Raw genomic sequence first — 65,220 nt, forward strand, 5'->3', positions numbered from 1 at the left:
TTCTCCTATCTGACAGCCTTCAAACAAAACATTAGCCTCTACATGTAGAAACTGGGACACCGGCTTTGCAGACTTAGTGTTTTTCCCCCTCCATAATTCTGAGAGCCAATTTTGTATAAACAAGTCTTTGTAATTCTCTTATTCTGTTTCTCTAAGAAACCTTTCTTCATGCTCAGACCTCTATAAATAGTCTCTTATTTTGAAAGCCTGTCTGCCAGAACCCTTTATCCTGCATAAGGTTTTGGTTATATTTTGTTTTCACATCACAATGTCCAGATATAGTGTGTTCTTTTAATTAACCAAGGCTGGAATGGAGTACTTAGTGGACATAGAACATCATTCCAGCCTTGGTTAATTCTGGATTCAAAATACTTAATGGACATACTGAATGGACACAGTAGAAATCCTTTCCCATGGTATTTTTTTTAATTTAATTTAATTTAATTTGTGAACATACTGTACAGAGGAGTTACAATTACATGGGCAGGATAATGCATACATTTCTTACCAAGCATTGCAGCCTCCTCCTTTCTTTACCCTTCACATCCCTTCCCAGCCTCCCCCCTCCCTCCCAATCCCAATCCTTCTCCTTCCCCCCCCCCCCCCGCACCAACGTTGTAAAGCTCGTTTTGGACCTGACAACTTGTATTTCTCATTGTTGCAACAGGTCCACCTGTATCCTTAAACAACTGGTTTTTCCCCATCTCCTCCACAAGTTATACTGACATCAAATATAGTGAAAGCAGGGGTTATACTGTGGGGGAGGGACATACAAAGCAACAAAGAGATAATCTTATAAATGCGTTAGAAACACTTGCATGAAAGAAAAAAACATTAAAATACATATCTAAGCGTCATTTTCCTGACATCACATTATCTGACCTTTTCCGCTTGACTCATACATATACTAGATATTACAAATAAGGGAAACCATGGGACCTTTGTTTCTTTGGGCCTGACTTACTTCACTTAATATAATTTTCCCATGGTATTTTTAAATGCCATACTTAATAACTCATACTGCCTAAAGTACATCTTAGTCTGTAGACAGCAAAATTAATTCAAAGGCACGGTTTCTCTCAGTCAAAATTTATACTTTAATAGAAATACTTCCATATAACTAGAAAATCTTTCCAGGCTATATCCAAGGCTCATTACTTTGCAATCTCATAGTTTTGGAGATCCTAGTCCACTAAATGAAAGTACACATAAATATTAAGCATTAGGAGTATATTTTAAGCAATCAGCAAATTACTTTCTCTTCAATAAAAACTAGTTTTAATCTTTGTCTTTTATAATTTATAGAGAAAATAAGCAATGGAGATAACCACCCAACTTTATTTCTGTTTTACCATCCTAGATCAGTAAAAGTAAACATAACTCAGTTGATAAAGAGAACCTCATAGTCAAGATTGTTACATCTCTGAATTCTGGTAGGAGTCACTTAGGTCTGGGTTCCATCCTTAGATTGACAAGTGTATTGCTCTGGTTTGAATCTTAAATGTCGCCTAAAACCCATATTCTTGGGATTTTGTAGCCAGGCTACGGCACTACTGGAAGTGGAATTGTTATGGAAATGGGGCCTAGTGGAAAGAAAGGAGATCACTGGTAGGAATATTGAGATCACTTTGTTTCCTGGCTTCCATGAGATGAATAGATCTTCTCTGCCAGGTGTTCCCTCCTTTTTCTCATGCTCAGAAGCAAGGTCAAATGATTACAGAATGAAACTTGAAACTGGGAGTCAAAGTAAGCCTTTTCTCTTTTGTTTATCTTGATTAAACAGACCAACATACTTTAAGCAAAGAGAATACTAAAAATAATCCTATTTCTTACCAAAAGGAGCTATAAAACCTTCAGCACACAATGAAAAGATCACAATGACCCTCCCTATCCCCATGCACAACCAATATATACTGATAAAGATAAAAATAAAACCTCTAGAAAATGTGTTAGAGATCAAATACTTTCCAATTGTGGTCAACAATTCAACTACCTCAATGCTGAGTTCTCCAAGCAAGCAATAGCACCCTAGACCAGTTAAAAATAATAGCGCTTTCTTGTGCCCTCTCTGTCTCTGTCTCTCTGTCTCTCTCTATCTCTCTGTCTCTCTGTCTCTGGTCTGTCTCTGTCTCTGTTTCTCTGTCTCTCTCTCTGTCTCTCTCTCTGCCTCTCTCTGTGTCTCTCTCTGTCTTTCTCTGTCTCTCTGTCTCTCTCTCTCTAGGCTGGCCTTCAATCTGTGATCTTTCTGCCTTAACTTCTTAAATGTTGATATTTTAAGCCTAAATTGCTATGCCTAGCTCCTAAGAACTTCTTTGAGCCAGGCATTATTGTAAATGATTTATATCAAATCACTCACTTAATGCTTTCAATAACCTTGTATAGTAAGGATTATTCCTATCTGTTTTCTAGATGAGGAAAACAGGGAAAGGAAAGCTTAACAATTTTGCTCATGAGCAATGACTAGAATGAACAGTCCATGATCTTCCCTCTTACACTGGCATAAAGGTATACATCCCACCAATAGAGTTAGAATTTTACTGATAAATGGTGGTGGCCTGCCTGTCATCCCAGCTACTTAGGAGGGGTGAAAGCAAAGAAGATCTCCACCAGTGAGGGTGAGAAGTTAGTAAGTTCTCATGTCAACAAACGAGTGAAGCATAGTGATGTGTTCCTATGATTCCAGCTCCTTGGAAAGTAGGAAAGAGGATCATAGTCCACATCAATCTTAAGCAAATAGCACAAGATAATACCGTTTCAAATTTTGGAAGCATAAAAGCTGAGACATGGATGGCTATAGTGGTAAAGCATCAGCCTAGCAGTCTCCAGTACAACCATTTTCTTAATTCTGATCGATAAAAGAATTTGAGATGAAAATGGTACAAGATCAAAGTTAGGCAATGTATGACTGAAGAAAAAAAATGTGAAGAAATTCTAAGTGGCATTCTACATTAACAAAGAAAGTATTTTAATTGGAGCCACCCTGATTCTGCTTGTATTAGACACAAAGGATATAGTCCTTGATTAGTATTCCTTTTTTCACCTAGGACTGTGGGGAAAATATGTTTTGAACATTTTAATCCATGTGTTCTGAATCTATGCTAAAGATGGGAATTCATTCCTAAACAATAGGCTCAATTATCTCTGTGTCAAAAGCTGACCATTAAAGGGCTCATTTGGGAAGAGAGCTTTATGAATTCTACCTTGTCATGTTCGACAGTGGCAAGGCCAGAGCAGATAACATCGCAGGGACAGGATGCTTCTAAAAGAACAATGTGGCCCACCTATAGCCACAAAAGCACACCACAAGAGCTCACCTACAAGTGACATGAGCATCTTGCCTTGCTTTACCTGGGGGCTTCCTCAGGCTAGCACTGAAAGTCTCACATTCCAGGGATTCCCTCTTCTAGGAAAATTGTACCATGATCTCAGAGCCAAAGCTACTTCAACATTGAATGAAGCAGCCAAGGGCTGAAAACAAAGAACTGACGCCTCGGAAGGAAAAAAAGCTAGACTTTGATTTCCATTCTACCATTGCCGCTTACAATATAATCTAGGACATGCCATTCAACCTTTCTCAGAGACCTTATTTTCAGTATTTGGCACATGGGAAAATTGGCCCATGACTTTTTTGAGAATTAAATGAGAAGCTATAGAAGTTCCTGGAAGAGTGTCTAGAAAATAGTTGCCCAGTAGATATGGTAAATGTCATTATTATATTCCAGGAATTATAAGATCAGACAATAACTATAGAAGCAACTCTGTCTAGACAGGATAATTTTTTTGTCTCTAGGGTATTTTTTAGGTGGGGAAGGGGATGTATGACTGTTATGTGAGTTTTTTAACAAGCCAATTCACTTAGTGGGATTTATTTGTCAGAAATCCTTGTTGACTCATGCTTAATTTTAAGACCATATCTCTTCAATATTACATTTATGAGTAAAATTCAAGTTATCTTGTCTAAGTTAACTATTTAAGTTAAGAATATAATTACCTAAGTCTCACAAAAGCACTTACCTTCCTGTGGCATTTTAGGAAGAAAGAGACATACAAAGTGTGTTCAACTTGCTTAGTTAAACTATTAGGTTCTTAAACTAGCTTAGATTTTAGAATCTAAGTGTATGCAGTATATATTAAAAGGTTAATTAGAAGACAATCAACACATAATCCTATTTTTTAAACTGATAAGTTATAATGTTTCCCAAAACAATATCCATTTAAATTCTTTGAATTCTTTTTATTTTTCTATCTCATCTATATATTGATTTGTGACAATTTTCCACCAATGATTACTTGCACATCCTGTATTGTTCTCTAAATACAAAAGTGAATTTGGTTTGCTATCCTTGAATTTTAAATTACATAATCAGTTTGATTAATTAATTTTAAAATCAACACTACTATGTAAGATTTCTTTTCTTTTAAAGTTTTAATGAACATGCTCAAGAATGAATGGAAGAAAAGCATTCTGCAGTGAAATCCATTTTGTCTCCTAGGAACTGCCACTGAGAACCACATCAAATCATTTTTTTTATCTTACCAAATTTTATGTCTTAGTTAGATAAATTTTCTACTGTATTCTTAAGAGCCATTTTATATATAGGTCCATAAATATTTCAGTTTATAACATGACACAATTGAGGCTAGATTCTGAGAAGGAAACACAAATTGCTCAGAGAAAAATGTAAAATCCCATGGGTTACTAAAATCAAAGGACAGTATTGATAAAAGAAAATTTTTCTGAACCCAGTGCAAGTGGATAATTCACTTTAAAAAAAAAATCTCCCCACCCACACTGTTCTCTGAAGTGTGTCTCAAAGTCCTAACCAACAATCCCAGTCCCTAGCATAGAACACATGTCAGTTTCTTTTGCTCAACACATGCTTTCTTTAAAGTCAAATATATATATATATATATATATATATATATATATATATATATATATATCATTCAATGTTGGGACATGACAGGAAATGTGATTTAGATTCTTTTTCTCCTCACTATGACACAGTGAGAAGCAAAAAAAAGAAAAAAGAAAAGAAAAAAAAAAAGAAAAAGAAAATCCCCTCTGGGTACCGCTGTGTTCCTTTTCAAAAATCAGCAATTTAAGCAGATTTTTCTCAGTATCTCAAGATATTGTGGAGTCCCTTTTCCATTCAGATTTGCAGATATTTTACGTGTGTTTTATTTGTTCTCTGCTCCCAGATTTTTCTACTCTAAGATCTATGAGGTAGATGTCCTAGACTTATGATGAGTATGCTTCAATTAAGGCAGAGAAGACTTCTATTTTTAAAACAATGTTTATCTTCTAATACAGTTCATTTGCAAAGATGCATGTCAGATCTGTCAGATGAGTGAGCATTTGCTAATCAAATTTGTTGCTGATATCAGAAGTAAATTACAAATGGCAGACTTGAAACTTCAGGAGAACTAAGAATTACTGAAATTAACTTTATTTATTTAAACATAAACTGGGTTGTATTTCTATATTACAATTCCATCCACTAAACAGAACCAGTTAAATGAAAGCAAATTCATCAGAATGCCCAAGACAGTGCATTATAAATCTTTAGTTCAGAGAAAATTCAAAAGTAATACCAATTGCTCCAACTCCTGAATACTAATTTTAGACTTCACTAACATAAAATACTTTCCACCATTACCAAACAGAGTCTATTTATTTGAAGGCCTAAGAACAAAGAGGGAAGTTCCTAAAAAGTTGTATTTAGACTTTTTTTTTCATTTTGAAGTTTTAAGTCTTTTCTGAATTTTTACCTACCTGTAAATTTAACTAAAAGTCCATTAAAGACTTGTCCATCCTGGCTATGATATTTGGCCTTAGAGTTCTATGCATGGAATAATAATTCACTCTGAGAATAATCAGAGAAACAAACCCAGATCTGCTGTTTTCAGCTAATAATTTTTCAGGTGTGTATATTGTTTCTACTGACTATGATGTATTTTATAGGGTAGAAATATTTCAAAACCAGGAAAGTGCATATTATCTTGTCACTTTTATGTATTATTTTCAACCAAAGAATTTCTTTTTTGGGGGGGGGGATCCAGTCGTGGGGCCTGAACTCTGGGTCTGGGTGCTGTCCCTCAGCTCTTCAGCTCAAAACTAGCACTCTACCACTTGAGCCACAGTGCCACTTCCGGATTTTTTCTTTTTGCTTATGTGGTGCTGAGGAATCAAACCCAGGGCCTCATGCATGCAAGGCAAGCGCTCTACCACTGAGCCACCTTCCCAGCCCTCAACCAAAGAATTTCATGTTGTAAAGAAATTTTGAAGCTAGATTACTAAGAATTCAAACATTTCTAGGTGTTTAATTTTGCCTTTAACAACCTTGAAGTTTAAAAACATAGGGATGATGTCTTTTAAATACTAAACAAAATGGCAAGAATAGTGAGGGTTATGTATTATTAAATAGAATTAATTTAGTTTATTTATTCTGCTACTTTTAAAGGTAGATATCAAACCTGGCACCATTAAGTCTGGCACTAATAGCTCACACCTGTACTCCTAGCTTCTCAGGAGGCTGAAATGTAAGGATTGAAGTTTGAAGCCAGCCAAGAAAGAAAATCCAAGACAATGTAATTTCCAATTAACCACCAAATAACTAGAAGTGGAGCTGTAGCTCAACTAATAGAGTGCCATAGCCAGGCACTAGTAGCCACACCTGTAAAGATACTCAGGAAGCTGAAATCTGAGGATCGCTGTTCAAAGCCAACCTGGGCAGGAAAGTCCATGAGGCCCATCTCCAATTAACCACCAGAAAACTGAATGTGGTGCTGTGGCTCAAGTGGTAAGCACTTGCCTTGAGCTGAAGAGCTCAGTGACAGCACCCATAGCCCACAGTTCAAGCCCAAGTCTGAAAACAAGAAAGGAAGGAAGGAAAGAAGAAAGGAAGGAAGGAAGGAAGGAAAGAAGGAAGGAAGGAAGGAAGGAAGAAAAAAGAAAGAAAGAAAGAAAGAAAGAGAGAGAGAGAGAGAGAGAGAGAGAGAGAGAGAGAGAGAGAGAGAATAGAGTGCCAGTCTTGAGGGGAAAAGCTAAGGGATCATACCCAGGCCTAGAGTTCAAACCTCACGACCGACAAAAAATAAAAATAAAAAAAGATTTCTAATATATTAAATAAAATATTTAAATATTTAAAATAGTTTAATGAAATATTCCCATACCATTGAAACTTCTTCAGCAATGAACTGCATTAGGCTTTGCCATTTCCTTGTGTAATTTCACCATTTTTCATGAATATATATATATATATATAAATATTCATTTAAGCTCAAAATTTACTCACTTTTTCACATGATTACTATCTTTATTAATACTCCCTCCTTAAAATTGTTCCTCTACTACTTTGCTTCTAAATGTGAATAGAAATAGCCTCTTTGGTTCTAATTACTTTGCACACCTCATAGAATTGCAAAGTGATCATGAGCACCATTTCTTACATTCTTTGGTTCTATAACTAACTCTTCCTAACAGGATCTGCCATTGTGTAACACCAAGCCTAAGGCCATGGCTTGTCCTGTGTAGCTGCTGAAAACCACAGAACAGATTATTACAATCACTCACTACAATTAACTTCCTACCATTTGAACCAAACAAGCTTTTAACATTAGGAAGAAGTGAATAAGATGGCCTTCTCTGAGGCAAGGATAGATTGTGCCTAGAATTTAACATTGCAGTTCTGGCTGATGGGGATGGAGCCTGTGAAGTGTAGAAGAGATGGGGATGGGGTCCAGATGTGCGTCACAGTCACAGAAATGGAAGGACAAAGGGTGAACAAATGCAGCAGGGGTACTCACTAGACACTATGTTGGAAATTAACTATACAACTTGGGGGAATGGGGTGGGTCAAGAGAGAGAAAATGAGGGAAGAGGTAACACTGTTCAAAAACAAATGTATTCATTACCTGACCTATATAACTGTAAGCCCTCTATACATCACCTTTCCAATAAAAAAAAAAAAAAAAACTTTAAAAAAGACGAAAAAAAGAGATCAACTATGCAACTAGGAGACTCAACTAGGAGTCTCTAGAGAAAGACAGGCAGACCAAGACAGAGGTTAGAGACTGAGGTTTTGCTTGTTGTTGTTTTGTTGTTGTTGTTGTTGCCAGTCCTGGGGCTTGAACTCAGGGGGGCATTGTCCCTGAGCTTCTTTTGCTCAAGGCTAACACTTGAGTCACAGCACCACTTCTGGATTTTTCTGTTTATGTGGTACTGAGGGAGTGAACCCAGAGTTTCATGCTTGCTAGGCAAGCACTCTACCATTAAACCACATTCCCAGCCCAGCAGACTAAGATTTGAAGATTGAGGTTCAAAGCCAGCCTAAAAGGAAGGTCCATGAGACTTTTATCTTCAATTAACCACCAGATTAAAAAAAAAAGGCTGGAAATTGAACTCTGGTATAAGTAGTAGAATGCCAGCCTTGAGCAAAAAATGCTCAGGGATAGTGTCAGGCCCTGAGCTCAAGCCCTAGGACTGCGCCTGCTCACACCTGCACACATGCAACACACACACACACACACACACACACACACACACACACATGCACGCACGCACACACACACACAGACACACACACACACACACACACACACACACACACTGAATGAAAGAAAGAAAAAGAGAGACGACAAGAAGCCGATTCCCAAGGATCATGTGGAACTGGAACACAGAATAATGGCTTCTGATGGTACCCATATATAAGTGCTTGAAATTGTCAGTGTTATGGACCATGTTACAGTAACATGTTAATGGGAATTAAGATTGCAGATGGACTTAGGTCTGTTACCAGCTGATCATGAAATGTTTGATGGACACAGTATCATCACAAAGTAAAAGAGGATAACAGAAAAAGTTTCAAAAAAAGAGAAGCGGGGGGGGGGAAGGGGGGAGGAGAAGGATTGGGATTGGGGGGAGGGGGGAGGCTGGGAAGGGATGTGAAGGGTAAACAAAAGGAGGAGGCTGCAATGCTTGGTAAGAAATGTACGCATTATCCTGCCCATGTAATTGTAACCCCTCTGTACAGTATGTTCACAAATAAAATAAAAATAAAAATAAAAAAAGAGAAGCATCAAGGGCTGGGATCAGAGAGGTGCTGTGTTATTGATTTCAAGGCAGAAAGGGGAATCCTGAGTCAAAGAATGTGGGCACCCTCTAGAAGCTGGAAGAAGTAAACTTCTCCTCTCCCCATCAGAATCCCAAAAAGGAATGCAGCACATTTTCTCCCAGTTTTTCCCTCTTGACTTTTGTCTCATGGGATCTGTCTCAGCCTTCTGCCTTAGAGAATAATTATGACATAATTAAGAGGGGTTGTTTTAAGCCACTAACTTTATACCTAGTTGTATCAGCAGCAGTAAAAAGCTAACACAGACCAATGCATGAGAATTAACAAGAGACAGAGGGGTCCAAACAGAGCATTCAACAGATGATATTTGCCAATGTTCTGTAAAGTGGAAAGTCTGGTAGACCACACCACCCCAATAGGACAGAAAAACACCTGAGTCAATCTTATTCCTGCCTACTTTAATTGGGCCACACTTGTTCTACTGGACAGTCACAAATGCATGGTTATGTACATATAAATATGCACACCTGTATTAGGGTTGTCCAAAGACACTGAATTAATAAATATGTATATATCAGGGATGTCCATTGCACCTATCAATCTGATTTGAGGTTAGAAAATGCCACAATCGATCATCCAGAAGCTGGAAACTCAGGAAAGCTAGTTGTAGACTTCTAGTATGAGCCTCAAATCCTAAGAACTAGATCCTAGTGCTGTGAGTTCTAGTCAAAGTCTGAAGAACCAAATGGAGTTAGTTCCAGTGTGAGGACAGAAGATCATCATGGCAAATCAAGCAGGCAGGCAGGCAGGGAGTGAGAAATCCTACCCTCTACTTTTTGTTCTATTCAGGTGCTTAAAATGTTGGATAAGATCAATTCATATGGGGGTAGGCAATTGGTCAAATGCCAATATCTTCCTGAAGCACACTCACAGACACAGCTAGAAATAAGGCTTAACCAAGTGTTCTCAGTTAACACTCATCAAGTGGATATGTATTATCTACCTTATATAAATAATCAAAATAACCCTCACACACATGAAATTTATTTTATCTTCACTAACATGCTTTTCTTTCTTTTAGATTCATGCAGTGCTCTCAATCCCATTTCTGTGAATTCAACAAGCAAAAGATGCCTGGATTCACATGGCCAAATGTAGCTATCATATTGGTGTTCTTCCTTCAACACTGCACATACACTTACAACCAAGCTCACTAGTAGTACTCACAAAAGGCCACAGTTTGAATGTATCTCCCCAGTGAAACAACCAAGAAGATCAGAAGCAGAATTGACCCTTTAGTATGGTGACTGCTTACATACAAACCACAGGCTCATTAGCCACACAAATCATGAGGTTTCTAATATCTCCATTGAGTGAATTCTCTATTGCTGCCATAACAAATGACCACAACTTTGGCAACTTCAAACTATTTATTGTCTCATGGATCAAAGATCTGGTGAGCTATTGGTTCTTCAGCTGGAGCTGAAGAATTGGACTCCTATGTGGAGGAGGCTCTAAAGGGAAGTCAAACTCATGATGGTTAATGGCAGCACTCAGATCTTTGTGGCTGCAGGGCTGAGAATCCTGTTGTCTTGCTGAATTCCAGCCACTAGCCTCTCCAGATTCCAGAAATAGTTTTCCCCAGTTATCTAGGCAACTCTTAACCCAGGCAATTTAACACTTAGATGTAATAACTAAGTGGAACTTTGTCAGCTGACTTAGTTTTTTTCCTGCTTATGAGGTTTGTGATCATGGGTGATATGTTAGGATAACAGAACCAATGAGATATCAATATATTGTTTTCATGAATTATGCATACATCATCTATCAAGTAAGAAGCACAGCATTATTATTTCAAGACATGAAAGTATTTGAGGGTTTTATTTGCTTGTATGTCTTAAATTTTTTATTAGAATAAATTTAAAATGTTATTCTGATGTTTATATACATGCATGTAATATATTTGATCAAATCCATCCAACATATGTTAATAGGCCCCATTTTAACGATTTTTGCTGGGTTTTACTATGCTATTTTCATATTTATATAATTTACTCTGAATATAGAGGCAAATTAGTGTAGAATCTTACCAAGAATGTAATATCTGAGCTAATTTTTTTCTGTTTCCTTTTGTTTTATATTATCTTTAAGTAGTTGTACAAAGGAGTTGCTGTTTAACAAAGCAGTTCATGAATATAGTGCTTCTTGATCAATGTTACCAAGTGTCAACATTCTCACCCACCCCTTCTGACCCCACTTCCCTTACTTTTTAAACTTTTGTAGTAAATACATTAAATTCTTGACTGAATTCTCTCCACCCTCTACATCTTCTCTTTATTCATCTATCCCTTTCCACTTGTAATGGGTACTTCTTGCAAGTACCTATATTTCCTAGTGTTTATTTTGTTGGGTTTTGACTTGGCCTTTCTAAGGAATTTCACTATTTGAGTTCCCCCTGGAATCTACCATATTTCAGTTAATACATCCGTAACCACTTGCATACCACCCAATTTGTTTACTTATAGGTTCATAGGGTAATTCTACCTAGCATATATGAAGGAAACAATACAACCTTTTTCTCTCTGGGCCTGAATTACTTCACTTCACATAATTTTTCCAGGTCTTTCCATTTTTTTACAAATGGTACAATACCTTTCTTTCTATTGGATAAGTAAAATTCTATTGTGTATATTTCTACCATTTTTTTTTTGTCAGTTGTGGGGTCTGAACTCTGGCCTGGGTGCTATCCCTCAGTCTTCAGCTCAAGGCTAGCACTCTACCACTTGAGCCACAGCACCACTTCCAGCTTTTTCTGCTTATGTGGTGCTGAGGAATCAAACACAGGGCCTCATGCGTGCAAGGCAAGCACTCTACCACTGATCCACCTTCCCAGCCCCCAATATACCATATTTTCTTGATCCATTCTCCACAGAAGGACATCTGAGAGGATTCCATATCTTCACTATAGTGAAGATTACACCAATAAACATGGTTGTACTGGTATCTTTACTGTAACCTGGTTTGTGATCTTTTGGGTACATGCTCAAGAGTAGAATTGCTGAGTCACAGGGTAATTCTATGTTTAGTGTTTTGAGAAACCACCATACTGCTTTGAGCTAATTATTTGTGTATGGTACTAGTAGCAAGACTTTGCTCTTGCCATTAGGCAAGCATTCTACAAATGGGGCCATGCCCTTAGTTCTTTTAATTTGTTTCCATACAAGGTCTTATATGTTTTTATAAAATTTATGTGGTCTCAGAACACAATACTCTAGTGTTCATCTCTACATAACTGGTATTACAGGTATGTACTTCCACATCTAGCCTAAGCCGAAGTTTAAAAAAAAATATGTTGGATATATATAGAGGGAGAGAAAAATATATAGATATATAGATATTAGGAAGGGGAATTAATTAAACAAGAGTATAGTGGTTTGAACTATGGTAGCAACAAGAGATAGACAGCAGTAGATGATATCAATCTATTACTGAAAGGTAGAAATCTATAGAATTCTTAGTAAATTAGATATGCGGGGTGAAAGAAAGTTAAGAGTCCCAAAGTGCTGCTGGGTGCTGATGGCTCACACCTGTAATCCTTGCTATTCAGAAGTCTAAAATCTGAGGATCATGGTTTGAAGCCAACCTGGACAGGAAAATCCATAAGACTCTTATCTCCAGTTAGCCACCAAAAAGATAGAGGTGTTTATCAAGGGGCAGACTACCACTCTTTTGCAGAAAAGCTAACAGTATTGAAGCCCCAGTGCCAACACTGAAGAGGATTAAATTTGACTGCATAAATTAAGAGCTCTGTTGAATGTCAGCTGCCGTCTTAGAAACCTATTTCTGTTATTTTCAAGAAAGGTCTTCATGAGAAAATACAATTCTAGTAATCAAAATATACCAAATATACTAGACATTTTAGTATACATTAAATTCTTTATAATATTACTTATCATTCATAGGCCTGAAGCTGTTACATCAAAATTGGACCCATATTGAGTTAACTCTATGAGATATAGAGAGATCAATATATATATGTAAATATATATATATATATGTTGCTCTATTTGTTCTATTTTTGTTTTCTCCTATGATTAATCCCCTGATTAACTACCTACTACTTTGTACTAAACCCTAATATAATAAGTATTATGAGAAACTGAAATTTAGTCATTAAAATATTAATTCAACTCTTGAAGATGTTATACATTGGTAAGGAAAACAAAAATAAAGACTGGTTAACTACCTACTACTTTGTACTAATTACCTACTACTTTGTACTACCTACTACTTTGTACTAAACCCTAATATAATAAATATTATGAGAAACTGAAATTTAATCATTAAAATATTAATTCAACTCTTGAAGATGTTATACATTAATAAGGAAAACAAAAATAAAGACTGGCAATACAGAATTAATAATAGGAAAATACCACCATTGGTGACGTGGGAATTTGGAAATTTTGACTGTGAAAGCTGGAAAACTCAGGGAAGATAAATACATAGAGATTCCCCCCAAAAAAAATCTGTGTTAGAAAAGCAGAATGGAAATGACTTTGATAAAAGCTCTGTTCTCTAATGCTATAAAAAATATTAGTCACTTCTACAAAAGGAAGAATTTAACTACCCAGTCCTTTGAGACCTCAGTGAAAATGTGTGGAAATGAGATTGTGCTTTTATGTTTATCTAGTAATAGAAATCTCCTGGAAGCATTTTGTTATTTCAGAGATAATTGTGCCTGGAAGATATTTAGATACGTGTGTTTTCTGTTAAATATGGGAATGTTAAATCACTGCTTTGGTAGGTTCATATTATTTTTATAAACAGTTTGTCACTCAACGCTAACTTGTTTCTCACTTTATTCTCTCTATTCTTGCTGCTGCCATAGATTTACTTTTTCCTATACTGGAGTATTTTTTCTTAAAGCAGGTCTGGAGATGCAGAAGAGATGTCAAAAGAACCACTGGGATGTTTAAATAATCTAAAAACAAGAGTGAGGGAAGGGGTGACATTGTCCAAAAAGAAATGTACTCTTTACCTGACTTATGTAACTGTAACCCCTTCCTACATCACCTTTATGGTAACAATTAAAAAGTTAAATTAAAAAGAGTGAAAAAATATAAGTACATTAAGAACAGCAACAAAGATAAAATCTCTTATGACCCTATCCTGGGGTTCATTTTCCTTAGCATCAGCGTATATGGTCATATGTACATAGCTTTGACCTGATATTTTTGTTTCTCTTGTATGTTCTTCCCTCATGGTATAACCCTTGTTTCCACTGTATTTGATCCTAGTGCCCTGCATCTTGTATATACATTTTTCTAATTTGGGGAGGGGAAGGGAAATAACAAAATGCTGAAATAAGGATATAGGATGACCCATTATAACAATAAGATGTACAAGACAGTATGTTGAAAATGAACTTTACAACTTTGGGGGGGGGGAGGAGAAGGGAGGGAGGAGGTGGGGAGGTAGAGAGGAAAGGGATGGTAGGGGAAATATAAAGGAGGGTGTAACAATGCTCGATAGGAAATGGACTCATTACCTTACTCATGTAACTGTAACCCCTCTGTACAGTATCTTTACAATAAAATATATATATGTTAAAAATAAATAAGAGTGAAAAAATAAAATAAATTTCAACAAGAAATAAAGTGGAATTGCATTATTTATATAATAAAATAATTATTCTTATGTAACTGCAACCCCTCTGTACAACACCTTCATAATAAAAATTGTTATTATATTATTATATAAAAGAATACAAGAAAACATTAAATATCAAGATCTACAGTGAGTGCTATGGACTAAATCATAACTCCCTTCAAAATCCGGATGTAGAAGTCCTAAATTATAATGTGATTGTACTTGGAGACAGGGCTTTGAGAAGTAATTAAGGTTAAATGAAGCACAAGGGCAGTACACTAATCCGAGAGGATTTGTGGCCTTGAGTGAAGAGGAAGGAGTCTCTGCTGTATGAACACACCAAGGAAAGGTATGTAAGGATCTAGAAGACGGAGGAAGAAAATGGCCATCTGAAATCCAGGAAGGAACACTCACCAGGCATTGGATTGACTTCACATGTGAGCTCCGATGTCCTAAATCCAGAACCTTGAGAAATAAATTTTTGTCATTTGTAGCCATTTTGTCTCTGGTATTTAGTTATGGTCACTATACACTGTAATATAGACTTTGGTGCTAAGGAGGACTGCTATACCAAATATCTAAATACACAAAAGTGGCCTTGAGCCTGCATAATGCATAGAGATTGGAATATTTCCAAGGTGCCTGTTAGAAATATGGAGATTGGAAAAATTCTTCTGGTGATTTCTTGGGTGGAAATGAGGAGAGCTAGAGAGAAAGCTTCCATCTTATTGGCAAAAACACAAATAGTTGTGAAATGACTTCTTGTAGAAATATGGATGCTAAAGGCTTTTGGTTGTCTCAGACAGAAATAAGAAATAATGTCATTACAAACTGGAGGTGGAGCTACCGTCCTAAAATGCTTAAGACGTTAGTGGAATTGTGCTAGTGTTCTCGTGCTTGTGTTTGGTGCAATGTTGAAATTGAGAATGATACACTTGGGTATTTAGCTGAAGATTTTTCTGAGCAAAGCGTTGAAGGAGTGACCGGGTTGTAGTAAGATGAGAAAGGAGAGAAATGGCATAAAGAAGGAATTTCTAGCAAAAAGGATCAAGAAGAACTGGAAACATTTCAACTGTGCATATTGCAAAAGTAAAGAAAAAGCATGTCCTGAAATGAAGCACGAGGGTGTGACTGGACCAGCAAAGTTCTTACAGTATTATATGAGCGAAAAAAGACTTTCAGGGGTTGGAAGCATGGCTCAGTGGGTAGAGTGCTAGCCAATGAGTAAAAGTAGCAAGTACCAAATTGGAGTCTAAATTTTGGTTCTAAAAAAAAAAAAGAGAGAGAGAGGACATAGAGAAATAAAGATAATCTGATCCATTGTATTTGATAGCAAAGCAGAAGTACTTGGTTAAAACATATGCTATTCTTCAAAAAGAGGGAAAATAGGATTATGGATGTCACTGCCTTCATTTCAAAAAGTGAGATAACCTCCAACCAAAGCAGGGGCAGGCAGGACTCCACCTACAGCCATGGGAATGACACTGGCACCTAACAGGTCAAAGAGGATTATTCTTGAGCCTTGTGACAAAATGGAATGGCAAAATGGCCATGCTGGTTTGGGGAATTACTTGGCACTTGTCCCTTCTTCCTTCTTTTCTCCCCCTCACGCTTCCCCCCCACACCATCTTTTTTGAAATAGGAGTGTTTTCCTCTGTCTGCCTCACCATTGTATTTTAGAAGCACATAGCTTGCCTATTTTCACAGGTTCACAACTAGATAGACATTTTGCCTCAAGGTGAATCACACTTAGAATCTCATTCATATTTGATTTAGATGACATTTAGAGGAGGCTTTACAAGTTAACATTGATGCTAGAGTGAGTTATGAGTTTGGAGGTGGCTGAGGTGGGATGTATCTAATTTGCTTTGCAAAAGGACATGAATGGGGAGGAACCAAGTGGGAAAAACATTATGAACTGAGCTACGTTCCTTCAAAATTCCTATTGAAACCTACCACCAGTGTAATTGCATTTTGAGATAATACTTTCAGGAGATAATTAATGAGATCATAACGATAGGCTTCTAATTCAATACAACTAGTGGTGTTATAAGGAGAGGAAGAGAAAGTTCTCTCCACATACACACATTCAATGAAGGCCAATAGCAAGGGAGTGGTGACCAGTACGCCAGGAAGAAGCAAGAACCAAGTCAGGACTTCCACCCTCCAGGCTGTGGGAATGAATTTTTGTTGTCTTAGCACCTTGTCTTTGGTATGTGGTTATGATACTCTGTGAAAATAAAATAGCAACATCAGAGTCATGTAGCTGAGTTGTAAGAAGGGTTCCAGTGTGTGGTCTACATTATGCTGGCCTTCAGGCAGACATTGAACCCCAAAACAGCCAGGGCCAGATCTCAGAGAAGTCTCTTGGTCATTTTGAGGAGGAAGGAAAATAAAGACAGTAGAGAATGATTTACTACAAGTGACTCATCAATCCACCAACTGAAGCTGAGAACTCTGGGCCGGGCCAGTTGAGATAAGAGCGTGGCTGGAGTCAGATATTGAGTGAAGTGAGAACTTGGGGGTGGGGGTGGGGGAAGCAAGAGGAGGGATTTTTCTCTATATGTGGTAATGACAGTTCTTGAGCAGAACAGTTTTCTTTCAGTGTGGTTCATGAGCCAACATGTTCTGAGAAACTTGGTCTAGTCATCAGAGCCTAACTCTTCTTTTGTTACAGGAAATTTTCCAATGGCTACAGACAAACCTTGGCTTCCCCAGCTATTAAAAAAAGAAAGGGGACAAGAGCAAAAGATTCTCTGTTACCAAAAAGTTTAAGTTTAGCAAAGAAGTTATCTATAGAAGGCAATGTATATGCCAACAAAAAGTTTCTTAGGAGATATTAGGCTCAACACCCAGAAAGTAGCTAATCAGAGCCTGTGACTTGCTCTAATAAATGGTAATCTCCACTACAAAAGTCTGACCTCATTCCACTGTTGTTTGCAAAGAGGAAAATGGGAAAGGTAAGGCTGAAAGGTTAACAGTCTCTATGTAGACTTCATCTGTTTGATGGAGAGAGAGCAAAACCAAAATGCTATTCCATTACTCTCTGAAGGATCCCCGCATTTAAGATGATCACACAACACTCTAAACCCATAACCCATTTACAGAGGAAGTTTGTGTGTGTGTGTGTGTGTGTGTGTGTGTGTGTGTGTGTGTGTGTGTGTGTGTGTGTGTGTGTGTGTGTGTGTGTGTGTGTGTTGGGGGGGACTAACATAGACTTCAGACTTGAACTTCCAAAATGTTATAAACAGTGAAAGGAATAAAAATTAAATTATGTTTGGGGAAAAAAAAAAAGCCCTGATGCTTTGTTTGTGAAAAATAAAGTGACTATTCTTTATTAAGTCTGGACCTCTTATGAAGGCCACATTTTTAGCTTTAGGCATCAATTATGGTTGCACCATTGATGGAATTCAGAGGAAGCCAATCTACCCCCCAATTCATCCTGGGGGACAGGGAGCATCTACGGGTTCACAGAACAATTCACCATCTCCCTGTTACTGTCCAGCACACTCCACTGTGTTTCATGAAGTATGCTGGCCAAGCCTGAAATATGGGTCTGTTTCTTCACTCGCCATTCAAGATGTATTATCCAACTTTGAGAAATGTCTCTCTCATATGCTTCCAAATGGCCAAGCCTCAAGACAAGCTTAGTAATAATTAGACCTGAATTTTAGTGCTCAGTAAACCGTAAGGGATAATTTTTTTCCACCATTTATTTTTGTTTAAGGACAGAGATTAGAGGTTATTTCCTAACCCTTCCCTATGATCATCATGGTTTATGCAGAACTTCATGGGCTGAGAGAGCTTTGTGCAATACTTCTTCATTGGTATGTAGCCGGCCAATGGTCACAATCCATTCATCAATAATGAGCAACAGCAAGGATTCTCACTCTTCCTTGGGAGGTGACTGGTGAAAAAGGCTCAGCCTCCTGCATATGAGCAGCCATGACGATTGTGACCCCAGCCAAATCAGTCCTGGAGACCCATTGGTAGTGTTTCACAAAGTACACAGACTGCATACCATACACAATAGAAATGTGTTGTCATACAGTCTAAGAAGCTCAAATTACCAGTTCAAGGGATGTGGCCGCACTGGTATCCTCTGAAGATGCTGGCGGGAGGATTTTTCCCAGGGCTCTCTCTCCATCATCAGTGTCTCTCACAAATTCTTGCTCTAGGTATGTCTCTTTCTCTACACAGAAGTTGTTTTCATTGGAGCACCATCCTACTTCAGTAATCTAATCTACAAGGATTTCTTTCCAGATAAGGTCACATTCTAAGGTACTAGTTCCAACACATGAATGGGGGAGAGGGAGTCAATTCTGCCCATAATAGCACCAAGGGATAACCCTTACCCCTTACGTCTTACAAACTACCATTTAAAGCAGACACTGTGCATTCATCACCTTAAGGAATCATTAAATCCCTCTCATGGTCAGCTAAGGTTGTCACAATAAATCCCATACTGTGGGTGACTGAAACCACACAACTTTATTTCCTCACATTTTTTGGCAGCTAAAAAATCCAAGATCAAGAGTTTCTGGTTTTCTTTCTAATTTCCAGATAACTGTCAGGTCACTGGAAGCTCAGATAACCTAGAAGGGAAGAGAAGGGGAAAGAGGAAGGGGAAGGGGAAGTAGAAAGGGAAAGGCAGGGAAGAGGAAGAGAAAGGAAAGGGAAGGGGGGAGGGAGAAGGAGGATAGAAAAGGAAGGGAAAGGAAAGGAAGGGGAAGAGAAGGGAAAAGGGAATAGGGCAGGCAGGAAGGGAAGAATGGAGAAAGGAGAGAGGGAGAGAGAAAGGAGGGAAGGAGAGAACACAAAGTCTTGTGTCTCTTCCTCTCTTTTTTTAAGTTTAGAGCCCCACTAGTATGATCTAATTTAACTTTCAAGACCTTCTTCTGTCTAAGATTGAGGGTTAAAGCCTCAACATTTGGATTTTAAGAGGACACAGTTCACCTCATCATTATCCTCATTTTAGAGACAAGAAAGTGGAGGCATACAGAGGCTAACCCAGGTTCCACAGCTAGAACTAATATGACATGCAAGTGGGTTTGATTCCCAAAACACACTTCTCTGTCCACTATGTTGATATCCCAAAGCAGGACCTAAAACAGGGAATAATGAATTTATAAATGACCTATGATTCCTTACTAGGGTTGATCAATTCCCAAGAATTGATTCTTGGGTTAAGACTTACAAGCCTTGTTTCTATTATACGAATTATACAAACATGTTTTGAGGGATGAAAGATCAAATAAAGGTAAATTCAGATAATCCAACCTATTATGAGACAAGTGGCACTTTCAAAGGCCTTGCAGGTGCTTCTAATTATCTGAGGGGCATAGCCCCCAAGCAGGGACCCTGCTTCCTTGCCAAAGGTCCTTGGCCCAATGCACTGTTCCTGACTACCAGTTTTCAATGCTTACCCAAATCTGGTAAGCAGGAAGACTAGACTGGACCAAAGCATGTGGATCAGAGCTGCTTTTAAATCTCAGCTCTACTACTCACTATGAGATGATGTACATTATTTAATGCCTCTGTCTGCACCTCAGTTTCCTCATCTGGGGACAGAAATGATACTGCTCCTCTCTGTATGATTATAGTCAGATTGAAAGAGTTCATCTCCATAGGAGTTTTGGAACATCCAATAAGCACGTTATAGATGTTTAGTGGCTATCAATATATATATTCTTTCTTCAGCTATATAAAAGAGAGAGAAATATGAGCCTTAAGAACAGAAGGTCTAATGCTCACAAGTTGCTTATACAGCCTGGGCCATCTAAAATTGTCTGTGTGATGTGTCACTGTGGTGCATGTAAAGGTTCTAGAATTGATCCTTGCAATCAGTTTAACAGGAACAGTTGTGGCAGTGTGTTGGAGAGTCTGAGTACTGGACGCCGGAATCCAACTCTGATCCTGTCTTATCTACTACATAAGGCATCAGCACTTGCTGAGTGGGGTCTGGTCAAGTCTACCACTCATCTCTGCTTATTTCTTCTTGTAAGTCTACAAAGTCTATTGAACCAAGACTTGACTCACTTGCAGCAGGACCTTGCCACACTTTCAAGCCTTATTCGTGTCCACTGGATGACCACCTGCTCCAAGAAGATGTCCTCCTTCCATAGGATGGAGGTAGGTCGGGGTCATGACGTAATTAATAATGACTGAAGTTGTCTATGTTTCTGCAAAGTCTGGAGGTGGGTGTGGTCTTCACCTGATGAGGTCAAAACTGAAGACGTACATCTCTATCCTTAGCAGAACAAGTACAAAATCCTTGTGACTGGTTAGATAATTCCAAATAAAACATATATATATATATCCTTTTTGAGTGTCCTGCTACTAGGGCTTGCACACTATCCTTCCGTTTTTTTCCACTCAAGGCTGGCTATCAGTAGAGCCACAGCTCCACTCTGGCTTTTTTTTTCCCCTTGGGTGGAGGAGGTGGTGATTCAACTGGAGATAGGAATCTCTTGGACTTTCCTGCCCTGCCGGCTACCAACTCCGATCCTCAGATCTCAGCCTCCTGCGCAGCTCGGATTACAGGCTTGGACTACGACGTCCAGCGCCCTTCTTGCCCTATAGATAATGAGGGAGGACGGCCCCAAAACCTTTCTTGTTCTACCAGAGACCCGCTTGCCTCCAGCTGGTGCCATCCGGGCAGGAAACCTTCCACTTGCTTCTCTAGATCTTCAGCAGCCACCCAGAGTACAGAGTCCCAGACCCGGCAACTTCCCCTCCAGCCGCAAGCTTTAGCTGGGGCGGTGGGTCTGGCCTTCATTTGAATGCGTTTCCTTTTCATGAAGAACAAAGGTTGGAGCCGGGAGGAGCGAGTCGGGACAGTGCGGGGCGTGAGACTTAAGAGAAAGGGAAAGGGGAACATGCCCATCTTCGGGACCCTGGACTTTTCTTTTTACTTTTCCTTTAAAAAGAAAAATAAATAAATAAAAGTTCTTTTTTTTTCAAGCCCGTAGGTTCCAAGAAGAGGCCGGCGGGGGGGCCGGGCGGGCGGGGGGGTTTACAGAAAAGGCGCTGGTCGGTTATGAGTCACAAGTGGGTTATAAAAGGGTCGCACGTTCGCAGGCGCGGGCTTCCTGTGCGCAGCCCAGCCCGGGCGCCGCGCCATCGGCCACCGCCACCCGCGGGGACCCGGTCCCGGTCCTCGCCAGCAGCGGCGGCAGCAAGCGGGGACCAGGCGGGAAAGGAAGACTTCGGCTTCTGGCCAAGCAGGTACGCCATCGTCTCTGCCCAGTTTCTCCTCCCCGGGAGGCAGAGTGGGGAGGGGGTGCCAGGGTCCCGGATCGTCCCCACGCGCAGGGCGGAGCGGAGCGCACGTGGCCACGCGTCCCCACCGGGTGTCCACAGAGGGAGGGGAGGGGTTCGGCCTCACCCGGAGCCCGGGGAGCTCCGGATGGGCACAGACCAGGAGAGCCCGGCCTTCAGAGTTTGTTCTAGAACTACTCCTAATACCGGAGCTGCTCTGTCTGCGTTGCCTACCTGGGACGCACCCCGCACCCCTGAGCGGGTCGATTTGGGAGCGGTCCTCGCACCTGGGGAGAGGTAGGAGTCCCGAAGAGAGGCACCTGGAGACCCGGTTCTTTCTGTTTTCTGTTGCCAAAGTAACTAATTAACCATCTGTCTTCCTTTGACCAAGTTAGTCCTCTCCGCGTCTTTTTTCTTTTTTTTAAACGAATGAAGACAGAGCCAGCTTTCCATGACCCGGATTTTTGTATTTATCGGCTCCGATTGTGCCACGGGGAGATTTAATTTCTTTTTTCCTTCCTTTTTCATTCTACTTTCTTCTTCCTTCGCTCTTCCTCCTCTTCTTCCCTCCCCCCCACCCCTTTCTCACGCAACTCTTGTGAGTGTTGCTCACATTTTATAGCTCTCGAAGGGTGGCCGAGGTCTTTGGATTTCCTAGTCTCCAAAGCAGGCAGATTAGAAGCATTGAAGATAAAATTACATCCGTAGGTTGTTTTTTTTTTCTTTTCGGAGCATACTTTGGAATCTCACTTCTATCTTTGTCAGCTGTCAACTATGTTAAGACTTTGTTTTTTTAATAGTGAAACCAAGTCCTAGAGAGGTAAAGTTCCTTCTCCAACTCCACCCAGCAGATCCAGGAAAGCTGCTGATTTGAAGAGGCCAATAGGAGCTAACAATGCTCATAACTCAGTTGACATTTTGTGTCATATAGATGGGAGCAAATAGGCAGGTATTTCAAGGCAAGAGTACTTGTGAGCCTCATTCCTCTCTCTGAAATTTTACCTTTTATGTGGCTTCAAGATAATGTATAATACAAGTTCACAGGGGAAGTCAAACTTTTAGTAATCATAAGATTCCTTTTTTTAAGTGTAAAATATCTAGTTGCTTGTTTACAGAACAGTAATCAGTAAAGTAAGCTCTGAAGTTGACAAAGCAGTTCCCTGACTGCCCTCTAATTGGCTAGTTACAATGACAGGAAGTGGCTGGGTAGGTGGTACTATCCCATTTTGACCATGAGGACTTGTGACTCAGAGAACTTGAGTTTTCTCTAGTAAGGTCACTGGGTCCTTAGCACAAAGCTACATTTAGGTACGGATGTGGGATAGGGGGGTAAGACTGGGGGTAGACTGTGGGCTTCTAACTGGCAGTTTAAGACCAGTTCCATGATAGCTTGCTGCCAGCCTGCTTGCTGTCAGAGGACTTCTGCTGCAAGTGCTGTAATAAGTGGGCTGGTCTCCACAGTGGGACTGCTAGCTCACTGACCACAGCACCCAGCTTTCCTAATGGTACATGTTAAGAAAAAGGAATGTGAGCAAAGGTGGAATTGGGTGTTTGCACAAAAACCTACTCTTTTACATATCATATGCAAAAAAACATTGATTAGTGTAAAAAAGTAATACTAAACGCTAAAGGCATGTTCTCCTTCTGGAAGGTCATCTTCACAATCTATTGTGCCAGACATGCTCCAGAACGGAGACACAAAGGGACCAAGGCACAGCTCTACCCTCATGAACCTAAAACGTGGGAAGAGATGCTGAAAGCACATCACTATGGGACTTGATGTCAGTTGTAGTAACTTAGATCCTTGAACTAATTAGAATGAACTAAGAATTCTGCTATTCTTTACTTGTCATGTGCCAATGTGATAAATACACAACTTTCGTTTATCTTCATGTTGTCTCAAATCAATCTTCTGCAAATCAAAACCATGTATCCCTCCAGAAAAAAAAAAAAAAAACTGGTATTTTCTCATCAGTTATTCTGTGTCCTGATGAATCTCTACCCCTCAGTCTAAAGTTTTTTCATTGTAGATTAATAATTCTTAAGCTTTTTTTCCTGCCTCTTTGGAGTTCTAATGGAATATATATATATATATATATATATATATGTATACATATATGTTACATATATATTTTTTACACTAATGGAATATATACATATATATTACCTTGCATATATTCCATAATATGCTTTTCCCAGAAATTTTTAAAATGTGTATCATCACACACAAAATTCCATGTGTAATATGAACAGTTTACATGTGTCCTTGACTCTCCACCATGATCTTCCTGGGTGGTCCCGTTTCCTAGCCCCTACTCTCAATCAAGTAGGGCTAAAGAGCTTAAGAAGAAGAAAGTGGTCTATAGGCTCACCACCTCCCTGAGGCCTGAGCACCTCTGTTCTTAACCTCAATTACAGAGATGTGTCTCCATTTTATGACTATGAGCTATTGTTTAACACAAGTCATTAAATTAATTCTATAGTTTTATTGTTTTGATATTGGGCCTTCAGCCCACCATAGAAAACATACTATCCAGACTCCCCCGTGGCATGTGTCTATCTTCAGCACTGTATAAATTCCATTTTCTCAACTTTCAAATCAGTGGCTGGGACTTGATTAAGCCCTTTCTGAAACCCTTTACCCTGGTGAAAATTTGTGATTCTAGTGTGACCACTCAATTCTCCTTCTCTTAAGATACAGCTTTTCTCTCTGACTCTTAAGGAGAACAGTTCTTTGAATCTGATCACTACTGTATAATTCTCACCTGTTATGAAGCACTTTAAGTCTGTCCATCAATCAGTGTCTTTGAGCTTACAATCTCTAAGGCCTCAACAAAAGCACACCTTCAAATTAGCACCCCACATATTAGAGAAGCTCAGCATCCTCACAAAACCCCAGGTCTCTCTACAATGCAGAAGAACATTTGATACAATTACATACTCACTGGAAAACTAGGCTTAACATCCATCAAGTGGTCATACAGCTTAACGCAGACAGTGACTAGCTGTGCTAATTCTGAGAAACAATGACCATGTGTGGATGGACAGGCTTAACACTAGCAGAAGGAAAAAGCCCAACAGCTGATTTAATGAAACTGTGAAGCTGATATTTGAGGAAGAGGAAACAATGGTGATAGTGTTTGTGCCACTTCTCATAAATAAGGGTATGCCATACAAACTTGTTTCTTAGCTATCTTAATAAAATGCTATGATGACTTATTTCCTTATCCACCATAGCGAGGTTAAGGTCACGCGCCCTGGTGCAATGACCCATGCATGTATCACAGCAGTGCCTCTTCTTACCCACTGTTGTCTAACTGTAGGCAAATGATTGCACCTGCTTAAACCTTCCTGCCCCTGTGTGTACACGGAGAGATGCTAAGGTTTATTTCCTAAGCATTAGCACTGAGGAGTTAGAAAGTCAGTATAGATCAATGAGTCCTGTACTTTGCTATTCTTATATATATTGGGTGATCTGATGATGTATTCAGCAACAATTGATGGCTAGGGTCATCTCTACCCTGGCTAACATGCTTTGAACCCTGACGGTGGGCCTGACCAAATACTTTGCATATGTTATGCCATTTCATCTTCCCAATGATATTTTTAGTTAAGTTCTGTTATTCTTCCCATTTTTACAGAAAACATTAAGACTTCAAAACCTAAATGTTACAGATGCCAGCTAGTAGTAATATTAGGAAGGTCAAAGATGAAATCTACACACCTTGAACACAAATCAATGAACACTCCTAGAACTTTCAAGCAGACTATTTGTTACCATTTGCCTTCTCCCTGTCACCATCTATCTATCTCTCTGTATCTGTATCTTTATGCAACTGGCCTCTCACCTCTAAATGCTTTACCACATAGTCCCTAAGAACAATAATATAGTTGTATTCAATGGAAATATGATTATACAATCCAAGTATGGTTTCAAAAATAGAAATGGAACTGGCTTTTACCTACAAATTCAGATGATTCTTCCTATTCATATTTCTAGCTTCTCCCGAACCTTTGTGACTGATGTCCAATCCTAGATTCCTCTAAAAGTGTCCATTACTAATCTAAAAAAAGTCTATTCCAATTTCAAGATTTATAAGTTGTTCTCAAATCTGAAGAGTAGTTATATCCTACTGAAGTGCTCCAATCCCAGATCAACATCGATTGTGCAGGTAGAAATGCCAATAGAGATTCAAGTTATTCAGCCAGTGTCAGCTCTATCTCCAGCCCTGTGGTAAAACCCAGAAACTGGGTGTTAGACACTAAGAAGACACAGATTAGCATGCAGTGATGAGCACTCTGACTGAGTACTGGGGAGGAAGGAACTGTCCTCCTTGGAGAAGACAGAAATGTCATGTTAGGAAATAAGCAGTCAAGCCTCAGTAATGAGCTACTTCCAAAAGAATAAGGCAAGATGGGCAATTCCATACCTGTTGAGCAGTTTAGAGTAGGTATATGTACTGCCCAAGTGTGTGGCATATAAAGACAAAATCTTGAGGAACAACAAGTTTTTTGTGAGAGATGAAATAAGAATGCATGGCTATCATTTAATGCAACAGAATGCCTCTTTCCTCAGAGTCCCCACCCTCCACCTTTTTCTGTTTATCTTGGGTATGTCCACTTTGCTTGATAACATTTCAGCAGTCTCTGCCAGTAACACAATAGAAGAAGGCAGTCCTCCCCAGGCACATGGACCCACAGCGTTTCAGGGAAGCCGCCTACCTGCTATCTTCCCAACGTCTGCTGTGAACTCCACAGACGCAGAATCTGGGAGAAATTAAATCTTAATCTGTTTTTTTCCACATGCTTATCTGAAAAGTGAAAGTTGTAATTATTGCCCCAAATAAAACTATTGGGAAAGTTACTTAGTTTGTAAACAAGTTCCAAAAGTCATTTTTGTTAAAACTTCCTGGTTTTGAAGTTGGGGAGAAGCAAAATGACCTTATAAGACCAAGAGTTTCTCTTTTTTTTGCATGCACAATCGAACATTCAATGTAATATGGCTACTATGCAGGGGCCCCAATAGCTTTCTTCTGAGGCAGTTTCTGGTATATTTTTTTTTTTGCTTTTTTGCTTTCATGTGTTAATATCATTAGGGGAAATTTCTCAAAAATAGATTGGATATGTTGGATAAAAATTGTTTCATGTGGGCTGGGGAGGTGGCTCAGTGGTAGAGTGCTTGCCTTACATGCATGAGGCCCTGGGTTCGATTCCTCAGCACCACATAAGCAGAAAAAAAAGCCGGAAGTGGTGCTGTGGCTCAAGTGGTAGAGTGCTAGCCTTGAGCTGAAGAGCTGAGGGACAGCGCCCAGGCCAGAGTTCAGGCCCCACGACCGGACCTCCCCCCAAAAAAATTGTTTCATGTATACCTGGTTCTTTTCAATAAGGAGCTCTTAATTTACAAATAAATATTTTGAATAAAGAGCACTGAAGTAGAAAAAAAAGACCAAAACAAAAAGAAATTTAGGTTTTTGTGGGAGAAAATATCATGACATAATGAATTTAGTGTTGTGGGCTTTTCCCAGCAATGGCTTGTCCAGAGAACTTTCATTGAATTTGAACTGAACAATATGTAATATAATCTTATCATTCACCAAGAGTTCAGGCTATGGATTATGCCTTTTAGAAGTGCATTTGTGAGCTTTAAGAAGATGTTATCTCTATTGCTCACATCTAAGTCAGCAGCAGGTCATGCCACAGTACTTTTTAAATGGTGGAATTCAAGAGGAAATCTTGACTTCAAAAGGAAATCCAATAATATTTACTCCTTCCTCATAGTAAAGAAATTGGCTTTGCTTTAAAATTCAGGTACTGAGATGTAACACTGGATCACTGTGTTCTGCAGAAAGCATGTGATAAGCTTTACACACGTAGACCTACATAGATTTTGTTTTAATCAGAAAACATGGAAGGACTTTTTAAAGAATGACTGAGGAATTAAACATTTCTTTTGAAGCATAATTACATGCAGAGAAGTCAACAGACTGCCCGAATACATATTTCAATTGCAACTGTTTGAAGATGAACATGCAAATTGTAAACTCCTGAATTATCTTGGTTATTCCCTCATCTTTCCTCTCAGTCTTTATTTCCAATAAAACCCACCTGCTCTGAGTCCTGTTCAGTCTTTATCTCTGCTTTCAAAGAGAACCAGCTAACTAACTTACTAAACAATCTTATCCAGTAAATTTATTTTAAGAGTAGCTTAGGGAAGACCTTCCCTACCACTATCCTGAAGACGATGCTTCTGATAGGGAGAAATTCAGACTAAGAAATGGAAGGAAAACCCTGGACAGATGCAGAACTCTTAGAAAAGCAGTCTCCCTTGGGACATCTTGTTTCCAATCACCTTCACCTGTCTACCAAAGGTTAAAAGGTAACTAAGAGTATTGTTATTCCAAAGATTATTCATGACCAGTCCACAAGTATATTAATCTTTGCCCCTTACCCTAATGACCTACACCCCAGAATAGCAGCTTCAGAATACAGAGAATTGGACCGTTGTGGTAAGAAAGCTAGATACTGCAGTTATCCATGAATTATTTTTAGTAAATGAAGTCATGTAGGAATCAACTTTGAATTCACTGTAATGATTATGCCTTTGGCAGGTACATGAGTTAAACAAACTCATGGGGAAGTATTGAAAGGAAATTATCTAAACTAAAATCATCTTAATTTTCAAAAATGTTATGACATTTCTCTTCCACCTCTTAAAATGACTGTAGAACTAGAATTTGTATAACTGGATTGTGCCTTTCAGTAGAAACAGATTTACTATTGCTTCATAACAACTAATTAATAGTTTCCAAATATTTGTATATTTCAGAATGAATAGTCAGAACTATTCTGTGATGACATTGGTTATGAAATAACAAAAATCTGTAGTATGGAGTTTCTTTGATATATGTGTGAAATGGTTGGTGCTAAGAATAAAAAGCTAAATAAGAAAATATAGATGTGTAAAATTGTGGGAGGATGGAACTCATCATGAATTATAAGAGATCCTTATAAGATGAAAAGTTAAAGAGATGAATGAATTGAATACCACTAAGTTGAAAACTTAAAATGATTAAGATGGGAAACTTTATATAAAAATTATCAGACCTATACAAGTAAACATATACAGGGTTGTATGAAAGCATACATAAATGTACTAATCAAAGCTTGGTATTTGTACAGGAGAATTCAAATGTTGTAATTTCTTAAAAAAAAAAAAAAGCACAGCCCAACAAAATGAGTATCATGAAACTGGCACTTGAAAGGTGTGGAGGAAAAGGGTAGATGAATGAAAAGAGGAGAGAAGAATACAATTATAAAAGTCGATGCAATGAAACAAAATTGAGAGGACAGATTGGGTAGGGAGGAACAGTGCGGAAAGGGGTGACATTGATTAAGACACATTGTATGTATAAACTGATTTGTTGAATGCTAACCTCTTTGTACAACTACTTAAAGATAATAAAAATAAAGCTGAAAACAGAAGACCTAGGAGCAGAAAAGTTCTGTGTTTTCACAATCTTCTCTTGAAAATGATCAGCAAAAAATAGTATGGCTCAAGTTGTAGAGCACCATGAGACCCTGAGTTCAAATCCCAGTATTACCAAAAGAAAATTTAAATTTACCTATGGCTACTCACCTGCTGTGAAATTTGTATATGTGTATACACACATATACAGTAACATGCATATATATACATATGCATATATACAAACCTAGGATATATCTTTCTCTGAACATATAGCTAACAGCATCTTTCCCAGTGAATAAGTACATCAAAACTGAAAAGGTATTTTGAAATTCTTTCTCATCCCCTCCAAAATGTGTACCTCAGAAAAGCAAAGTTCACAGAGTGCCTTAAGTTTACACCTCACTACCAGAGGAAGGATGATGGGTTATTTAATGAAAGATACTGGGTATTATTGTTTGGCAAATAAAGTGCATCAATTTGGCATAGATTTTTATCCAAGGTTAAGAGTTTAGTTCTTTTTAAAAATCATTTTAAGTAGTTGTACAAAGAATCCACTTATGAATACAATATATCTTGATCAGTGTCACCCTTCAACATTTTCACCCATCCTCCCCCAGCCCTCACTCTTCTTAATTTTGTAGAATATACATTGAATTCTTGACTACATTCTTCCCCTCCACCCCTCACTTCTCTTCTTTCATCTACCGCTCTCCCTCTGGCTCTAACCTACCCCTTTCTGTTACATATACACAGTGGAACTTTACTCATCTGTTAGGAAGAATGGTACTGTATCTTTTGTAAAGAAATGGAAAGAACTGGAAAATTTTTATGTTAAGTCTGGTGCAGAGAAACAAAAGTTGCATGTTTGCAACTCATATGTGGAAGCTAGAATTAGCTTATAAATAGGCTATGAATAGGTTATAAATAGGTTGAGAATTGGTTTTCATAGTGAATGGCAACTTTTTAAGTATTAGGTTTAGCACAGAGCCTGTCCTCAATAACTAAAAAGAAGTATGCTAGAGTAAAACTTACATTGACAGTATATAGTTCATGTGGTAGGCCAAAAAAAAGTATTGTGGAGTGAGTGGTCTGAGGATATCTTAAGCAAGACTCTGATCCACTTAGTCTTATTTAATCCACGTACATTTCTCAATATTGCTATGCATCGCAAATGATGCTTGTCAGTTGGTGGACTGTGGCTGTTGGTTGCCAGCACTGTAACTGTGGATGCTTCCTTCTCTGCCACTGCATACCTGCATAGTTGTACTGACTCCAGGATAGCTCCAATGCCCTGGGTAGGATGAATTTTTCTTATCTATGATCAGTAGTTTCCACTCAGGCACATAGCAGTTCACTTTATGGTTGGTCAAGTCAGGGGGGAAAAAAAAGCACAGACGTGAATGTAACTTCCATATTGATGGATGACTGACCTTCTGGTTGGTATAATGGTTAAAAGTTTATTGGACATGTTTTATAAATAAAACTATTCTCAGATCATTTATCTATTGATCTGTTTATTGCAGTTGATGGTTTCATCTATTTCATCCATTTTACATGAGACTTAACATTATACAGCATATGTTGACAAACTGCACCTTTCCCTAAAGTTTTAGAAATTCATCAGACCTATGTTTGAGTATTTAGAATAAAAGAAGAGCTGTATGACACAATCTCAACAAACTTTTTGAGAGTTTGAACCAATAAAGAATTACAAGTGATTAAAAGTTTTTAAAGAATGTAACACAGAATCAAAACCACCTGCCATTTTACTAAGCACACTAATCAGGCAATTCCTAGAAGAGAAAAGGAAAAAAATATGTTTATCTTCATACTTGTACTCAGATTGTACCTTTAAAGAATAGGAGTAAAATTTATGGACAGAATAGTATGCAAGCCAAATATATTTATTGGCAAATTAGATATATGTGTATATGTGTGTATATGGATATACATATATATATATATACATACACTATATAGATATATATCCATATACACACACACATACATATATATATATTTGTCTTTAAGAGAAGGTCCAATTATTAGAATGTTAAATGTGTACTTACTGAGCATTTATTTTGTCCAAGGCATGATGGTGAAAGGAGAAACATATCCTTACAATCTTTTATGACTAAAATTCTACAAAATGAACTAAAATCCAGAACAGTTTTAAGTCATGAAATGAATTCCTTTCAGAAAACAGCAAAGTTTATGTAAAAAAAATACTATTGGTAAGTATGATGTATTTCCTTGGTTTGGAAATTTCCAAACCACGATATTCTGCCCTGTCAAAAATATATTCATTGGGGATTTTTTTTAATATTATGCATTTCTTTTGAACTTAATCACATAGCTACATCTAGCTGGTTTCATTATTGAATAAAAGAAAAGGTGATTCCCCCACAGTGCTGGGGAGACCACATACTTGAATGATACTCCAACTTCTAGGTTAGGCTACAGTAACACCGAAACCAGAAACTTATGGGAGAAATGTCACTTTATCTGAGAGAGTAAAATCGGCCTTTAACAGGAAATAGCAAATTCATCTGTTTCTTTTTTTTTTTTTTAATCGATGTTGGACTATGACAAGTAATTTAAGGCTTAAAACACTCTTTAAGTCATACTCTTTATGTAGATCAAAACCAAATCCCCTGGGTCATACTTCCCTAAAGGAATCTCCCAATAACAGATAGGAACCTTTTCAGATGCATTCATTTGTAAGACCTGCATTGCCTCTGACCATATTTCTTGAAGGAATAAAGGAAAAACGTCAACTATATACTTCTTCAAAAATTAAAATGTAGTCTTACCTTTGTAAAACAGATTAACTCTTCTTTAATTTTCATCAATCATAAAATACCATTTTAAACACCTGGATCTTTTACTTAGATTGTCTAGGATATTAAGTCAAAAAAGATAAATCAGAACTCAAGCTCTAACATTAAACATTTTAGCATTTGGGAATTTGGAGAAGTGGCTTTGTTTTAAACAAGATGATATATGTGCATAAAATATTCACAACTGTAGAATTCAAAATACGATTTGAAAAAGTCTTCAAATATGTTTAAAGGTAACAATAACACCTTTTTAATTACCAATCTACCTATCTCAACAAATTATTTCCTAAGATTGAATGGGCTCTCCCCTTTCACAGGAAGTAAATAGTTTTGTGTTCAGATTTATACCCCATTGCTCCATGTTCATTACTGTATGTGCATATACAATCATTTCTCTCTCCCTCACCTCTCTTCTCCCCCCCCCCTTGCAGGTGGCACACACCAGGAAGGGGAAATCTGTGGTTTCAGTTCTTTCGTTCTCACCCTCTGAATGCTGGAGACTTGCTGGAGGCTGTATGCTGTTAATGCTAATCGTGATAGGGGTTTTTACCTCAGACTGACTCCTACATGTTAGCATTAACAGGGTATGATGCCTGTTACCAGCACTCACATGGAACAAAACTGCCTGGGGAGGATGACCAAGAAGCATGAGTCACTCACTGCTGGGCAAGCTTAGACTTCAGACTTTACCATGTGTTCATTTGCTCATTATACTCTGGTTACCAGGATGTTCCACCTTAAGTTTTAAGAATAAGGCCATATGATTTATCGGTAGTATCGTAAATACAGACATTTTCATATTCAAGCCCACACACTTATTTTTATCTTTCATAGAAAATGCATTTACATCACCTTTTAGGTTTGTTATGGACATTATAACTGCCCTTAAATACTTTTGATGACTAACTAGAATACAGGTTAAACACACCATAAAACAAATATATATATATATATATATATATATATATATATATATATATATATATAATAGCTTTCTTTGTAAATACACTGACTACTACTTTTCCCTTACATCGGGGATTATCTGGAAACTTTTTTTTTTTTAGATTTAGACAGTGCCATTTTCCCCCATGTAACTATTTCCTATTTAATAATATGCAATTTAAAATACTTTCATTTCTATCTTAAGAAAAAGCAAAATGACATTGTTTGTTTTAATGAAAAGTTGACCATTACCATGGCACATGACATTTTAGAGCTACCTGCCTGTATCTTCCTTACAAGAAACAAAGATTTAACTTAAAAATTTCATTTTTGACATTAAGTCCCAAATCTAGGTCCAAATTGAGTATCTCAGCCACATAACAATGACGACAGAAAATCCACATTTTCTGTTTTTTCATGCACTGAGTAATACTTTTTTTTCAGACTTTTTGACAATTAGCATTCATTGATAGTACAAGGAGTTTCATTGTGACAAATCCATAACTGCATAGCACTCTTTGAACAAGTTCACCCCTTCTATCACATTCCCATAACCCTCACTATTCAAACAGTACTTAGTGGGGTGCATTATACTATCTTCACATATATGCTATCCTACATATACATATGTAATGTTCTTTTGTGTGTAGGTGCGCAGGTCTTGGGGCATGAAGTTAGGATCTAGGTGCTATCCCTGAGCTTTTTTGAGCTACAGTTCCACTTCCAGATTTTTGGTAACTAATTAGTCTCACAGACTTTCCTACACAGGCTGGCTTTGAATCATCATCTTCAGCTCTCAACCTACTGAGTAGCTAGGATTACAGGCATGTGTAATAGTCTTTGATCCTATTCACTACCTAATACCCTCCTCTCCTCCTCCAACTCCTGTTTGTACCCACAAAAAATCCCTCACTTTACAATGTGTCCATTCTCATCATAATCACCATCATTTCAGGACTGTATTCCACATAAGTGAAAACAAGATATTTGGATTTGAGAGCTTGCCTTATCTGAATTAGTAAAAGGTTGCTGTAAGGCTTGAGATTCAGAATTATTTTGTAAATTGATAAAATGCTACATTAATGTTGTCATGAAATTAAATGAAGAAATACTTTTCCTATTTTGTTAGAAAAAATCGAGGACTTGATACTTTACTGAAGTATAAAGACTTGGATTTCTATGTAACCATTTTCCATAACAATCACAAATGCACAGCCACATGTAATCGTTAGCATGTTTAATGTATATTTTACTAATTCTGAATGTTTTGTACAACCGTTTACTCATGGTAACCAAGTAAATTTCATGAAGTGATATAGAATTTTTTTTGCTGTGGTCTTTTTTAATTTTCAAAGTACAGTTGTAATTTCAGAAAATATTTACACTAAAAGAAACCAATGGAAAAATTATAAGGACAGTGAAGGTAATCTTCTTGAATCATAGCATACTCTCGTGAGGGTGCTGCTTAACCTGTCATACCTTTCTGCTGAAGCTATGTGTGCTGCCAAAATAAATTTCTCCTTCTAATCCCTGCAGTGAACTTGCACCCAGGTATGAACATCACATTCAAGGCTGATTCTTTGGACTATTTAATCTGTGTGTTGTATCTTCAAAAGAAACTCCCTATTTCTCAAAACCTTTCTTGCTGCCTACAGCCACAGACTCACAGAATATTAGGATTAGAATTATCTTACTGCTGATCACAAAGGAGTTCTAAGGAAAGCTATTGCAACATCTCTTGTTTGCAGAGCATTTGGAACTCAGGCAACTTATTTGACCATTATGACCAGTGAAAGAATCTAGATATTTCACCAGAGGCACTGGATTTTTCTTTGAGGTCCAACTTTCCTAGGCTTTGTTTGCTGATCTCCTGATCTTAAGATGGGTTCCTCTTGACAACACATCCAGTCATTCCAAAAACTCTTGTAGTATGAGTAAGACTGGGTGTGTGTTTGGACTCAAAACAGGGTAACGTGTGTGTGTGTGTGTGTGTGTGTGTGTGTGTGTGTGTGTGTGTGTGTGTGTGTACATGTGCACTCATGCATTCACGTGTGTGTTTAAAGTGACAAGCTAAGAATGGTTAAACATAAGAGAGTTGTCTGGGGGTTTTGGAAAACGTAATAGCAACACATGATCCAATTTTGTACACACAAGACTGTACCCATAAGATTGAATTGACTGACACATTAAATTATTTACATCTTTTTAAAATTAATAATATCAAGACAACTGTCCCATATGTGACCATGTGGCAAATTAATTAAAAGTAGGAGAACTGATTTACAGAAGACATAAGATATTAGCCATTTCCTGCAAATACATCATGGCCAGCACCCCAAAGAAAGTGGGTAGCTTTTAGAGAAAAGAAAGTTTGAGAAAAATACTTAAAATCCATAAATGAAAGTACCGACCGACATGAAGAGCTAAAGAAAGAATATGCGCTTCTCTACTAACAAAGACTGGAAAACCTGCCCACTGGAGTTCAGCTTTCCACTTTGGGTTTCAAATTTTCCCACAGAAATAAGGATAAGGAAATAATGTTTACACAAGGACTCTTTTTCCCTATTACTGCTGTATTTCTAACAAATCTAGATGTTCAGGTATGCATGCTCACCTGTCAAACATATACTTGTAAATATTGGAAGATTCTGTAAATGTCATCACAACAATGTTTTCTTTGTCTTCAGTCATCCTTCCACCCTTCCCTGAAATGCTCAGGGATATCCCAGTTCAGGCATACTTAACTCACAGTATCATGATTTAATGCCTACCTGCACTGGAGGAAGTAATATCCGAAAGAACTGAACCAGTATCTTTCAAATTTCTGAGCCTCTCAAATGCCTACTAACTTGATCACCACATTATTATTCAAGTTCAATTCTAAAAACAGAAATGTGTTTTAATATAGTGAATACTGGGCCGGGCACTGGTGGCTTATGCCTGTCATCCTAGCTATTCATGGGTCTAAGATCCAGAGGATCGTAATTTGAAGCCAACCCAGGCAGAAAAGTCATGAGACTGCATCTCCAAAATAACCAGCAAAAAAGCAAAGCTGAAGGTGCAGTTCAAGGGGTAAGAACGCCAATCAAACAAGAAAGCCACATAACCGTGAGGTCCCCAGTTTCATCCCCAGTACTGCCAAAATAAAACAAATAATAACACCAGGTTAAAGGAGTGACTTTTGATCAATAAAAACTCATTATACCAAATAACTTAAAAATACCATATATAACTGGCAAGTAAGAGCAGTGATTCTTACCTAAGTAGCTGGTCCACATACAGTCTCCTAACAGGGATTTTGATCCTCTAGATCCTCTACTGGGGCTGACATTCCTTTCTTACTAGGAAGCCAGGTGATCTAGATTCTGGTGGTTCACAAACCACCTCTAGAAACAGTAGTTCGCATTCAATACTACTGCTGAGGTGGTAATTAGAACGTGCTCAGCAGAATTTCTACAACATACGTATCTGTGGGTAGACACTGTTCACTCTATGTAATGAGAAGCAGCTACACAGTAGACAAATGATAAGACATGTCCTGTCTTCACTTCTTTCATGATAGACTGCAATTAAACTCAGAATTTCAGCATCCTTCTCCTCTAAAAACATCCTGATCACCTCAACAAAATCCACCTGACTTCAATTCCTCCACTGAAATCAACTGGTGTTCTACAACCAGCTGCCACCAATCAGTGACTCTGTACTGTTGTCTAATAGATAGAAGGCCAAAGAGCTGGGTACTTGTTCCTGCATTGCAGAGTGAACTAAACAATGGCATGGTCACTATGTCATTGCTATACCATTTCCCCTCACACCTGGGTTGTCAAAACATCAACAACCATTATAACCAAATCCAGTGCACATACAGAATATCTTATCCTTCCTCAAACTCCAGAAGCTCAACAATTTCATCCTTTAACCTATGTGATGCATATCCATAGTAAAAGAACTCTAAGAAGGATTACACAAATTGAACTTTCTCCTCTGCTCTCCCCCCAAAAGCCCCAGTAAATTGCCCCATGTTGTGGCCAACCTGCAATCTGTAGTCTGTGAAATGCTTTCTTCTCTATACTAAGTTCCTGGAGAAAAGGATTATCCTTTTTAACTTTTCCAAGTTGCACTCAGCTCAGGGCCTCACTCACAAGTGTACTGAATCAGGAATTACATCCTAGTCTCCACTGACATTGGAACTTCAGCGTGTTCTGTTGCTATAGACTGTACTCAGCATCTATGTGTTCCAATTTGAAGGAACTATTTTTCAAGTTGACTTGTATGGATTCATTATAGGTAGCTCAAGAATTAATTTTATTCTACTTAATTCTCTGGATCAAGAATCAATTTTGTTCTCAATTCTTTAGATCAAGAAATCAGCTACAGAGATCTGCAAGCTTTGGTCTGTGCTTTTGGCCTGTGCTGGGTCTTAGCAGCAGTGGGTGCTGTAGCCTTTGTGCCTCCCTCCTCCCTTCCCAGGAGTCTTGCTCCCTCTACTTCTTGAGGTTGGGAGATCTGTGGAGACAGTCACTTAGCAGCCTGGTTAACGAGGTGAGGGCACCATGGGAAGCCTTTTTTAAAATTATTATTGGAGTGATGGTTGATAAAGGATTTGAACTCAGGGCCTCATGCTAGCCAGGCAAACACTCTACAACTTGAGCCATGCCTCTAGCTCTCTTGATTTTGTCAGAGAGGTCCTACCTTTACCTGGGACTGACCTTGTATGACAATCCTTCTACTTCTGCTTCCTGAATAGCTGGGATTGGATATGTGTACTACCACACACAAAAACAGCACGGTCTAGAAATGTACAGATGATCCCAGATATGTGGGTTCAAGTGGAAGAGGTGAGGGAGTTCTTACCGAACAAGCACAAACTCCTGAGTTCAAACTCTCAGTAACCAAACATGGGAGGGAAAAAAAAGAGGATGAACTCCAGAAGCACAATGAGAGTTAATCAAGAAATAGAAGATTAGAATGGGAGATGATCTACTTGAGTTGTAGAGATTAAGAGGATATCTGAAAAGCAAGAGCAAAAAGGGCAAAGTGTGACCACAGTGGCAGAGCCCAAAGCTTGCTTACCAAGCATAAGGCCTTGAGTTCAAATCCCAATACTACCAAAAAAGAAAAACAAAAATAAATGAACTCTAGGAAGAAGATTCCATACACTAAGATCTTTTAAGCTGGTACACCAGTTTCAAAAAGGCTATTTAGACTAGAGCAGGAACTTTTTGGCAAAATACTCAAAAGGAACAATAGTAGATGTTTGTTCAGAGTATAAACAGACTTATTAGTCACTGGTGCTGGGAAGACCTCCAGAAAGGTATCTTCTATCATGTGTCATAATTTTACTACCAGAAACTACACCTATAAAATGGCAGTGGAATTGCCTTTGTTTACATTCCAAATGTACAACTTGCAAACTCTCTCAGTTATCATTTTGAAATGGAAACACTATTTCCATGGGTTATTATAAGGATTAAATGAATGTCATTAACATCGGTCTTGATTTACAAACAACTGCCATTTTGCACATGGACATTTACTACACCACTGCTTGAAAACTGAAAACAAGACAAACATATTTGTACATTTGTGTATATGTACACAGCAAAGGAAAAAACCTGCTAATGTACATGGAAAAAGAAGGGAAAGAGTTATTTCTGTGTGAAATTTTTACCATGAACAAGGTTGTTTTAGCCTTTAGAAAAAACAAATCTAAGGGGAAAAAAAGAACAGTTAACTTTTAAAAGCACATACAAACATTGTATTAAAAGCTTTTATTTTACTTTACTATATATATTTAAATTTTGGCAAGTTATTAGGTAGATGCAATGCCCTCTGTTGGTTTAGTTCGATCTTCAGTAACCTGTAAAAACATGAATAGCTTTACTTCTCCAATAAAATACTTTTGTCTGGCCCTTCAACCACCTGTTTTAAGTCTATCCACAGTCTACCTCCCTTCACTATTATTATAAAAAGTTTAATGGAAAAATTAGAAAGATGTAAAAGCTAAATTACCAATACAAATTATCAAGCAAAGTATATTTCTATTCAAAATCAACCCGGTTTATCATTTTATTCTTCATCTATAAAATAAACATTGGTATAAGATAAAAAGTACCAAGATTCTCATACAAGGTATTTTGAATTCATTACATGGTGTGGTATAACTGGATTTAGACCAGCATAAATAGATGCCTTTAGTACAATTTTCCTTTTTTCCTTTCTTCCTTCCCACCTTCCCTTCTCTCCCTCTTTTCCTTCCTCTCTTCCTTTTTGGTTTGTTTTTGAGAGAGGGCACAGGGACCTGCTCCCCACACACAGAAACTTATGCTTCCAAAATCTCTTCAAGTGGATTCTGCACAGCAAGCAGTCCCACTGCCACGTGAATACCACTCACAGCAGAAGCTCTTATTCCTATTTGTATTCCATGAAAAGTATTCAGAAAAAATCCAAACTGTTCTGAAGAAACACACAAACTTGAAGTTTCATGTGTACTAATCAGTGCATTTGCCTACAAGCTTGAGCGCAGTTTTTTTTTTTTAAGTTAAGTTGGCTTTAAAATGTATCTTTACTCTTTAAATACTTCTGAACTTTACAAAAACAAATTCTAAGACTTAATAATGTCAGTACAGCCATTAAGAATAATTACTATCATACTGTAATGTTCTCATTTCTTTTGAAGTTCTACAGTATTATTTCAGCATTACTAACAAAAATCATATGAGAATTAACAACTCAGACCTTTATTCCTACCAACTACTACTAAGGTATATCATCAAAACGCTGATGTGGCTAATAAGACACTCACTAACCCTAAATACTCAGGAGGCGGAGATCTGAGGATTGCTTTCAAAGCCAGTTAGAGCCTTACTCCTACCAACTACTACAAGTTATATCATCAAAACGCTGATGTGGCTAATGAGACACTCACTAACCCTAGCTACTCAGGAGGCAGAGATCTGAGGATTGCTGTTCAAAGCCAGCCCAGACAGAAAAATCCGGGAGCCTCTTATCTCCAATTAACCACTCAAAAACCAGAAGTGGTGATGTGGCTCAAGTGACAGAGCACTAGCCTTGAGCACAAAGAGGCCCAGGGTCTGAGTTCATTCAAGCCCCACAACCAAAAAAGAAAAAAAAGACACTACTTGGTTTGCTGTTATTCTTCCATCCTCCTTTTGGTTGCTGTTATTTAATTTCAAAGTACATTTTTTTATAGAAAGAAGCTTGAGCTGTGTACAAAAGCCCCAAAAAGAAATGTACTCATGACCTAAGTTATGAAATAGTAGCCTTTCTGTATAATACCTTAATAATAACAATAATCTCCTTAAAAAGCTTACCATTTTCCGAGATCTTTCCAATAATTTAGACCATATTGTAAACTGTACCTGAAAAGCAAACATTTGCTATGAATTTCAATGTGCTAGAGATTATTATTTAAATCACAAGGAATCAGGACTATAGGCATGGCTCAAATAGAGCACCGATCATGAGCAAAAAAGCCTAAATGAGAGCACAAGGCCCTGGTAGTGGCATAAATCACAAGCAATCACAAATGTAAGGCCAAAAGCATGCCAAAATATTATTAATGCATATTATTAATATGCATTCCATACCGCCTCACTGCATCTTTGTTTTTGCTACTATAGAAAATTAAAACTACTATTTCTTTTAATTTTTTCAACAATTTTTTAATGAGTTAACATATATATCCTGCGAAAACCTGATTTTTACTCAAAAAGAAGTTTACAAAATACTGGTATTTGTAGCACAAAATTTAAGGAAAATTCAAGTCTATGTCCTTAAAACTATAGATAAATTAAGTCTAGAATCAAGTCATTCCGAATACAAGGGCTGGAAAATAAAGAATTGCTTACCCTTAAGTGGGTGGGTAAAGACAGACCCTGGAACCTTCGTATAAGAGGTGACTGAGAGTGCTGAAGATTGTGAACTGCAGACACTTCATACTGGAAACAAGTGCTTGTTCTTGGAATAAGAGGGCCCTCACTCACATCAATGAAGTCGCCAATTCTGATTTGATGCACAAAGTAAACAAAACCTCACATGAAATCATTTATAACTTAAAAACTGAAGTCTATTCACTCTCTTTGCTTCTACATTTCTCTTCAAAAAACAATCTACATGGCTCTACATGGCAAACACAGTCATAATAGTAAACGAACATACATGAAAACAAAATTAGGTAATTTGAGGAGATGGGTGAAGGTGGAGTAAACGGGGGAAAATGACAGAAGGGGTGATAATGATCAGGATGCATTGTACACATAAGCATCTCAAAACTATATGACTATTTACAGCTAGTAAACTTTGTACAAATATTTAAAAATAATTTTATAACTTGTACAACTATTTACAGATGATTTTAAAAAGTGAAAAATTAAGGAACTTTTGATTCCACCTAACATAATCCATGACATACAATCCATAAAGTAAAAATTAAACCAAGTGACTCTTTCTCTTAATTTGTATTCATATTAAGTTAAAGGTTTTTTAAGAATCATGGAACACAACAGGTTTCAAGTTCATACAATTGTCTAAACCTGGTCAACCAAAACCTGGTAGTAACCCATTGCAACAGAGCTTATAATGCAGCATGCAGGACAGACTGGGTCCAGAAACAAAGATATGTTGAGAAGAAAAAAGGCTAAACCCCAATCAAGAAAATGTGTTGAGAAGCAGATGCAGGCCACAAAGCCTGCAGTGCAGGCTTGCTGCCCAAGGAAAACATCAACATAAGCAGTGGACTGTCCTCATTCATGTAGAGAGCACATTCCATTTTAACTTGCTTACATGTAACTAATAATAATAATAATAATAACTAATAATAATAACTAACTGAATATTCAGACTGAGTATTCAGACTGTATGTGAACTAGGAGTACTGTTCAATTCAGAACAAATAAACATCTCCCTAAATTCAAAATTAACTCAGAAATAATATTTTTAAATTCTGGGAATGAATAAAAACAAACAATAAAATGAGGAACACAGTTGTCCCTTAAAGATAATTTAAAGTTTTCATTTGCTATTTACTACAAAGCAATAGAAAATAAGGCACTAAAAATGGCAAAATACGGTACAAAATACATCTCAAAATATGGTGCAAAACTCATCTGTCTATTCATCTATCAGAACAGCAAAGCTGCGCTGTATTGAGCACAGTAGTCAGCATTTAGACTTGCACCTACCTGTGCAGCTTGACTATTCTCTCAGGGTTCTCAGATGCCTTCTCTTCTATGAAGTCTATTTTGTACCTGAAAAGCAGAAAGAGTAGTACTCATTGCCTTATTCATGTAACCCCTCTGTACAACAACTTAACAAAAAAATAAAACAAAAGCAGAAAGAGTAATGAGCACTTGACTTTGGTGTCATCTCCTCCGGAGTGCCTTCGATCTTACACTCTTTCGCTCAGTGTGAGAGAGTGAGATGGAAGGGCTTTCAGGGACACAAAATAACACAGTTGCTTAACTTATGTTCTCACCTCAAGATTGAAAGGAAAAAAGGAACTATACTATGTTGATATGGAGAGAAAAACTGGCTGAAGAGACAGAAAAGAAACAAAAAAGTTACCAGGAGACATTAGGAACCTTTTCCTCAGTGATATCAACAATGAAACTGGTACAGAAAAAGAGCTTTCAGAACAGAAAATGATGTCGTATGTACATCACATATAAAAGTTCTTTTGGCAAAGGCAATATTGGAGTTTGAAGTTAGGACCTCCTAGATGTTCTTAAAGTTGTACTTCAATATACACATAGTTTGGGGAGGTATAACCTTGCTTTAAATAAAATCAGCACCTACTTGTTGTGTTGAAATATTTCCAATGCCACTTTTGCTTCAACTTCCAGAGTTTCAAATGGGAGATCTTTATATATTAAAGTATATGCATCTTTTGTGAAGGAACGCAGGTTCTCCTAAAAATTGAATTATGAACCTTTAGTAACAATTTACCAAAAAGATTTTCTCCATAAGTCAGACAAAGTAAAACTAATTTTAGTACTATGAATCTAACTAAAAGAAAAAGAAAATTCTTTAGGTAAGTTTTTTAATATGCAACAACTCAATTTTACACCACATATATTCTCCCAAACTCTACAAACTACATAAGTGTAATTTACCTATAACTGTTATTCTGAATTAATAACAAAGATAAGCCTACAAAGAAATTTTTATAAGCTTTTCATTCAAACTATTATACAGTCTTATAAATGTTTACCAAAACTAAATGCTAATAAACAGCAAGACATGTCTACAATCAGGCACCAGTGGCTTATGCCTGTAACCCTAACTTCCTAGGAGGCTTAAATCTTGAGGACCACAGTCCGAAGCCAGCTCAGACAGTGAAGTCCATGAAATACTTATCTCCAATTATCCACCAAAAAGCCAGAAGTGCAGTTCTGGCTCAAATGGTAGAGAGCTAGTCTTGAACAAAAAAGCTCAAGGAGCTCACGCCTGTAATACTAGCTACTCAGGAGGCTGAGATCTGAAGATCACAACCGGGGCAGGAAAATCTCTGAGACTCTTATCTCCAATTAACCACCAAAAAACCAGAAGTGCGGTTGTGGCTCAAGTGGCAGAGCACTCACCTTGAGCTGAAGAGCTGAGGGACAGAGCCCAAGCCCAGAGTTCAAGCCTTAGGACTAGCACACACACATACATACATGTGTTTACATTATACAACTTAAGTTTATTAAATTCATAGGAAAAAATTCATAATTCAAATTTTTACTAGACAGTGCTGGCTGTGTACAAAATATAATGCATGAAAAAAAGAAAAAATATAATGTATGTTCTAATATTTTAAATTGCTATTTAGTGAAATGTTAATTTTATGCAAATAAACATTTTAACACTATTTAGCATGTCAACCTATTTACAATATTTATTGTATTTTTAATAAAAAACCTATAATGAAACTTTCATGCTATAAATCATTATTAATATAGAAAAGATCAAGCACTACCACACAAATAACTTTACAACAAAACTCTCTCCACCTGGCACTCAGGCTGAGGCAGGAGAACACAAAGATCAAGGCCAGCCTGGGTGACTTAGCAAGACCATTTCATAATTTTTTTATCCATAAATTTCTTACTAGACACTTTTACAGAAAGTGGCTTTTATTCTTAGAGATAACATAAAAAACATTCCTAGTTTAATGTAAATATTCTGTGTCATCCACCCAACAGTATGACACTTACCTCAGCTAGCATTTAAGTTTCATCTTTAAAAAAAATAACAGGTTTCATAGATAATGAATTAAGTTAATTTTAGTTAATAATTTATATTTATATACATATATACACACACATACACACTCACCTAACTACAGGTAATCCCCATTCATACCTCTTTGTCATATGTATGCTGAAAAAGCTATAAGACACAGATAAGCAGATTCTAATTCTGTAAGAGTCCTTAATATATAGTACTTTTCAACAACCCCAACAGGAATCATTTCAACAAAGGAAAGCATAGAGTAAATTTCCAATAAAACATACTTACTTTGGTTGGTATCCACTCATCCAGTTTCTTATCCAAAACTACATCATAGCAGAAGGCGCCAGCAATTACTGTAAATCCAACCAAAGTAAAAAGCAAAGTCAAATCTCTTAAGGCAGGACACTAATTTGCAACAATTAAACATTTAACAATGAAAAGTCAGAATTGTCAACTTTACAAACTGTAAAACCACTGCCATTATTCTAATTGTATTCCACCTCTACCAATTTCCCTTGATAAAAAATTAAACTTATCTTTGTTAATCTAAAATCACCATTAAACATTCAAATAAGTAAATGAAGTCTATGTGGACATGACATGTTTGGTTCATAATATCTTCTTTTATTATTGCCGAACTTTGAATGATTTCTTAGGCTTCTTTCAAACATATAATATATATATTTTTTATATATAAATATATATATTTATATATATATAAATATATATATATTTTTTTTTTGATTGGTCATGGGGCTTGAACTAGTGGCCTGGGTGCTGTCCCCAAGTTCTCTTGCTCAAGGTGCTCTACCACTTTGAGCCACAGAGCCACTTCTGGTGTTCAGGTGGTAAACTGAAGATGTGAGTCTCACAGCTTTTCTTGCCTGGGCTAGCTTTGAACCATGGTCCTTAAATCTCAGCCTCCTGATTAACTAGGATTTACGGGTATGAGGCATCAGCACCTGGCCAAATATTCATATATATTATGTATATATAAATAAATACACACACACACACACACACACACACACACACACACACACACACACACACACACACACACACACACACACACACACACACACACACACACACACACACACACACACACACACACACACACACTCTTTTTGGGTCCGGTCATGGGGCCTGAACTCTGGGCCTGGGCACTGTCCCTCAGCTCTTCAGCTCAAGGCTAGCGCTCTACCACTTGAGCCACAGCAACACACAGCATCAGCTGTGGCTCAAGTGGTAGAGTGCTAGCCTTGAGATGAAGAGCTGAGGGACAGTATGCTGGAAGTGGCAGTATGCTGGAAGTGGTGCTGTGGCTCAAGTGGTAGAGTGCTAGCCTTGAGCTGAAGGGCTGAGGGACAGTACGCTGGAAGTGGCACTGTGGCTCAAGTGGTAGAGTGCTAGCCTTGAGATGAAGAGCTGAGGGACAGCGCCCAGGCCCAGAGTTCAGGCCCCACGACCAGACCCTCCCCACCCCCCAAAAAAAAGAAATGTCAGTATGGTCAGTATTACCCTCCACCTCAGAAACATGGTATCCCTCTCAGAGTTAGGGTAATTTCTGGTGAAAGAGCATCATCTATGCACAGCTCTAAAACTTTATACTCCCATTTTCTCTTCTACACATTCACTTTAGAAATAAAGACTTATATTGGGAAAAAAATAAGCACTGTGATATGTGTCCATGAAATTCATATTCAACAGATATTTTCCCACTGCTACTATATTATTAATAAAGCATAATAGGATGAATTGTTTTACCTACGAAAAGAAGCATAAGCATGATGATTCACTACATCAACTAGGAATGAATTCTGTATATTACCAAAACTAGAGACCAAAATATGCACAGATTACAAAACTACATAAATATGAATACATACCAGGAACTTCCGGGGCTCTGACCAAGCTGACCACATACTCATCTTTGAATGCCCTTTCTATTACACAGCCCATTATCATGGCACAAGAACGCCAATAGGCCTAGAATAAGAAATCACAATAAAATTCACTGAAATTGAATACTAGAATACCAAAATTGAAATACTAAGATTTAATGTGAAATTCATAGTATTTACTAATAGTATAAGTCAAATTGGCCTGAGGATATTTCTCAAATGCTGTCCATTCTCAGCCATAAGAATGATGGCTACACTAGCCATGTAGTAAGTTACCTGATGGTAACTTACTCCTTTCACTCAGCAAAAATAACAAAGAATAACACACTAACTTCAAATGCTGAGCCGTGTTTCTATGCAAGAAACCAACCACAACCACATGGTTATCAAACAACAGGTCAATTTTAATGTTTCACAGTATTTATTTTTCACTTAGGGTAAAATTAAATTCTTGGCAAATTTATACAAAATAAAATAAATGCATGAAATTATAGGTATTTATACTATAGCTGTTTATACTATACTTTTAACTATGGTAAGAAAACCCCAACTTTTAAGAACTACTTATGGCTGTTCATATAAACATAACTCATCACTCGAGTTTTTCATATTTGTAATGAAGCCACCGTGCCACTAACTGGATTTCACTGTACTAGCACATTCTGATGTATGGACATGCCTGATATGGTATACGGAAATGCTCTTCTCAGAAGGCACTGTCCACAGGATAAGCATGCACCCCACACCATTCCTTTCACTAGCATTTTTTACTTTCATTAGCTTTGCCTTCTAAGGCTTACAAGAGTAGGGTCACTTGATTGTGTGTTGCAGAGACTCACCCTGTTATAAATTCTCTACCATGTTATACTACAAATAAGTACACATCTAGGCTTTAGAGCAAAGGGGCAAAATATACTTCTCCATCTACACTACGTGTTTTCAGATGTTTGCTAAGCTTCAGTCTGAACATCTACGATCAAATCCAAGCTCCAGCATTTCTTAAACTAGTGACCTTGGTCAAGCTGTGCAATCACTCTTAGTTTTTTCATTTGAAAAATAAGAGAACACCACCAACTCTGGAGGGTGTGTATGAAAATGAAATAAGTTTGTACAGCTGTACATCACCTACAACAATTCCTAATACATAACAGTGTTGACATTTCTAACATTTTCTTGCTCAAGTATTTCAACAATTATTTCTTAAACATCTACATAGACAAGGACTAGATCCTATAAGAAAACTGTCCCTATATTCACAAAACTAAGAATCCCATGCACTCAGCAATTTCTGTTACAAGACAAAAATGAAACACTACAACTAGAGACATTAGTCAGCTATTGCTGGATCCTATAGAATTCTGAAAAACAGAAACCTAGGTTTTGCAGAGCAGAGGGCATTCATTAAAATGAACCACAGCGCATGAACAGAATTTTAGCAGAAGAAAGTAAAGGCTCAGCATTGAAAGAAACGCATTAGCAAAAGCAAGTAAAGTAATACAGCTCAACTATTAGTGACCAAGACTGCTAGTACAGCCAATTTAAAGAAGAGGTGACAGATGCAGTGGGAGGTTAAGGATGGAGGCTAATTACACATGATCTTAAAAATCACACACATATTGTCAGCTAACCAAGAGCTTAAGGACTAACTGACATGATCCTTACTTGAGTAACTTGGTAGAGTGACTCAAGCGGGCTAGAGTGAATGTCTAGCAAGTACCAAGGCTTTGAGTTTAAACCTCAAGGTTTTTAACTATGGTAAGAGTATCATCTATGCACAGTTCTAAAACTTTATACCGTATTTCTTCCTCTACACATTCAATTTAGAAATAAAGACTTATGCTGGAAAAAGAAATAAGCACTGTGATTTGTAAGTCTATGCAATTGATATTCAAAAGACATTTTCCCACTGCTACTATATTATTAATATAGCATAATAGGATGGATTGTTTTAACTACAAAAAGAGGCAGACTATAAAAAAAAAAAAAAAAGAGGCAGACTGTGAAAGAAGACTTCTAAGTACAAAAAAAAAAAAAAGGCATGGGGCAAAGAGTTGGGTGCTACTGATCCATGCTACGTGGAGGGCTAAGATCTGGAGGACAGAATCCATGAGACTCTATCATCAAAATAACCAGCAAACAGCAAGGCTGGAAGCATGGCTGAAGGGGTATGAGCTTTGATTTCAAACCTTAATACCACAGGACATCAGGGGTAGTATAGAGTACAAAAGTTTTTTTTTTTTTTAAAGCTACTAAATTCATCCAAAGCAGATGTTCAAAGGGTGAATCCAAACATTAACTGAACAAAGTCACATACACATGTCAAAGACCTATCATATAGTTTTCTCAATACAAAATGAGAAATAGGTATTACTAGTATTTTTGAACTATAAACACACCTCATTTAACACTGTGAAACACTAGTACAACCTAAGACCTTAAGCACATTTTTAAATCTTATATTGCACACAAAGTTTGGGTTTAACTACAAAGAAGGAAAAAAAAAGTTGAGGTTGGCAGGGAGAGGGGGGAATATAGAAATGGAAATACCTTATTCACTTCTTGCGGATCATGATCTTTGAAAGTAAGAAACTTAATTTCACAGGACTTGGTCAAAGGTTTATACATGTCCCAAGGTTGTCCATCCACAAGAGCCAGAATGGATTTCTTGCAGTACCACTCACTTAAATCTAGGAATTTAAAACTGATTGATGATCTAAATCTAACAAAATCCAAAGGGAAAAGTTACATGTTTAAGAGCTATGTTATAAAACAAAACAATGGAAAGATTGTGGATTGTTTTTCAAAAAAAAAGTACAAATATATCTGCAATCAATTAAAAACTAACACATTGAATAAATTAACAAAATTTCCTAAATCATTTAAGTCTAGTTGGAAATTAATTTGTCAATTAATAAAATAATCTAAGATCTATACTTACATGAAAATGAATTCATACCTACATAATCTTGAGCCTTACTCTAAAACAAACTTTTACTTCCATCCATATCATAGGCTCTTCCAATTTAAATTCTGTAGTTGCTTTTTAAATTATGAGTATAAATTCACACATAAGCCAGTCAGCCCTAGTCTGCTCTAAAACCCTAAAATACAACTGTAATCCTGATTATTTTGAAAGTACACATATACAAAAGGAGACCAACTGTAAGAGCAAATTTATCAACTACTACATAAGCCCCATAAAGGCAGGATGTATCTATCCTCACTCATCAGTATATGCATGACCAGCACTAACGCTAAACACTGTAGGTGCTCAATGACAGTTTCCTGAATGACTGAAGGTATGGATGACAAACTTCACCTGTACATATGCCTTGCATAAAGTACCATAGGGCCTCAGGTTTGTCTCACTTCGTAATCCTGTTACATAGAAGGGATTCAAGAAATATTTGAAAACCAACTAAGGAAATAATTATCACAATTACTAATTCAAGTGCCAGAGAAAAGGAAGCTAGAGAATGTACAATTCCTTAAAGCAGCTTAAGTAATGTTAATTATTTAAATAGGACCACTCCTGAATTTTCTATACATCTGAACAATGCAGGCAATCGTGCCTATGTGTAAGTATTTGGAGGACATCTACATTTAAACATGATCATTTCTATTATAGCTCCATTTCAATGTTTTTGATCAAAAATGTTTAGAGACTTTTCTCTTGATTTCCTTATCAAATCATACCTGAGCTACAATTACCCTCTAACCAGAAACAAGTATTTTTATCCTTGGTACATTCATTATGTGCACTTTTCTATTCACATACTTATATGTGCATGCAAATATATACAAAACTAAGAAAGAGGAAAGTGGAAAAAAAGACTTAACAGGCTAGAATGAGCTATAATAGAAAAAGTGGTTAAAAAAATAGAGAAGCAAGCCAGTCACCTGCAGCACAGAAGTCCTTATACTGAAGTCTTTGGTGACCTGCATGGTAACTGCTCCCATGACATCAAAAGGGAGAGATCGACCAGTAACCATGCATTCAGGACTGGCCTTCTGCCAGAAAAAAACATACCCTCAGCATTGCCAGATTCAATCAAGCCCAAGGACAACAGATATAAGACATTGACAATGTTGAATACCCACAGTTCCCTCCACAGCTAAACAGTGAGTGCACAATAAGGTGTCATAAAAAGGACAACTTCTGAGACTTAGAGAAGTAGTTACAGCATCTTGTGTCCTCTACACCAGCTCTTCCACGGAGCTCCTGAGAAATGGCCAAAACTGTATCCCATTTCTGCTACTTACGCATGGCACAACTGTAAGGAGTTGAAATGTTTTTATTCATCAGAAAGATGGTACCCGGGTTGGTTTTCCCAACATATTTAACTTCAATCTTTTCAGTTCGGGGAGTTAATGATAACTGCCTGTTTTTCTCTTTATTAAACAGCTCATTCCGCATTTCTGTCAGTTCCGTAGGTGACAGCTGAGCAGCCGGAGAAGTTGCTATAAATCCTGCAGAAAGTTATATTTGAATACTGTAAGTAATGAGCAAATTACTGCTGGGTAACCCCCCACTCCCCACGCTCCACTCCCACCATTACTATGGCAGGAAAACATAGAAGACAACTGGGTTATAATGAAGTATAGAAGGCAACTAAACACCATTTTTTCTTAAATGTGCTCAGAGGCAAACTTAAACGACTTTCTATTAATAATTAAAACACCAGAGGAAGAAAGCCACTGCCAGCCCGGATCCGAGTCTCTATTGCAACTTTGTTCTTTCACATCACATCTGTCTCCCACCAATTTTCCGGGGTATTAATGCAATCAGTGTTTTACAAGGAAGGGCCAAAGTATCCAGGAAGCTGAATCAAAGCTAGACAGGAGCTGGAAGTCAGTGGCTCAGGCCTGTGATCCTGGCTACTCAGGAGGCTGAAAAATCTGAGGCTGGCGTTAAAAAGCCAGCCCTGGCTGCAAAGTCCATAAGACCTATCAACATTTCTAATTAAGTACCCCCAAAAAAGCCAGAAATGGAGCTGTGCCTTAGCACTAGCTTTGAGAACCAAAGCTCAGGGGCCAGGCCCTAAGTTCTAACCATAGGATGGACACACACACACACACACACACACACACACGCCCTAAGTTCTAACCATAGGATGGGGACACACACACACACACACACACACACACACACACACACCACTAGACCAGAGTCAACAGAAAGATGAGAAAAGCTGGGGTTTACCACACACACACACAGTCAGCACACACACACTAGACAAGACACACACACACACACACACACACTAGACCAGAGTCAACAGGAAGCTGAGAAAAGCTGGGGTTTAACACACACACACAGTACACACAGTCAGCGCGCGCGCGCACACACACACACACACACACACACACACACACACACACACACACACACACACACTGGGGTTTACCACAGTCAGCACGCACGCACGCACACACACAGTCAGCACACACACACACTGGGGTTTACCACACACACAGTCAGCACACACACACAGCACACACACACTGGGGTTTACCACACACAGTCAGCACGCACACACACACACACACTGGGGTTTACCAAACACACACAGTCAGCACACACACAGTCAGCACGCACACACACACACACACTGGGGTTTACCACACACAGTCAGCACACACACACACAGTCAGCACACACACACAGTCAGCACGCACACACAGTCAGCATGCACACCGTCAGCACGCACACACAGTCAGCACACACACACTGGGGTTTACCACACATACACAGTCAGCACACATACACAGTCAGCACGCACACACACACACACACACACACAGTCAGCACACACACACACAGTCAACACACACACACTGGGGTTTACCACACACACACAGCACGCACACACACACACAGTCAGCACACACACACAGTCAACACACACACACACAGTACGCACACACAGTCAGCACACACACACAGTCAGCACACACACACAGCACACACAGTCAGCAAGCACACACACAGTCAGCACACACACACACACAGTCAGCACACACACACACAGCACACACACACACACACACACACACTGGGGTTTGCCACACACACACACACACACACACACACACACGGTCAGTACTAGGGTGGGAAATGCTATTATTCCCAACCCCAAACCAGGGGCTTTGGCCGGAAGGGTCTGAGTCTCCGGGGGGACGAGCCGTGGCCGCAGTCGGCCCCGCGGCCTCCGTCCTCAGCCTCCCCCGAGCGGCGCCAGCGCCCGGCAGCGGCGCCCGCAGCCCGGGAAGCGGCGCCCCCACCACGGAGGCGGACACGCCTCCCCTCCCGGCCCGGGACGTCGGGGACCCGCCGCACACCCCACCTGCCTGCACCCCCTCGCTGCGCTCCGCTCCCCCACCCGGGGCCCGGAGACTCACGGCAGCCGGCCGCGCCGCGGGGAGCGGCCCGCCACAGCCGCAGCGCCCGGCCGGTCGCGCCCAGCGCCTCCATGGCGGTCCAGGGAAGCTCCGCGCGCCGGGCCCTTCCGCCCTCCGCCCCGCCGGAAACTCGGGACGCGCGGCGAAGGTTCCGTGAGTCACTTCCGTTCCGGCCCGGGCGCGCGGCCGCGGCGGTGCAGGGGGTGGCTGGGCGGCGCCCCGGGACCCGCCGGGTGGCACCCCCTGGATCGGCCGCGGAAGGGGTGAGTCCGTCCGAGGGGCCAAGGCCCTGGGGCGCCGAGGCGTCACCCCGGGGGCCGCACCGTATGCCCGCCCGGGGAAGATGTCGCCTCCCCTCCTCCTTGCCGCAGGGGCCGGTTCTGTGCATGTCAGTCCGGCTCCCCGCGGCAGGGCCCTCTGCCAGCTGGGGGCCGGCCCCGGCTTTCGTCGGGGTGGGTGCTGAGGCCTCCCCGGGCCTCCGTTCCTAACGTCGGGCTTGCCCCCCCCCCGGGGGGAGGTTGGGGGGCGGGTGGGAAATCTGTAAACTGCATTGGTTACGTGGTGTCCGCAGGTAGGGAAAGCGGAGGGAACAGCGCCCTGGGCGCGCGCCCGTCTCCTCCTGAGGCGTGCCTCGTGCGCTTGCATGCATGCATGGGTGCCCTTGCAAAACCGCCCATGGAAGGTTACCGTTATTTGAAGCAAGCCAAGCACTCCGTGCTTACTCGAAGTCGATTGCACTGAGGCCTCTCGAAAGCAGCCGAGCTTTGCAAATTTGAAAGACCCGCGGTCGCCCTCCCCAGATCGGGACTTGCAATCGGAGACGCCGCCGCCAGGGGGAAGTGCGGGCTCACACGCGGGTGCTGCGTCCTCTGCTGTCCGCTGGGCTCCACGCGGACCTGCTCCACCGCTGGGGGGAGTGAGAAGCCGGAGTGGCCGAGCCTGGAGGCAGCCCACCCAATATCCTGTAAGATCCGAAGTCAGTACAGCCCTGGGGAGGCAGTATTTGCTTCCTTCTTAAAATCACAATGATTCTCTTGAGAGGTTTTGTGGGTTTTGTTTTGTTTTGTTTCTGTTTCACAAGCCTTTTAGAAGCAATACCCTGTAACCGAATCTTGAAACACTATAGTTGCTGTTAGAGCACATTATGACAATATTGACACCAAGATTCTGAACATGAACTTCAGCTTGTAGGCAAATGATTGAGACCTCCTAGAATCAGACAAAATAACCTGGTTGAAAGGAAGTCACTACTGATAACCATTGCCAACAGTAATATTTATAATGTATCAATAATTGTAACATAATACTTATTACACGTATGCCAATTATAGAACTGTTTGTTCGCACAATAATAATAACAATTTTTCAGGGGAAAAAATTCAAATTTGGTGAGCTAGAGAAGCCTGCCTATTCAGGGTAGGTAGATCTTTGACCAAGAATTCCCTCTAAATATTTTCTTCCTCTAAATTCCCTTTATAAACTCTCTCCACAGATCTTAATCTTGCACTGTCAATGTCTCTCCCAAAGAAAAGAAACAAATACCAACGTGTGGAAACAAAAACCAAGGTGAACCTGGAACATTCTTAATCCTTCAAGATTGAAATCCTTCAAACAGAAACATGTTAAAATGGCAAAGGACCCGGTTTAAAGGGGTCTCGTCAAAGTTTAGGACAAGATAAGCAACAAATTCTAATGAGAGTTTACATCATTAGACATATTAAAAAGCCAAGAGTACATGCTGATGCCCAAAAAGAAATTGCAGTGGAGAGTTGAAGAAAAGTTTTCTCTGTGAAGAATGCAGATAATAAATGTACTAGAAAAACAGAGAAAAAAATCCTCTTCTGCAGCTGCCAGTATAATTACCTCAGCAAGATATTATCAGTATATTCCAGAAGGGAAAGTCTGTTGATAACTTTTTTCCCTCTCTTTTTCTTTTTTCTGTACCGCTAGGCAAGCAAGGCACTGCTTAAGTGTGGAAAGCCTGGTGGGAATCAAGATACTCACATAGTCTCTTAAGTAAACAGATGGAAGAATAAGTGAGCCTTTTTAGTGGAGAAATGTGGTATATTTGGTATTTGGATCTTGACTGTCCTTGAAAAGCCTTGATCAAGATGTATTGTATTCATAAGCTGCTTTGTTCAATGGAAACTCCTTTGTACAGCTTAAAGATAATTTTAAATCTTTTTAAAATCTTTTTAAAAAAGAAAAAGCCTATGTGCTGAAGGATTGCTCCCAGCTTGTGGTGCTTTTGAGAAGTAGTGGAACCTTTAGAAGGTTGGCCAGAGTGAAAGTGAAGTTGTTGCCCTTGACAGGGACATTGGGACCTTGACCCTTCCTGTTTCTAGCCTTACTTTCTGGATTCCATAAAGTGTACTGCCCTCTAGCCTGTGTTCCCACCATGAGATATTGTGCCACCACAGGCCCAAACCAATAGGGCCAAGTGACTATGAACCGATAACTCTGAAATCATGAGTCAAAGTAAGCTTTTCTCCCTATAACTTTCTGATCTCAGGTATCTTGACACAGTAACAAAAAGCTGACAAAAACATGTTGGATACCACCTTAACACCGTGATCAAACTTAGCATCACCCAAAATGGGACACTTGGACATTGTTTCTTCCTTTGTATTATAAATAACATTTTACTTACTATATTATAAATAACCTTTTTAGTACCCCACCTCCCATAGACATTTAATCTGAATCTTAAAAAATTTGAGGTTAATAAATCAGATGTACCCCAGAAGTTACATATTCTACCAAACAACTAGCCTGAAACACTCAAAAATATCAGTTGTATAAACAGACCAGAATTAATTAAAGGAGACTAAAGAGGCATACATCTAATTTATGATCTCATATGGATCTCAGATCAGGAGGGAAAAGAAAAATTATTCTCATATACAAATTTGAGGCAGGCACAAGTGGCTCATGCCTGTAATCTTCCCAAGCAGAAATCTTTCCAGGCAAAAAAGTCCTCAAGATTCTATCTCTAACCAGTGAAAAGCAGGGCTGAATGTGTGGCTCAGGTGGTAGAATGCCAGCTGTGAGCAATAAAGCCAAGTGAGAGTGCAAGGCCCTGAGTTTAAGCCCGGGTATCAGCAGGAGCGTGTGTGCGCACATGCGTGCACATACATTTTTATCATTTATCTGTGTTAGAGCTGCATTTCCACCTGAATACAGTCACACATACTGCTTTGAAATAACAAGGTGAAATATAAAAAAAACATGTTTTTTTTCAATTGTTTTAATGATGTGTGACACCATGAAACAAAATGGTACCTTTACTTCAGTGTCTTTGCTAATGTACACTTTCATGAGCTGATTTGGCCTTGGAGCACATATGTGTGAGGAGCACTCTGAAAATGATGAAAGAAGGATGTACACAAGGACTGGAATTTCACTCAGTGGTTGGATGTTTGCCTAGCATGCGTATATGGCCTTGGATTTGATCTCCAACACTGTAAATAAAAATAAACTACAATAAGACAAGATAAAGGAAAATGAATAAAATAAAACAATATATTCTACTTCCTCAACTCTCATTCCTTCCTTTCTTCCTTAAAACTTTCAGAAAATTGTATAACTGCTTTCCTAATAATAAACTGAGAAACAAAGATATAGATCATCAAAGTATAGAGTTTTTGTAGATAATATATTTCATTTTTACATAGTTATAATGTGCATGCATATATATCTTTTTGAATTAAAAAGGTAAATGTTATGTTTCTAATCCTCAAGCATCAAATAATCACTTAAATGCTGATAAGTCAGTAAGTGTTGAAAATTCTAAATTCTAAGTTGAATCAGAAGCTGGAGAGATAGCACAGGTCACTAATTCTGTGACTCTCCCTCATTTAGTAGGCAGAGAAAAGGAATCACAGAAGAACAAGGATTTGTCTGAAGGTCAACCAGCATGCTAAAGTAGCATCTGGGACTCTTGGAAATACCACGGCATGCAGAAAATGCCAGGACTCCCGAAACTGGCATGTAGTCCTTAAAATGTTGTGAATCTTACCACCCTACACAGCCAAGCCAAATCCTTCATTTCATAGTTTGGGGAACATTGCAAGAATTTCTCCTCCATTTGTTGAAGATCTCAAAGCTGTACTAATCCCTCAAACACATGCTAATAAGGATTTTCTTTGATGAGAATGAATGGTCCCTAGAAGTAAGTTCCTCCTCCAGCCTCTCCACCCCGCACCCCAACCTATTGCAGAGAAAGGCTATTAGGTTAAAAGCTTATTTTGAGTCTTTTAGGATGTGAATTCTTGTTCCTGGTGTGGAGTGAGAGGTGAGAAGTTAGGGGGTTTTTTTTAGAGAAAGAAAGCACTTTTCCTCCAGAATTGTCTTCTCTTAACTTACATTATTTTTTTCTTTATTGTTTTAAATTCCTCACCTCCTTGCCTTATTCCAAGTCCTTTGGTCACATTTGTCCGCACTTCCTCCTCCTACACCATGAAATCTAGCCCTAGCCTGAGAGAAACAGATGGTGGGACTTGACCACCCAACAGCCACCCACACCCACTACTGCATGAAATCCACAGTGACAGGTAAACACCTGCTTTCCACATCTTAGCCCCCTGACCTTGTACAAACTGAACTGTTACTTACTTAGAATATTTGAAATAGTTTACTTGGTGTGAACATCTATCTATCCAATATCTGTGTGTGCTTGCAGGTTTCTTTGTAAGAGGTTCCTAGCAGGGGAATTGCTTCTAATGAAAAAAACGACCAATCTTTTGTACATTTATGAATTTGTGATTGAGGTCCAAGATCACACTCTCCAATGTTCTTTTCTATTCATATGAGAGAATTTTGTTGGAAAAGGGGTCATCTCGGAAATTGAGAATTCAGAAACAATCATGTCAACCGCTTTTCCGTCTCAGATTCAGAGATAGATTTTTGTCTCAAACTCTTATTGTACCACACAGTTGGGTTAGTTGAGCTTTATTAGTCCTTTTGTCCTTGATTTCCCCAATCTCAATTCACTGCAACTTAAAAATCAATATGTGTCTCAGATAATATTTTTTCAACCTGTGATTTAGTATCTAACTGCTCCAACATTATTTATGTTCTTCAATACATGTCCAAGAAGTGGCAACACAGTGAACTGTCCCGACAACAAAAATGAAGAAATCATAGCTCCCTGAACAACTCCTGTCTGTGACAACTGTGGGAGTATTTTGATAACTCTTGGCAGCGGGACACTGCATGTGATGGGGGGAAGGAAAGCTTGGCATTCAAACAAGCAAATGGTCTGGCAACCGTTTATTACATTTCTCTCGTGCTTGCAAATGCCAGGAACAATTTCTCAGACGGCAAAGTAGCTTCATGTGACAGGTTTGAGAAAGTTTTACAATTGTCACCAAATAACTTATCCTTTCAATTTAAAAATTCCATGGGCGTTTGGAATAATTGTTGTGACTAAAACAAGAGATGTATTGGAGTTCATGAATGTAACTTGTGTGTTTTGGATACTGCACCATACAATCAGAAGCTAGCCTATGATCCAAGTAAATTGTTGTGTAATTCAGTCTTACCAGGAAGTAGATGTCAATCAGACAGTTAAATCTTGGGACAAAAACTGACCTGATTTTCTCCTAAATATACCACTGTAAATACCTACTTGTAAAAATATTTCAATGTCTAACATGATACCTCAAGGTCCCAAAATACAAAGAGCAAACTAAACCCAAGGAAGGAAATATGGAGACATAAGCAGAAATCAATGAAATGGAGACTTGATAAACAATACAGAAAATGAGTAAAAGGAAAAATCACTTATTTGAAAAGATGAACAGAACAATGATCAACAAGTAATGTACTCATTGCCTTACTCATGTAACTGTAACCGCTCTGTACAGCATCATTACAATAAAATAACATTTTTTAAAAGATAAAACATTTTTAAAAATTGAACAGAAGTTTTGACAAGTGGTTAGCTAACTTGACAAAGAAGAGAGAATACAAATTACGAAAATCAGGAATCAATGAGGTTACATTATTACAAATCTGATAGAAATTAAAATGATTATAAGGAAACTGAACAGCTGAATGCTTAAAAATTAGAGAACTTTGTTAAATAGGCAGATTTCTAGAAAATACAAGAAAATATAGGTAAGCCTCTAAGACATAATGACATCAACTTAGTAATTATTAAGTGGTCTACAGATAAACTTCATGTCTAGATGCTTTCCTGTGTAGGTCTCCTGAACATTGAAAGGGGAATTTACACTGACTCTTCACTATTTCAAAGGCAGAAAATGAGAAAATATTTTTAAATTCATTTTTTTGATGCCAGTACTATCTTGATATCAAAATCAAAGACATCACAGGGTGTGTGTGTGTGTGTGTGTGTGTGTGTGTGTGTGTGTGTGTATACAAACATACATGCATGCATAAATATCTAATACCAATGTCCGCTAAGAATATAGGTAGCCAGGAAGCACAATAAACAAGGTGTAATTACTCTGATTACAGTGTGAAGATGTGGAGAGATATAACAATGAAATCTCCATATACTATATAACTAAACCAATGTGTGTATGTATGTGCATGTATACATACATATATACACATGTACATATATGTTTATCATATCAACTCAAAACAGAAGCCAACCCTTTATATGTAAATACATATACATGTATATAGAGAGATAGTTAAATAGACCAACGTAGATGACAGACAGAGACAGATAGACATAGACTCTTCCAAAATACTAACAAACTGCATCCAGCAAAACAAAAATATTTTATATCATGGCCAAATATAATTTCTCTCAGGGATGAAAGGATAGTTTAATATTTGCTATAAGAGAATAAAGGACAAAAAAGATGATCATCTTAATAGATACAGCACAGATATTTAACAAAATCCAATACCCTTTCATGATTAAAAAATGCTAAGTAAACTAAGGAAGGCAAAGAGACTTTTGGTTATTATATGAAAAACTGTCAGCTATCAGCTGACATCAGAGCCAAAGGTTAAAGGTGGAATACTTTCTCTTAATTAGGAACAAGAAAGAAAAGGATATTTACTCTAACCACTGTTGCTTAACATTTTTTCTAGAAATCATAGAAATCTAGAAATTAGCCAAGAAAAAATAAAAAGCTTATTGATTACAAAGGAAATATTAAGACTACCTATTTGTCAATGGCATGATCTTCTACAGAGAAAAATCCAAGGAATCCACTAAAATCCTATTAGAACCAATAAGAGTTTAGCAAGGTTGCAGTATGCAAAACCAAGACAGAAAAACATCAATTGCACTTCTATGGAGGAGCAATAAAAATCTCAAAGGACAAAACAACATCATAAAGCATAAATCACTCAGCCATAATTTACCAAAAGAAGTATTAGACTTGTACACTAAAAAACTACAAAACATGATTAAAATACCTTGAAGACTTTAGAAAGTGATTATTTCACACCTACCAACATAAACTAACCATGGTGGTATTGTATACCTGTCATCTTACCACTGATGTGTGTCTTAGCGCTGATGTAAGAGGACCGTGCCTTTGAAGCCAGCCTAATCTTGTTTCTAAAAATCAAAACAGAAGCCAGTCCTCGATTCAGTGTATCTCCATGCTTCAGGATAGTGGAGAACTCAGTAAGATAAGTGAGTTCTATTATCTGCACAGGCACATTGCCACACTTCTTTGTTGTGAAGGGAGCAATCCTATGCAAAATGCCATGACAATGGAAAAGGCATCCTATAAATCCACTGGTGGAAGTGTTGGCAAAAGCATAGTATGGAGCAGACAAGTCTATATCCAGAGTGTTTATTCCAGTAAGAAAATAAAATCCTTCATCTCCATGATAAAAGTAATGCAATGGACATCAACTTGCCAACAGGTGCTTGGCTGAGCATCCTGGGAAATAGTAGGTTCTGACTTGGTCATTGCTGCTGGAGGTTTATGCACTAAATAAGGATGGATAGGTTGATTCTGGCGAGTGGGCTCTGTGAGTCATCTATATGAGGCTGCCAGCAGTTCCATAAATACTGAAAAAAATATGCTTTTGCAATTTCAGTTTTTGGCTTTGCTCTTACGTATAATCTGATTGCTTTATGTTCAATTTAGTTCCCGTGTTGCTATAATCTCTGATCATCATGGTCTATTCTATTTTCATCTCTTTTCTTTGCAATCTATTCTGTTCAGATGCTTGAAAAATTCAACCTCTCACATAAATAAAACATGTTTATCAGGTTTTGGAATAAGAATTTGAGAGTCTAGATGGCAACAATTTAGCAGCTGCCCCCAAATATGGATAACTGAGCTCTTTATTGTTAAATAGGCTGGAAGGTTGATTTATATTTGTCCCAGTTTTAAGATTTTATAATGGTTGAGAGTTGTGATGCTCAACACTTTTCATATCGTTTCAATCCCTTCTTTTAAAAGATGGTTTTTATTATCTTTAAGTAGTTGTACAAAGGAGTTGCATTCAACATCATAACTTCTTTTTTGGTGATGCTGCAAATTGAACTGCAAATTGCACAAGTTAAGCAAGCCCTCTCCCACAGAGCCTCCATCCTCCCCTGAGCATTTTAATACATCTCTTTATGTACTATGCTTACATCTGTGCAATATAAGTAAAAAGAATAAACTTTCTTTAATTAATTATTTTTCTCTTGGGAGCAAAATGGAAATGAAGTTCCCTAAAAAACCATCATCTCTTGGCCAAATGAAAAGCACTTTTTAAAAGTATCTATTGGGAGAAGGAAGCATAAATAGTTTATACTGAACCTGCAAAACTATAGATAAGAAGCAGAACATTATGCAAATAGGAGAAAACTGAGGGACAGGAGTAAGAAGTAATGTTGCCTTTCAATTGGGTGGGGGTGTAAGAAGAATCTGCTGGCACCTAAGTGTGTCATGGGATATGGGTCTTGATTTCACATTCGAGAATATGAAGTAAGCCAGGTGCCAGTGGCTCACACCTATAATTCTAAGCTACTCAAAAGGCTGAGATCTGATGATCTGAGTTCAAAACCAGCCCGAGCAGGAAAGTCTGTGAGATTCTTATCTCCAATTAACCGCCAGAAACCAGAAGTGGTGCTGTGGCTCAAGTGGTAGACAGCTAGCCTTGAGCTGAAGAGCTGAGGGACAGCGCCCATCCCCAGAGTTCAAGACCCACGACCGATTAAAAAAAAAAAAAAAAGGAATATGAAGTAGTCTTTTGTTCTCTGCCTGTAACATTTTTTTGTAACTTTCTAAACAAACTAACATCTCCTATGTCTCCTCCCTTCCATCCTTGACCCTTGTAATTAAATTGAGGTCATAGCAGAAATTTTCTCTTATCATGTTACATTTGAGTATTTTCTTACTGTCCAGTCTGGGCCATGGATCGGAAGTCTGGACATCAACTAGATTGCTACTGGCCTTAGTGTTCCTCCCTCCCTGTTCTCTTCTCTCCCAAAGAACAAAGGCACTAGACTTAGTTGCAAAGAGCAAGATAAAAAGAATGAGGAACAAAAGTTCCTGTTTTTCTCCCCAAATGGCCTTCTAACCTCCTGTCAAGACTGCTATACTATTATAGTTGTTTTGATAATGACCCTTTCTTTTGGGTCAAGTCAATAAATGGTGCCAAGAATGTGGTAAAGACAGTTTATTTCTTTGATGTAAAATAACAACTCTGCTTGTTTAAAATAATGTGAAAATAGTTTATTCTGAGCCAAATGTGACTAAACATGGACCAAGAATTCAGATTCAAATCACTGAATGGCATGTTTCAGTAAGTGAGGTTACACAAACTTTTATAGCCAAAGAACAAAACATTTAACAAATATGTTGGTGTCAGGGGTGCAATTAGATAGAAGTAGAAGATATATAATTAGATACAGCAAAGAATAGGATTAGGTGATTAAAATTAAACACAGTGATGCAAATTGCTGTGTGAGAAGATATCACTCTTAGTTTTATGGTTGGGTGAGGCTAGAAGCCTGCTAAGTTACTCATACATTCCCACAAGTTGGCCTAATAGTCATGAAAATGTTAAATTGGACACTTTATGTATGTGTATGCTAGTACTCAGGCTTGAACTCAGGACCATGTACACTCTCTAGGCATTCTTATAGGCTTATAGCTAGTGCTTTCCTACATAAGCCACACCTCCAGTCCTGCTTTCTGCTGTTTAATTGGAGTGATACAGACTTTTCCACCTGGCCTTTCTTGGAACCTCAATCCTCTAGGTCTCAGCCTATTATTAAGTAGTTAGGATTATATGTGTGAGCCACTGCTGCCTAATTAAAAACAAAGTTTAGCAAGAATTTATTTTCATATAACAGAATAAAGTAGAGAAGAATGGAAGAGAGAAATATTTCCTCTTTCTCACACAAGAAATGTGAGATTAAGATTCAAAATGGAAGTCTTCATCTATAGCCTATACTACATTAGCCTGTAGTGTGGTAGTGTTGAGTCAGGGTCAGTAGAAGGTGATCAGGTCAAGAGAGTGCAGGCCTCAAGAATGGGGTTAGTGCTTTTATGAAAGAGGCCCCAGAGAGCCACCTTGCTTCACAAGTAATGATTCTGTAAGAAGTGTCCATCTCATTAGAATATGGAAGCAAGCAGATCAAACAAGGTCCATGGTTGACATGCTACAAGTTGAGACCAGTCCATTGATCCACCTCTGCCTAAAGGCCACTGCTAGACCCATCCTATCCCCCTCATGATCACCTCTTTGGGGCAGACAAATGAGCATCCTGACAACAGGGATACTCATTCAGCAAAATGAAATTCCCCTAAACGGTACAAGTAAAGTGCTGCGCTTAGCTGTGCTTTCATGAGCTTTCAGGAAAAATACCTAATTAAGACTTCATGTGTATACACTGTGGAAATGAACATGAAGTATATTTTTTGAAAACTTATATAACCAGCACCTGCCACTCAAAACTGTTCATCACAAAAGGCCCTTCCTGTAGGAGGTGCCCTCTGACCTTCCTCCCAACCCAAATTGACCTTGAACTATTCCAGGCCCCATACCCTGGGCCTTGGAGCAAGTCTGGCCCATACCTTGAAGGTATTCTCACTTTACTCCCCCTTTAATAAGCCTATGTTTCTCTCATTTCTCATGTGCATTTTTCTCACTTCTTTGTTCAAGACACCAAGAATTTGGGACCACACTTAACCCATAGCACTGCCCAAGAATCTCATCAGACACTAAAACTGTGCTTGCCTTGATTGTAGATCCCCAAACTCCATAACTATAAGAAACAAATTTCTGGGGGCTGGGAAGGTGGCTCAGTGGTAGAGCGCTTGCCTTGCATGCTCAAGGCCCTGGGTTCGATTCCTCAGCACCACATAAGCAAAAAAAAAAAAAAAGCCGGAAGTGGCGCTGTGGCTCAAGTGGTAGAGCGCTAGCCTTGAGCTGAAGAGCTGAGGGACAGCGCCCAGGCCCAGAGTTCAGGCCCCACGACCGGACCCAAAAAAAAAAAAAAAAGAAACAAATTTCTGTTATTCATAAGGTACTCATATTTTACAGATTCTAAGTCACCTCAGATATTTATTTATTTAGGTACCATTTATTTAGGTACTACAGTTAGACCCTTAGAGCCTTGTGCTTGCTAGGCAAGCACTCTACTACTGAGCCATGGCTCCAGCCTCTTGGGTGTACGTATCTTTCAAAAAATATGTCCTTCCCTAAGAGATGAGTGTCACTTAAATAAAACCATTGACATTAAAATGAGACATTTCCTGTATCCAAAAAAAAAGCTTCCATTATTATTTCAGTCACTTTCTCCTTTATTAGCAATGAATGAAAAAAAAAAAAACACAGAACTTTGGAGTTGTTAGACTATGTTCAAAAACAGCTGAGTGCTGAGAGACCAGCTGACTGAAGATACCAAAGACTGTTGTCTAGTTAGGCCAACAACAGGAAAAAAACTCTCACTGGAAAATACTTTGGAAGAATTGGCTCGATTCTGGAAACTTTGTTGCTTTTTTGGTTTTGTTTTTTCAGTGCTGGGGATCAAACTCAGGTCCTTGCACATGTCAGGTAGGCATTCTATCACTAAGCTACATCCCCAGGTATTTTTGTTGTTGTTGTTATTTTGAGCATCTTGCACTGCTCTGGATCTTGGAATCTTTCTGCCTCCACCTCCCATGCTGGTGCACACCTGGATCACCACACCTGACTCTGAAGGTATCTGGGAACATAGTACAACTCTGAATGCTGAAAGAAGGGAAGGGAGTGTGGAAGGCAAAACCGATGATAGAATGACCAGAAGAGAGAAGACCAAGATGGTCTTATAAACCCCAACTTCCCTGTCATAACCAAGGCATCTTTTTACTCTAGTGCTCTATAGCTGATAAATTTTCTAAACCTTACGACTTAGTAAGGTTTAGTGATTTTTAAATAGTGCATGTTGTTAAAAAGGAGGGGGTGGATTTCTAGTCATTGAATACAAGTTATTCATCATATTGACCACTTTCCAG

General features: G+C 38.5%; 1 protein-coding gene and 1 non-coding gene across 2 annotated transcripts; both read right to left on the reverse strand.

The window, feature by feature from the left end:
• Window positions 1-38,992: 38,992 nt before the first annotated feature.
• Mrpl39 (mitochondrial ribosomal protein L39) lies at window positions 38,993-52,887 on the reverse strand. Its single transcript, XM_070030505.1, has 10 exons — window positions 52,781-52,887; window positions 50,642-50,848; window positions 48,926-49,065; window positions 46,364-46,463; window positions 44,757-44,824; window positions 43,053-43,165; window positions 42,440-42,505; window positions 41,108-41,261; window positions 40,571-40,618; window positions 38,993-39,096 (listed from the first exon to the last, which is right to left on the reverse strand). Exons 1-10 carry the CDS (start codon window positions 52,851-52,853, stop codon window positions 39,049-39,051), a joined length of 1,017 nt encoding a protein of 338 aa, XP_069886606.1. The 5' UTR covers window positions 52,854-52,887; the 3' UTR covers window positions 38,993-39,048.
• Window positions 39,524-39,646, reverse strand: LOC138832692 (U11 spliceosomal RNA). The gene has a single exon (XR_011373636.1). It is a non-coding gene; the product is annotated as a U11 spliceosomal RNA (small nuclear RNA).
• Window positions 52,888-65,220: the final 12,333 nt, after the last annotated feature.

This window comes from Dipodomys merriami, unplaced genomic scaffold, assembly GCF_024711535.1.
Source record: "Dipodomys merriami isolate MVZ:Mamm:240054 unplaced genomic scaffold, mDipMer1.0.p SCAF_2, whole genome shotgun sequence".
Lineage (NCBI taxonomy): Eukaryota > Metazoa > Chordata > Mammalia > Rodentia > Heteromyidae > Dipodomys > Dipodomys merriami.

What these genes read in the sequence shown, in the direction of transcription:
- Mrpl39 (XM_070030505.1), bottom strand. Translation starts at nt 52,853, where the DNA reads ATGGAGGCGCTGGGCGCGACCGGCCGGGCGCTGCGGCTGTGGCGGGCC. An exon ending in ATGAGTGGATACCAACCAAA is followed by an intron (nt 43,166 to 44,756) that starts GTAAGTATGTTT and finishes TTCAATTTTTAG; the next exon opens with GAGAACCTGCGTTCCTTCAC. An exon ending in GAAATATTTCAACACAACAA is followed by an intron (nt 42,506 to 43,052) that starts GTAGGTGCTGAT and finishes TCTGCTTTTCAG; the next exon opens with GTACAAAATAGACTTCATAG.